At 37.6% G+C, this 72,089-nt stretch overlaps 1 protein-coding gene across 1 annotated transcript; it reads right to left on the reverse strand.

The window, feature by feature from the left end:
- Positions 1–32,183: 32,183 nt before the first annotated feature.
- LOC140874693 (uncharacterized) lies at positions 32,184–49,784 on the reverse strand. The gene is made up of 4 exons (XM_073278082.1): positions 49,608–49,784; positions 49,211–49,433; positions 48,920–49,128; positions 32,184–32,356 (listed from the first exon to the last, which is right to left on the reverse strand). Exons 1-4 carry the CDS (start codon positions 49,611–49,613, stop codon positions 32,303–32,305), a joined length of 492 nt encoding a protein of 163 aa, XP_073134183.1. The 5' UTR covers positions 49,614–49,784; the 3' UTR covers positions 32,184–32,302.
- Between the last annotated feature and the right edge of the window lie 22,305 nt (positions 49,785–72,089).

A 72,089-nucleotide genomic window follows, 5' to 3' on the forward strand; every position in this document is an offset into this window, starting at 1 on the left:
CTGTAGTAGCCCGTATCCAAAACTAACGATTAATGAGTAATTAATCGTATATTCATGTTGAGATTAAGTAAAACATGATTAAGAAAATTCCAGATGAATTAACGGAGTCCAGAAATGGATCCAGGACACTCAAAAATGGTGGATATGGTTCGGCAGGTTCGGACTCTCCGAACTTGAGTTCGGACGATCCGAACATGGACGGAGCCAGGCTTCGGAGGCTCTGAAGACTTCAGACGGTCCGAAATGGGTTCGGACGATCCGAACTCATGCGGCCAGCTGTCCCAAAATAATACGTCATTGGTGACGTCATCCGAGAGATGTTCAGACGATCCAAAGAGCCAGTTCGGACGACCCGAACAATGTATTGGACAGGTGTATGGTTGCATGCGATTGGTTGGACGCGTGGCGGAGATCGGACGATCCGATGAGACAATCGAATGGCCCGAAGCAGTTCGGACGATCCAAAGTCAGGATCGGACGATCCGAACGTGCTCTATAAATATGAGGTCCGAGCTCCTCATTTGGTGCGAATTCCGAGTTCCTCTCCTTTGCCCACGTGGCTCTATTTTAGTGCTTTGGGTACTCTTATTTTAGAGTTGAAGTAGGGAACATATTTTAGTATAGTCAGACAGTGTCTGACACAGTAGTAGAGCAGTGCTCGTGTAGCGGAGCAGTGCTCGAGGCTGTGGAGCTGCAGCAGGGGTGTGCCCCTAGTTGCAGGATAATCGTCATCAGTGGGCTGACGACGGACGCAGGTATAGCTATGGTCTCCTTAAATTATTTAGGAGTATGCAATATATTAGTTAAGGCTTTTAGAGCTTATTGAATGATGCATGGGTATTTGCATTGTAGACTTGATGATAGGCTTGGAACCTAGAGTGAGACTACTAGGACTGCCTTAGAAAGGTACGTAAGTACTGACTGAGATTGCCAGCGGATATGCATGCTTATATGTTGCATTTATGTGTTTGCATGTTATTATTGTTATGCGGTATGTGCATATCATCTTGTGCCTGAACATCTGTATATCTTTCGAGATGAGCCAGTTAGGGTTGCTCAGCCCTGTTAGGACGTTTGATATCGAGTACCCTTAGGTACTGATACCCCGAGGACTCCGTGGTCCGCGTCCGTGATTCGTAAATGAGTGGTCGCACACAGTGGTTAGCTACCCCGATGTGACGAGCTTATATCCCAGGCGCTAGTCTGAGCAGTTCATATACAGTTATCCAAGATATGGATACCCTGTCATTTGCATGCATCATATTTGTATGTTTATCCGTGCCTTCATATTGAGCTTAGAGCTCACGACCAGTATTTTCTGTGTATCTGGATACCTTATTCGACGGGGCAGGTGTAGGTGCAGGATTGAGAACCAGGAGCCTGGAGGAGCCAGTGACCTTGAAGATAGCAGTACTTAGCTGTAGGTTTTTATCTAAGTAATTCGATTGGGTTGTATAAATCGAGTTTGTTAGCCGGTTGTATTCTGCCGGTTTGCTTGTATTTAAGTCTTCTGCAGCGATTATATTTAAATGCATGCTTAATTATGCTCTTAACTCTAATTAGGTAGTGGATCCGGGTCGGGTCGCTACATTTATGGTATCAGAGCTGCATGCAAGGGACTTAGGAAATTGATAATAAAACTTTTTGATTATCCTTGTAGGATTGATTGAGGCCTAGTGATGAAACTTAAAATTTGTAATTATTTATATGTTAAAAAGTGTGTTTTAAAATTAAAGTTTAATTAAAATTATGAAGTTGTATTATTTTAGTGTTATGTGTTTATATTTAAATATTTTACTAAAATATTGTATTTTACGGTTTGCGCAGGTTTGATAAAAATAAAATTACTCAAGCTACAGAGATCATAATAGAGTAATATCAAATCTTGTAGAATCACAAAAGAGTCATCTTCAACTTTGTAGAAGACAAGAAATTCCAAAAACTTCATTAAGATGATCAAAATAATCAAACATCAAAATGGAGAGAGATTTACTTTTACTATGACCAGCTTGGAGTAAAAATATCATAAGTATTTCATATTTTATCCAAAAGGGATGAATGAATTGTCAAAACACATCTACAGACAACGGGCTACGTGTTATATGTTTTGTGCAGAAGCAAAATCGGATGTCTTAGGCATCAAACATGCCAATTAAAGTTGGGTCAATGTATTGACATTCAAGGAGACAAGCACCCACCAACTTTACTATTCCATATTTAATGAGTCTTGGACCCTTGCTCTCATTAGGCCTATAAATATATGTGTTGTATAATCTTTGTAGTGTGCAAGAGTGTAGAGAATTTTTTATTTGTAAAATAAATATTGTGTGTGTAAGAATAAAAGTTTGAGTGTGCAAGTTTCTCAAGTTCAAGTATGAAATTTTTTTTATCTTTATTCTTGAGTTTCATGTTCATGGAAAGCTAAATCTTTTTATGTCAAGGTGAAAAAGTTTCATTGTTGGTCAAGTAAGATTGTTTATATTTTGTATATTCTTTCCTTTTCTATTTTTATTTTTACTAATTGATCTTTATTTGTAGGTATAATTTTGGATGATTTGTTGTTATCTATTTACATCAAATGCTTGGTACCTTGAATGTGGTTATCTTGATTTGTTGTCAAATATGATACAATAAATACTACAATAATTATATACTATAAATATATGTATCTATTTATAATAAAGTCATATATATTATTTAGACGATAGCGTGACTCTGTCGGTTGTTCTAAATAATATATTGTGATTTGAACTAACTTTTACTTTCCGCAACTAACATTTACCTTTCCGCAACTAACATTTACTTTCTCGCATCTAACATTTACTTTTCCACATCTAACATAAAAAAGTCATATATTTTATTTAGACAATAGCGTGGCTCTGCCGGTTGTTCAAAATGAAATATTGTGATTTGATCTAACATTTAATTTTATGTCAATTTATATTTATGAATTTATATATATATTATGGGTACCATGTATTAAATATCGGTTAATCTGATATTAATATAGTGGGAACTATATTATATGATATATTTGTATAAATATTTAATTATTCTCTTATGTTTATTTTTATTTTATTTTTCTTTTATTTATTTTTGTTAAGCAATCTTAAATAAACCAACAATGAACCTTTGAAGCCTTGACAATTTTATAATTTGTGTATTTGAAGTTTTATAATAATATTTTCATCTATAATATATCATTGCTAAAATTAAACTTACAACATCCTCTCCGTGGATCGATCTCGTACTCACGAGTATATTACTTGCAAACAACCTATACTTGGGTGAATTACAATTTAAGTTGTAGCAAGTTTTTGGCACCGTTGCCGGGAGGTATAAATTAAGTTTAATTTTGTTATTTATGTTATTATGTAAATAGTATGTTGTTTTTAATTATATGATTGTTTGGAGTCGTAAACAAAGTGGTAGACTTGTTCGAGTAACTGAAAATATTTTAAACGTGGAGGATAATTCTAATAATCAAGATGATAATAATAATAATAATAATAATAATAATAATAATAATAATCAAGAACATGAACAACCAAGAACACTTAGGCACCATATGAATCCAATAAGAACTAGTACACCATCTTGTTTAGTTTTTCCTCCTGATGCATCTAATTTCAATTTTAAGCCACAAGTCATTCAACTTTTACCAAATTTTCATGTCTTAGATTCTGAAAATCCATATTTGCATTTAAGAGAATTTGAGGAGGTTTGCAACACTTATAATGATCAAAATTGTAGCATGGATACTGTTCGATTAAAGCTTTTCCCTTTTTTTTTTAAAAGATAAAGCTAAAACATGGTTGCAAAATTTGAGATCAAGTTCAATAAGATCATGGGAAGAAATGCAACAACAATTTTTAAAAAAGTTTTTTCCTTCCCATAGAACAAACTCTTTTAAAAGACAAATTACAACTTTTTTCTCAAAAACAAGGGGAAACATTTTATCAATGTTGGGATAGATATAAAGAGTTACTTAATACATGCACACATCATGGTTTTGAAATATGGAGGATAGTTTCTCACTTTTATGAAGGTTTAATACCTAAAGATAGACAAATGATAGAATTCATGTGTAATGGAACTTTTGAAGATAAAAACCCAAATGAAGCTATAGAATATTTGGAGTCATTAGCAGAAAATGCTCAAAATTGGGATAATATAGGCTCTATTGAACCACCAAGTAAAACCAATAATTCAACAAATGGGGGTGGTATTTATCATATTAAAGATGATGTAGATGTTCAAGCTAAACTTGCATGCATCTTTAGCAAGAAAAATCGAGTCATTAGAAATGAAAAGGAGTGATCAATTAAAAAGTGTTCAAGAAATTGTTTGTCATATATGTGACACACATGATCATCTTACAAAAAATTGTCCTACTTTGCCTTCATTTAAAGAATGTCTCCATGAACAAGCCAATTATGTTAACAATTTTAAAAAACCAACATTAGATCCTTTTTCACAAACATATAATCTTGGTTGGAGAAATCATTCTAATTTTAGTTGGAGAAACGATAATAATGCACAACCTTCACAACAACCTTTTCACAATAACCAAAGTCATCAAGGTTATGCTCCTTATATCCCACCTCCAAGAAAACATTTTGAAGATGAAATTCATGCATACATTCAAAAGCAAGAGTCTATCAATATTCAAAACATTCAATCTATGAATGATTTGAAAGAAACTCTTGCAAAATTTGCATCTGCACTTATTATTCATGAAAAAGGAAAATTTTCATCTCAACCACAACCTAATCCTAAAAATCAAAATCAAGAAAAATTTGATCAAGTAAAATCTGTTATTACTCTTAGAAGTGGTAAAATAATTAATGATCCATATAGTGATGAAAACAAAGATCAGTCAAACTCAAAGAGTAAGGATGAAAATCTTGATACTTTCGAGAAAGATGATACTTTGAGTCTTAAGATTAAGAAAGTTGATGATAAATTATCTGAAATAATATGTGAGTCAAATAAACATGTTCCTTTCCCTCATGCATTAGTTAATAATAAAAAACAAAAAAATGATTCTGATATTTATGAAGTTTTAAACAAGTAAAAATAAATATTCCATTATTAGATGCTATTAAACAAGTGCCTTCTTATGCAAAGTTTTTAAAAGATTTATGTACTGTGAAAAGACAATTGCATGTAAAGAAGAAAGCATTCTTAACGGAGCAAGTAAGCTCTATTATTCAAAATAATTCTACCTTGAAATATAAAGATCCCGGTTGTCCAACAATTTCATGTATTATTGGAAAAAATAAAATTAAAAAAGCTTTGTTAGATTTGGGAGCAAGTGTGAATTTAATTCCTTATTCAGTTTATGAAAAGCTTAAGTTGGGAGATTTAAAACCTACATCTGTTACTCTTTTACTAGCCGATAGGTCAATCAAAATACCTAGAGATATTGTAGAAGATGTATTAGTTCAAGTCGATAAATTCATATATCCCGTGGATTTTATTATCTTGGATACACAACCAATAGAAGTACATAACGAAATTCCAGTAATATTGGGACGTCCATTTCTAGCAACTTCAAATGCTTTAATTAATTGTCGAAATGGAATAATGAAATTGTCTTTTGGAAATATGACTTTAGAACTTAATGTGTTCAATTTATGTAAACAACCAAGTATTAATGAAGATGAAGATGATAATGCAATAGAAACAATCGTGGAAGAAAATATACACCAAAAAAACTTAAATCAACAATCTGAAGTTTGTTTAGTGGAAAGTTTTGATTCAAAAAATGTTTTTAAATCAAAGTTATTTGAAGAAATTAATGAACTTGAAGAAGTAAAAGAAAATGATCATCCAAAACTTGAATTAAAACCCTTACCAATAGAACTAAAATATGCTTTTCTTGGTGAAAATCAAACATATCCTATTGTAATATCTTCTACCCTCTTACCAAAACAAGAAGAAGATTTAATAACACTACTTAAAAAACACAAAAATGCAATTGGATGGACTTTGCAAGATATAAAAGGTATAAATCCTTTAATCTGCACACATAGAATTCACTTGGAAGAAAATGCTAAAACATATCAATAACCACAAAGAAGATTAAATCCACACATGAAAGAAGTTTTTAAAAATGAAGTTTTAAAACTATTAGATGCCGGAATTATTTATCCAATCTCGGATAGTAAATGGGTAAGTCCAGCTGACGTAAGTCCGGAAGAGTTAGCCAAACTTGATACATGGTGGGACCACGATATCAAGACCAAATGCTATATGCAAGCCTCGATGTCTGATGAACTCCAGAGGCGATTTGAGGACACCGTGAATGCTGCTGACATTCACGTTCAACTCAAGGAACTTTTTGGGGCTCAATCGAGGGCTGAAAGGTTCGCTACTGTAAAGGAGCTAATGACGTGTCGCATGCGTGAAGGGACTTCGGTCCGTGATCATGGGGTACGAGTGATTTGGCTCATACAGAAGTTGGTAACCCTTGATTTGGTGTTGGAGCATGAACTCAACGTGGACTTACTACTTCTGTCTCTTCCTTCTTCGTTTGACGGATTTGTGGTAAATTTCAATATGAACAAGATAGAGGCCTCCCTTGAAGAGATGGTCAATATGCTTGTGACATATGAATCCACATTAAAGAAGGATAAACCGGCTTTCTTGGTGGGCTCCTCTTCTTCTGCTAAGAAGGGGCCAAGTACGAAGGGTAAGAAACGTTCTGCCCCACCCAAGAAAATCGAACCCGAGAAGAAGTACAAGACAAAGGCTTCAAACATGGAAAAATCCAAGGATGTTTGCCATTACTGTAAGAAGCCCGGTCATTGGAAGCGTAACTGCAAGGAATATCTAGAGCAGTTGCGAACTGAAAAGGGTATGTTCTATATTGAAATAAATGTTTCACTTAATACTACTTCTTGGGTATTGGATACCGGATGTGGATCTCACATTTGCAATGATTTGCAGGTGATGACAAGAAGTCGCAGGCTTAGGATGGGTGAGACCCAGCTGAGGCTCGGAAATGGTTCCAGAGTTGAAGCAAAAGCCGTGGGAGATGTTTATTTAATTTTGCAGAACGGTTTTAAGTTACTTTTAAGAGATGTTTTATTTGTTCCGGATTTGATTAAAAACATTATTTCTGTTTCTATGCTTGATAGAGATGGTTATTCTTGCAATTTTGTGAATGGGATTTGCAATATTTACAAGAATGAATGTTTGATTGGAAATGGACAACTTGAAAACGATCTATACAACTTAAAACTAAAAGACGTTCCAATAAATTATGTTGATAAACCGGAAACAACAAACAAAAGGAAAATCGATAGCCAAAACCCGGCAAACCTTTGGCACGCTAGGCTAGGTCATATTTCCTCAAGGAGGATGAACAAGCTAGTGGGAGAGAACATGTTTGATATGTCTGATATTAACTCTCTACCTACTTGTGAATCCTGCCTAAAAGGAAAAATGACTAAATCTCCTTTTAAGGGAAAACCTGAGCGTATTCAAAATCTGTTGGATTTGATCCATACAGATGTTTGTGGTCCATTTAGAGTTGGGACTCAATATGGCCACACCTACTTCATTACCTTTACTGATGATTATTCAAGGTATGGGTATTTATATTTAATGAAATATAAGTCTGAAGCATTTGAAAAGTTCAAAGAATTCAAGGCTGAAGTAGAAAACAAGCTAGGTAAAAGTATTAAAGCACTTCGATCGGATCGAGGTGGAGAATACTTGAGTACCGAGTTTTTGGACTATCTAAAAGAGAATGGGATTCTCTCTCTGTGGACTCCTCCTATGACACCACAGCTTAATGGTGTATCGGAGCGTCGTAATCGAACTTTGTTGGACATGGTTCGATCCATGATGAGCTTCACTGAGCTTCCACCTTCGTTTTGGGGCTATGCGCTTGAAACGGCGGTATTGTTGTTGAACAACGTCCACACTAAAGCAGTGGACAAAACACCATACGATTTATGGAATGGCAAAGCTCCTAAGTATTCGTACTTAAGGATTTGGGGATGTCCTGCTTACGTGAAGCGGACAGTGGGAGATAAGTTGGATAGTCGATCCAGCTTATGTTATTTTGTAGGGTATCCGAAGAATTCAATCGGATATTATTTGTATTATCCTGCTGAAACAAAGGTGTTTGTTTCAAGGAATGCCACCTTCTTGGAGAAGGAGTTCTTATTGGATAAGAAAGGCGAGATGATGGAACTCGAAGAAATTCGAGAAAAACCCGAAATACAAAATAACGATCCTACACCTCAGGAACCATTGCTGGACACGCCTGTACCTAGAAGATCCGAGAGGACTTCTAGACCTCCTATTCGATATGGTCTTCTTCTTGAAGGGGATCAAGATGAACCCGATGTTGGATGTGATCCAAGAAACTTCAAGGAAGCAATTTCTGATGCGGATTCAAATTTATGGCTTGAAGCTATGCAGTCGGAAATAGATTCGATGCATACAAACCAAGTTTGGTCTTTAGTAGATCCTCCCGATGGAATTGTTCCAATAGGGTGTAAATGGATCTACAAGAGAAAGCTTGGGCCTGATGGTAAGGTATTGACCTACAAGGCGCGATTGGTGGCGAAAGGTTATACTCAAAGACAAGGAGTTGACTATGATGAAACCTTTTCACCAGTTGCAATGTTCAAGTCCATAAGAATCCTTATTGCCATAGCTGCATGGTATGACTATGAGATATGGCAAATGGATTTGAAGACTGTTTTTCTTAATGGAGGCATTAAGGAAGAGATCTATATGAAGCAGCCTGAGGGGTTCACATCCATGGGAAGCGAGCATAAGGTATGCAAGCTTCAGAGATCAATTTATGGTCTAAAACAAGCATCAAGAAGTTGGAACCAAAAATTTGATGAAACAATAAAAGATTTTGGTTTCATCAAGAATCTGGAGGAACCATGCGTGTACAAGAAAGTAGTTAAGAATGCTGTGACATTCTTAGTACTTTATGTTGATGACATCCTACTCATTGGGAATGACGTGGGGATGTTGCAGTCAACAAAGATATGGTTATCAGGTAGATTCTCGATGAAGGATTTGGGTGAGGCATCCTATATTCTTGGGATACAGATCTATAGAGATAGATCTAAGAGAATGATAGGACTCACTCAATCAACCTACATCGACACCATATTGAAACGGTTTTCAATGGATGGGTCCAAGAGAGGACATCTACCCATTTGTCATGGAGTTTCTCTATCCAAGTCTATGTGTCCCAAGACGGATGAAGAGATAGAGAAAATGACACATGTACCATATGCGTCAGCCATAGGTAGTATCATGTATGGGATGATATCTACTAGACCGGATGTAGCATTTGCTCTGAGTGTCACGAGCAGATATCAAGCTAATCCCGGTCAAATGCATTGGAAAGCCGTGAAGGACATTCTTAAGTACTTACGAAGGACTAAGAATATGTTCATGGTATATGGAGGAAGAGAACTAAAATTGGAAGGCTATACCGACTCTAGCTTCCAAAGTGACGTGGATGACTCGAAGTCAACCTCTGGATTTGTGTTCATGCTCAATGGCGGTGCTGTCTCTTGGAAGAGTTCCAAGCAGGACACCACAGCGGATTCCACCACTGAAGCTGAATACATTGCAGCATCAGCTGCTGCTAAAGAGGCCGTTTGGATGAGGAATTTCGTCCAAGAGTTGGGCGTCATTCCTGAAGTTGTTGGTCCAGTCCCGGTGTACTGTGACAACACGGGTGCCGTTGCTCAGGCAAAGGAACCAAGGTCTCATCAAAGATCCAAACACGTACTGAGGAAATACCACATCATCCGGGAAATTGTGGAAAGAGGAGACATCATTGTCGAAAGAGTGACCTCTGCAGACAATATCGCTGATCCACTTACTAAGCCCTTGCCAGGACCATTATTTGACAAACATCGCGAAGCAATGGGTCTACATAGTATGACTAGTTGGCTATAGGGCAAGTGGGAGATTGAAAGAGTGGGTGCCCAGTGAGCCAACTTGTGGCTAAGGGCTTTGATGACTCTTTGTATAAACAATCTTTTGTTTAATATAATTTACACTTTTATTAATGGCAATGACTTTGTCTTTCTTCATATTGTGATATTGTGATATACTATTGTTGCTTTGATAAAGACCTTGAATATACTATAGTGTATGTAAGATGTGGTAGAACATGGAGATGTCTATCATGAAACACATCTTATAGTCACTGTATATTCTAAACTGTTCCTAGTCGATTGGGCCGTCCGATAATAAGGATAAGGATCGCTCGAGCTTGAGACTAGCATTTGCGATGCAGAGTACCACGTTTTATTGGTAGGGAACATAGAGATGTTCAAAGCATGCAAATGGATATTCATATGATGAATGATCGAACTACCCTATCCGGACTTTCCAAGTGGTTATCACTTATCGAGTGGATAAAGTCCGCGGTTTTGGTTGTACACCATTAGTCCTTACTACTTGAGACATCATTGAGACTCTACATGCTAGTACTGTGTTTTGACTCGTTTACCGACTCTATTGGTGTCATCAGGTGTCGGGATTGGGTACAGTTACAACACATATAGGAGTCGATGCTTTGTTGTCAAGGATTCACCACATACTTGTGAGTGTGGATATCCTATGCGATCTGAGGAGATATTAGTGTGACGAATCTCTGGCCAGAGTACATGATGTGATTTAAGAAATGGTTTCTTAGTAGCACATGCGATGTCACTATTTGATCTTCAAGATGCATTGCATAGTTATCGAATCTCGAGCGACTCTCGATATACCAATGGTTGTTGATTCGATCGGGATATATGGATGAAGGGACCGTACTGTACGCTAACCAAAATCTATTGGTTCTTGTAGGCACTATCAGTGATACCTAGGGAATCATGGGGCGATGTTGCTAGGCGCTCATACCATGATTCGATGGGCAAGTCGGAAATTGTTGTTCCGAGTCACAAGGAGTTGTGAGCCCACGGCTAGCTGTATCCCTGAACCATTGAGGGTCACACAGTGTAATGGATTTTTAATCTCCGTTGAGATAGTTAAATTTAAAGAGTTAAATTTAATGAACGAAGAAGTTGGACTTCTTATTTAAGAGTAGAGGAGTAAGATTTCCTAAAATGACATAGGGATGGCCATTTTTGGAAATCACTGAATTCGGATTCAGAAAAATTTATCTTGACTTTAAAAGGTGCAGAAATGGTTTCTGTGCACATTGGTGAAATCGGTTTATCAATCGGAGTCACGATGAATTTTATATTAATTTCTGAACATGCGGGCTTTGCTTGTCGGGCTTGAACTTATGACTAATGGGCCCTAAGCTGTTAGTAGCCTACATTATAAATAAGTTATTGTAGTACAGAAATTACACACAACAGGTCACAAGGATTTTTCGAAAACCCTAGTTAATTTTCAAAAGGTGGCCGTCCCCCCCCCCCCCTCTCCCTCTACCCGAGAAAAATCCAGCCTGTGATTTTGAATTACAGTCTGGTTTAACGGATCAAATTCGTTAATTCTCTTCGTAGAAACTTCTGATAGATTTTCTAATGCAATCTATCAGAGGGATTAAATATCCGTTCGTGGACCTGATTGAAGAACAGTTCGTCCATCAGTTCCAGGGATATACAACAAGAGCAGAGAAATCTGTTGGTGTCCAAAATCTCGATTCGAGATTAAAGGTAAAAATTTTATAATCGTTATTTAATTTTTACACACACAATTTAATCTTAAGGTTGATACCCATTATGGAATCGTTCCATACAAAATTTTAAACTTCCGCTGCACCGGGTATTAATCATAATTGATCTGATCGTCGCGTTTTCCAACAGATCTCCAAGCTTTTGTTCATCAACCTGATTCGGCTATAACAAAGATCAATTGGTCTCAACCAACCAGTAAGAAAAGAAAACTGGATCATTGATTCAACATGTCACGAAATGGTTTGTGTTTGTTCCTCATCTTCAATAAATTCCAGGTGATATCTCTTTCATCATGTAATCTTTATTTTTCTTTTAAAAAATATCATATTCAGGTTTGGGGGAGGGTTTATTTTTTTTAAAAAAAATTTAAAATTTTTTAAAAAAAATATTTCTATAATAATATATATTTTTTCTTTTTCAATGGCAGAGTAAGGAGTCAAAAACTCATTACACGCATTAGTTTTTATTTATCATATTATCACAATAGATTAGATTTTAATATTCCGTATATATTTAAATTGCAAACTACTAAGAAAATGAAGTCTTTTTGTATAGATTTTTATTTATTCTTCTTTTTATCAATTTAATAGAAAATATGTAATTGATGGGATATAAGTTATAAATAATATATAATTGTGTGTTTTCAAATAACATATTTTCTAAAACTTTTATGAGTATATAATTAAAGTGATATTGATTGAATGAATAATAACATGTATAATTGAGGGAATTAATTTGTAAAAGTGCAATATTACTCACATAAATTTTGTGAGTGAGAGATGAGAATTGAGAAAACAACTTATAAGCTTTTATTGATTATTAAGAAATGGTTGATTACTAGATTAAACCCATTTTTTTATAAAAAATATATATATATATATATTGTGCATATGAAAATTGGCTGCAAAGATTGTTTGAAGTTTGATTGTAAAGATGTAGAGTATTAATATCTCTACTATAATTATCAATGTAATAGATTTACCTCATAAAAAATAAACAAATAAATAAACTTTGAAAAAAAAATATGTTACATTTTCAAAGTTTATTGGAGGTATTTGGTTATGTAAAAACAATTTTGCAGCCAAGCAAAAAAGAGAAAAATAGAAAAAATAAAATAAAAATAAAAATAAAAACAAAATAAAACAAAATGGGTTTATTCTTTGTAAATTATCCTATCTTATTTTCAATATTAGGTTATTTGATTGTCTGCTTTATATATTAACAATTTTCAATGAATGTATAATTTTCTTCCAACTCCATGAGTGAAAACCAGTTATATATATATAAAAAAAATATCATAACCCGAGAGAATATGGAGTTGAGACTTTTACATTAAAAATCCTGAAGATATACATGTTATGAAAAGGATTTCTATTATCATTTTGATTATATTATTCTCAAAGTTTTTAGAAAATATTTATATAAAAAATTATATTTATTTAATATTTTGATATTGTGTAAAATATATATGTATACCCCATCCAATTATATATTAATATATTAGTTGATATCAAGATTTATAAATAAACATATGATCTTCTTACAAGTATGTTTTAAAATTTCAAAGTTTGCAAATTTGAATATATATATTAAGGAATAAAAATCTAACTTGTGATTTTATGAAATTTTATTACTAAGGGACTAGTAATTAGCCGGTTTGGGGGTGTGATGAAACTTAAAATTTGCAATTATTTATATGTTAAAAAGTGTGTTTTAAAATTAATAATTATGAAGTTGTATTATTTTAGTGTTATGTGTTTATATTTAAATGTTTTACTAAAATGTTGTATTTTACGGTTTGCGCAGGTTTGATAAAAATAAAATTACTCAAGCTACAGAGGTCATAATGGAGTAATCTCAAATCCTGTAGAATCACAAAAGAGGCATCTTCAACTTTGTAGAAGACAAAAAATTCCAAAAACTTAATTAAGATGATCAAAATAATCAAACATCAAAATGGAGAGAGATTTACTTTTACTATGACTAGCTTGGTGTAAAAATATCATAAGTATTTCATATTTTATCCAAAAGGGGTGAATGAGTTGTCAAAACACATCTACAGACAACGGGCTACATGTTATATGTTTTGTGCAGAAGCAAAATCGGATTTCTAAGGCATCAAACATGCCAATTAAAGTTGGGTCAATGTATTGACATTCAAGGAGACAAGCACCCACCAACTTTACTATTCCATATTTAATGAGTCTTGGACCCTTGCTCTCATTTGGCCTATAAATAGATGTGTTGTATAATCTTTGTAGTGTGCAAGATTATAGAGAATTCTTCATTTGTAAAATAAATATTGTGTGTGTGAGAATAAAAGTTTGAGTGTGCAAGTTTCTCAAGTTCAAGTATGAAATTTTTTTTATCTTTATTCTTGAGTTTCATGTTCATGGAAAGCTAAATCTTTTTATGTCAAGGTGAAAAAGTTTCATTGTTGGTCAAGTAAGATTGTTTATATTTTGTATATTCTTTCCTTTTCTATTTTTATTTTTACTAATTGATCTTTATTTGTAGGTATAATTTTGGATGATTTGTTGTTATCTATTTACATCAAATGCTTGGTACCTTGAATGTGGTTATCTTGATTTGTTGTCAAATATGATACAATAAATACTACAATAATTATATACTATAAATATATGTATCTATATAAAGTCATATATATTATTTAGACGATAGCGTGACTCTGTCGGTTGTTCTAAATAATATATTGTGATTTGAACTAACTTTTACTTTCCGCAACTAACATTTACCTTTCCGCAACTAACATTTACTTTCTCGCATCTAACATTTACTTTTCCACATCTAACATAAAAAAAGTCATATATTTTATTTAGACAATAGCGTGGCTCTGCCGGTTGTTCAAAATGAAATATTGTGATTTGATCTAACATTTAATTTTATGTCAATTTATATTTATGAATTTATATATATATTATGGGTACCATGTATTAAATATCGATTAATCTGATATTAATATAGTGGGAACTATATTATATGATATATTTGTATAAATATTTAATTATTCTCTTATGTTTATTTTTATTTTAGTTTCTTTTATTTATTTTTGTTAAGCAATCTTAAATAAACCAACAATGAACCTTTGAAGCCTTGACAATTTTATAATTTGTGTATTTGAAGTTTTATAATAATATTTTCATCTATAATATATCATTGCTAAAATTAAACTTACAACATCCTCTCCGTGGATCGATCTCGTACTCACGAGTATATTACTTGGAGACAACCTACACTTGGGTGAATTACAATTTAAGTTGTAGCACCTAGCGAAAGAAGATTTGGTTCTTCATTGCCGAGGTTTGCGGCATAAGTCTTTACTATAAGGAATGCAACAGTGATGAGAACACCAGTAGTAGCATATCGATAGATAGACTGACTGCTGTGGACGGTTCATCATTCGATGCATTGGGATATTGATCGAAGAACATATAGATTCCAGCCAGGGAAGACTGGAAGAGAAGATCGGGTATATCGCGTCAGATATCTCTGAGGGCTTTTTGGTACGAATGGTGTTTAGTAATCCATGTGATTCCAGTCCTTGAAAGATTCTCCACTCGTAGCTGGAGAGATTGTCAGATAGACCTTCACCGGAGATACCTTGAGTGCCTAAAGCATGACAGGTTTCGAGCGTAAGGTCTGTAAACTCGTTCAGAACATGGTTTTACCGGTATGCTTGTATCGATGCTTTTGGTAGGCATACGGGAAACTTCATGTTCAAAAGCATGATTTGGGTACAAGAAGAACGCTGATGGTAGATCGCGAGCAAAATAAGTCGACCGACATGCACTGACGCAGAGAATAGCTGGTTAGCTATCACGTGCCATTTCTCCGGAGTTCTTCACGGGAGGACATGTAGAGAGACTTGTACGGGAGTATGCATGTATCGATGCGTGTGTCGATGGGAAGCTTCATGCTCAAGGAGCGAAGACAAGTTCGATGATTTTAAATACTGTATTGATGTATTGTAAATAGTATTTCAGTTGTAATATATCATCAGAATTTAGTTGTATCATATCAAGTTATTGGATGTACTTGTTGTTGTATTTTCGGAATACTGTAATGATATTACATGAGATTGTAATAAAGAAATTGTACAAACTTGAAGTAATGATACATGTGTTACTTATTCATCAATTCGTGATTGATTGCAAGTAATTTTATAAAGTTTGGCTTGGAATTAGTTGATTGGAAATCAATTAGGACAGCTCATGGATTTTGAGTAAGCCAGTGGTAACGGATTGACATGGGGTTAATCTAGGTGTTTTCCTAGGATTGACCTAATTAGTCGTTCGACTGGGTTAGTGCCAGTGATGAGGTGATTCATCTGGGGAAATGAAAATATTGATCTTGTTTGGAATTTTGAGTTTTTGTTCTAAGTTTTTTCCTTAGGACAGTAGTCTGATTGACCTTCATAGGTTGAGACTTCGTGATGATGGGATTTCATCGGGATACCAAATCGAGTATATGCCGAGAGTTGTGGACTATGACCATGACTAGACATGATGGAGCGCGACCCTATACCAGTGTTACTCTAGGAGTCTTTCGTACTTTGGAGAATGCCTAGAAGCCTTCGTGCTTCAGGATTTGGCAGTGGGAAGGCTACTTAGTCTAGAGTTTTGGTAACAGTCACGACGGGGCATGACATTGGATTGGATGCCTGGTTAGGTATCGGCGGTTTAGATATCGTCTGACTGTCGTCAGAGATATTGGTTTGCAGTTTTGTCATAAGGACCAGTCTTGGAGGGATTTTCCTTGACGAGTGCGTACTCTGAGCAGATAGTTTTAGTCTATTGGATACTGCTAGACTAGTGGATCTAGTCGGGGTTTGGATGCTCTTGTGATAGGGGCTATCCAGGAGATTGGTTTGTGAAATTCCTGAAACATTTGACTCGGGGATGAGTAGTTTTCATCATTGATGGTTTCCTTCAGTGATAGATTATATCTGATGCTAAGGATTGTACATGACTATTTGAGGCGTGAGGATAGCGTGATTTATGCCAATGTAAACTTGGTGGTGATTTCAGGTGGGACACCGTGGCAAGTAACCTCAGTCTCGATTTGTTGCAGTCTTAGCAAGAGATATAGTTATCAGGAGCATGTTCAATGATAGTTAAAATATTTCGGACTTGTATTGCGGCTTGGGTTGAACAAGTCCTTATGATCATCTTGGATGAAAATAGACAATGATAGTATGTCTAGATTGGTGCAGGTTTAGCACTAGTGACTACTTGTAACTGTTGTCTGACTCTGTCAAAGATGAGTGATTGAATCAGCTGTGATTCTTTTGATTCCAAGTATTTGGGATATGCGGACGTGTGGCAGTGAGATCATCGATATTGATCGAGCCATGAGAGTTTTATTGATCAGTGATTGTCTGATTAGGGTTGATATCGTCAGGCATGGCGAGAGCTACAGTATATCGATTTGATTGATCAGATTATTCCAATCGGTACAGATGGGATATAGTGAATCAAGAAGTACTGGGAATGGTACTTTAAGTATGGTATGCTTTGATATAACGATTCAAGTGCATTTAGGAAATTCTTTAGTCGCTAAGGGATCTCCAGGAATGCGGGAATCGAGACTTTTGGATTCTGCGGATCACGAAAGTGGTCATTAGTTGGCTCTTGTGATCGTAGTTGTTGGTAACGTTGCTTTAGGCTACCAGTGACGGATTTTGATCTGAGCATTGCTTGGTGTTAGCAATTATTGATCCAGTTTGAGAAAATAGGATCCAGTGATTGTCCCAGGATTGTCAGTGGACAAATTTTGGGGACTGTTAGATAGAATGTTTAGCTTGAGGGCTTCCAGCAGATTTCTCGAGATTTGTTCTTGAGAGGCGATTCGACAAGTGCTTATGGATTTCAATGAGCATTAGCAAGTTAGGATTAGTCGTTTCATGGGATGAGACAGCAGCTGAGACTTGTTTTTCTGAGTCTGGCAGGGTTGTTGTCACTGATATCCCAGTGCGTTCTGATATGCTGTGTCATTGAGAGGTTGAGATAGTGGGATTGCCGCTAGTATTGATAGATTTTGTGCGGGATCTAGTTGAATCCGTTTGGTTATCCCCGCTAGGGAGCCAAGGATTTTGTTATCTGGAACAGGATTAACCGGAATCGTTTTCGTCGATACTATCTCTAGTTCCGAGATAGAAGTAAGCATCTGATATAGACTACTGCTGAGGATGGTGTTGGTCCATCTGGGAGTTTCAGCAGGATGATAGTGAATTTTGAGGCGACGACCTCGAAGGGTGCATTAAAACAAGAAATTGTGTACAAGGATTTTGTAGCAATTGGGGTTAATAAGCAGAGATTTTGTCATCTGTTTACTTAGTTGGTACTTTTTGGGAAACATTCATTGGGAAAAGTAAGTTCTGAAGGTACGTACTATGACGCCAGGAATTGTCAGGATTTGGTGGTTATCCATGATAGGATGACTAAGATGATAAATTAGATGCTATCTACGATAGCAGGATTCGGATCAAGGTTTATTGCAATCAGTCTGAGGATTTCAGATGATTAGAGTCGTGTGCAGTGGTGCGATTGCTCTGCAAGCTGGTGGCCGGTAGTTACCATTTCTATTCGCATAAGGTACTATTTTGGAAGATACATTTTATCCTTCGTGATAAAAAGTAACCCACACGAGTTCTTGAAAAAGGGATATCTAGGATTTGACCGAGAGTCGAATCTAGATCAATTTGTTTAGAACTTTGCGATAACGTCAAGGGATGCAATGTTACCGTTAGACCAGTGAAATACAATGCGTTGTATCTCGTTTTATCGTGGGCAGCGATGGAGTTCGTGCATGTCTAGAGAATTGCTGATGGCTAGTTACGACCTTAGCAGGAGTGTCATCGCTAAGATTTGTAGGCAGTGTGGCTGGTGCAGTCGGCAATTTGGACCGAAGGTGCCGTGTTGTTGCGATTATCGATGGATAACTGACGATAGTCAGTAGTGTGACACAATTTTTGCAAGGATTGGGGTTTTCAAAGGTTATTCGACCCAATGTTTTGAACCGGAACTATTAATGAATTGGACGAATGGTTTATACTATATTCCCGGGGTTTACTCTAGATTTCGAGGACGAAATCCTTTTAAGGTGGTGGGAATGTAGTAGCCCGTATCCAAAACTAATGATTAATGAGTAATTAATCGTATATTCATGTTGAGATTAAGGAAAACATGATTAAGGAAATTCCAGATGAATTAACGGAGTCCAGAAATGGATCCAGGACACTCAAAAATGGTGGATATGGTTCGGCAGGTTCGGACGCTCCGAACTTGAGTTCGGACGATCCGAACATGGACGGAGCCAGGCTTCGGAGGCTCTGAAGACTTCGGACGGTCCGAAATGGGTTCGGACGATCCGAACTCATGCGGCCAGCTGTCCCAAAATAATACTTCATTGGTCATGTCATCCGGGAGATGTTCGGACGATCCGAAGAGCTAGTTCGGACGACCCGAACAGTGTATTGGACAGGTGTATGGTTGCATGTGATTGGTTGGATGCGTGGCGGAGATCGGACGATCCGATGAGACGATCGGACGACCCGAAGCAGTTCGGATGATCCGAAGTCAGGATCGGACGATCCGAACGTGCTCTATAAATATGAGGTCCGAGATCCTCATTTGGTGCGAATTCCGAGTTCCTCTCCTTTGCCCACGTGGCTCTATTTTAGTGCTTTGGGTACTCTTATTTTAGAGTTGGAGTAGGGAACATATTTTTTTAGTATAGTCAGACAGTGTCTGACACAGTAGTAGAGCAGTGCTCGTGTAGCGGAGCAGTGCTTGAGGCCGTAAAGCTGTAGCAGGGGTGTGCCCCTAGTTGCAGGATAATCGCCATCAGTGGGCTGACGACGGACGCAGGTATAGCTATGGTCTCCTTAAATTATTTAGGAGTATGCAATAGCTTAGTTAAGGCTTTTAGAGCTTATTGAATGATGCATGGGTATTTGCATTGTAGACTTGATGATAGGCTTGGAACCTAGAGTGGGACTACTAGGACTGCCTTAGAAAGGTACGTAAGTACTGACTGAGATTGCCAGCGGATATGCATGCTTATATGTTGCATTTATTTGTTTGCATGTTATTATTGTTATGCGGTATGTGCATATCATCTTGTGCCTGAACATCTGTATATCTTTCGAGATGAGCCAGTTAGGGTTGCTCAGCCCTGTTAGGACGTTTGATATCGAGTACCCTTATGTACTGATACCCCGAGGACTCCGTGGTCCACGTCCGTGATTCGGGAATGAGTGGTCGCACACAGTGGTTAGCTACCCCGATGTGACGAGCTTATATCCCAGGTGCCAGTCTGAGTAGTTCGTATACAGTTATCCCAGGTGGTCAGCCCTGTATGTTTATCCGTGCTTTCATATTGAGCTTAGAGCTCACGTCCAGTATTTTCTATGTATCTGGATACCCTATTCGACGGGGCAGGTGTAGGTGCAGGATTGAGCACCAGGAGCCTGGAGGAGCCAGTGACCTTGAAGACAGCAGTACTTAGCTGTAGGTTTTTATCTAAGTAATTCGATTGGGTTGTATAAATCGAGTTTGTTAGCCGGTTGTATTCTGCCGGTCTGTTTGTATTTAAATATTCCGTAGCGATTTTATTTAAATGCATGCTTAATTATGCTCTTAACTCTGATTAGGTAGTGGATCCGGGTCGGGTCGCTACAGTACCTTTGTTAATAGCCTAAAGTTTGGTCTCTCAGCCCCTGTGTTTTTTAGTGGATGATTGGACTCGCTAGTAGAGCTGTTAGACGGACCAACCCATGGCGGAGCGGATCGGCCCATTAAAAACCTACCATTTGGCGGGTCGAGGGAGGGCCGAAAACCATCTCGACGGGCTGGAAATCCCCAACCCAATCCAAGACGGGTTGCGTGTTAGGCGGGCCAGTTTGCAGGTTGACTCACTACAAATAAAAATAAATAAATAGAAATAAAAAATCATTATAATTAATTATATATTTTATTTCATAAATAAATATTAATAGAAACAAATTAATAAAATATCTAATTATTGATTTCACACGTGTAAATTTTATATAAATTAATTAATACAAAAAATTTATAATTTTCATTAAAAAGGTACATATATCACCATAATTTTACCAGGCCCCCAGACTAACCCCAACCCACCTCAGGTTGGCCCGCCTAGGCCCGCTACCCGCGCGGGTTGGCCGACCTTTAGTTGGGTTGAAAAAATTTCAACCAACCCACTTAAATTGTGTGATGGAGCGGGATTACACGATGGACCCAACCCAAATTGACGGTTCTACCAATTAGTACGGGATCAGGTTACTTATATCCACAGTTTCTCTGGTATGTGAGTCACCTCCTGATGCGAAAGCCTAGCATGCTACATACCACGACGCCTTCTAGACTGAGAAGTGTTTGATCGTGATTGGTTTTCGGTATCTTGTACATTTTCATTTACACATTTATAGCATGTGCATACTCTGACTTTCGTATTGAGCGTTGTTATCGCTCACGTCCTCAGTTTTGTATTGGACACCCCATTCGATGGGACAGTTGCAGGTTGCCTAGGTGTTGGACCTGTGCGTTGTATGTGACCAATGTTGGGACACGGGGGTTTCCAGAAGACTTAGATTAAGTTATTAGTTTGGTATTGTACTCCATTCGATCGTGTTGTATAATTTATTGCTTTGGTTTCTATTTGTTACCGGTTGTACTCTATTGGATTGGTAATTATTTAAGTTTCCGCAATTTTCTTTTATTGTGTTTATCTATTTAAGTTAACTGCATGCTTAAATCTGATTAATAGGTGATTCCGGAGTGGGTCACTATATTTATGGTATCAGAGCATGCAGTGATATCTTTGGGACTTAGTTGTTGATTAATGCATGATTGTTTCTTCTAGATGGCTCAGAACGACGATAAAATTATTCTTGGCAGGAGGCGTTGGGATGATAGGGATGCCCAGAGACACTGCCGAGGTCGCCGGCATCTCCAAGAGGATGATCGTCGTAGATCGCACTTGCATAGATTCCTTCGGATTGGACCTAAGCCAATGATCGCAAGGGAGACTCCAGACATAGTAGAGGATTGGGCGAAACGTTTGGAACGTGACTTTCGATCATTTATATGACTAGAAGAGGAACCTTTGAAGATTCTTCACAAGTAGTCGGAGAGATTTTCATGAAGATCATACCTCATATACCAGATAATTGTACCCCTCAACATCGGAAGGATCTGGTAGGACGGAAATATTGTGTAAATCTTGGTAGGGAGGAGTTTCTGTCAGTAGATTGTAATAGGGTATCATAGACGAAATGTAAGATATTTGCATGTATTAGACTTCGATATGTAAATGTTGAATCTTGTAAGAAACAACTTGATGTGATGGGTTTTGTTGTATAAGCATTCGAATCAATTATATTATTGATTCCAGAATTTTTTTTCAATGACGGTATTATTTTACATCAATCAATGTGAACTAATTTGGATGTAATAAAAATTGTATTGAATCCGATTTCTTTGCTTATTGAAACCCATTGTTTGCTGATTATTGTTCAACTACTGTGATTCTCAAATTATTTGGGTAATCAGATTTAACAAGTTGTAAGTACTTGAGCAATTAGTTCTAGGGGACTTCCTAAAGTAATTGGGTAAGTATGTGATCTTGATAATTGGTGTCAGGGATGACTAGTGCATCAGGGGGACAATTGTGTTAATATACCAAGTATTGTGAACTGTGATAGATTATTATTAGACGTTTGAGGAAGCGCGACCCTATTCTAGTGTTAGATCTGTAAGCCTTTCGTGCTTTAGAGATTTGTACGGGGAATAGTCTTGATGTTTTACACTGTCACATAAGGGTATAGTTAACCAATAATGTTTAAGTGATAAATGAGGAGATTCAGTTTGTTTCGGGGTTAGTTCCAAAGTGAATCTAATGTTTTATTGTATGACCACGTTAGAGATATTAAAGTGAAATATTTTATTACAAGATTTATTTGTTTTCAATATGTTTGGTTAGTTCGTTCCTTACGACCTTGGTTTTAAGTTTTGATAATTATGGAACTCTGTATGTAGAGTATATGGTTCAGTGGTATAAGATTCCAGTAGGAAACAGGGAGAGAAAGAGGTTGTTTAACTTTATTGATATTTTAAGGTTAGGAACAAGCCACAATGAAATGATACCAATAGATGATATAGTTATTTCTGGTGAGTAATGACATGCAGTTCTGTCGTAAAAGAATGTGAACCCTTATGTGCATTTAAGTTGTTATGGGAGCTTGTTGTGCATTAGAACTTAGCAAGGGAAGATTGCCCTTTTGAAATCATTAATACATTTCACACAGAGTGTTGACACTCATGATTTCTTGGTTTTTTGAAATTGTTCAAATGTATCTCTGAAGATATTTCAAAATTTTATCCTGTGCAAGAAGATGATTTTGGGATTCAACTATCATTGAGAATAAAGTTTTAAATCCTGGATACCTTATTGTCTAACATTGTCAGAAATGAGAGAACCAGATAAATAATGTAAGATCTAGTATTTCGTAGTTTGGGAAATACCAATAGTAATTGTCAACTAGTAAGACGGTTCTATATATACCTGTACCAAATACAGATGGCGGAACCAAGGAACCATTAGGATAAGAATTCTTTATTCTGTACTAACGACTGGAATGATTGACTTGAGTGTAATCGGAGTTTGACACAAGATCTATTCATCATCATTTGAATATAGAAATCAAGATACTCAAAGCTGTGTTTTGTTCCGTATAAGATCTTGTATGTTTGATTTTATAAGTCAATTATTGGCGCAGCTAGCCAATGATGATGGTAGAAGTTGGGTTTCAATATCAGTAATGATCTTTGAGTTATCTAGACCATTGGTAAATCTGAAAGATGATACTTTGATGTTGTATCATAGTCTTTAGTAGAGCGTCAATAAGTCTTGTTGAACGTCGATAACTTGGAAGGTTGTCACAGGATCTTTAGATTCTTTGTTGGAATCGTAACCCATTGCAATAGATGTTGAGACTCTTTTGTCATGCATTCAGAAATGTTTTATTTCTAGGAGAGTTGTTGTGGATAAACTCATCCAGTCAATATCATTCTTGAAATATGATCACAATTTACGGTTTGATTGAAAAGCTTGTTTGTGCTTTCGAGATTTGATTTGAGTGTCCAAGTTAGCCAACTCTCCAGTGAAAAGAGGTTTCTTTCGCAGGAGTTGAAATGATTTTTCCTCATGTATCGAACAATTTACTTGGAGCTTGAGTACTGTTGGTTGGCAAGAAGTGATGGACAATCGAGACCGATCGTTCTTATCTTAAAGAACTATGTAAAGAGCTAGTACAATAGATTTTGGCCTGGAATGTCAGAGATAGATTCTATGCTTGTGATCGTATTTGTTTACTAAAAGATTTCATCAGAAGCATTAAATTAGCATTCCTGTAAGAACCTTGTTTAAGCGGTGATGCCTTGTTCCTGAACTCCATATATTGTTGGAGTTAGTGATTTTATTTGTGGTACAACAATATGTTTCATGAATCAGAATTTAGATGATTTTGCGACAGATAAATCTTATATATATAATTTAAAGGCACCTTTTGTTACGGATTGTGTCTTTTCTGAAAGATATTTTCATAACATAGATCAGTAAACTCAGTTATCGCGGAATAAGAATATTCATTTGATCTATTTTCGGGAACAAATAGAATGACACTTGAAATCTTAAGTATGGTTTGAACTTAAGAATGAATTCAGTGTTGGATAAAGTTCAGTTAATCAGAATAATACTATTTACTTGATTTAGTCTGAGTGGCAGACAAGTTAATGTGTATCAGTTTAAGGTATGATTGTACATAAGAGTTTGTGCAAGCAAGTAAAAATGATTACATTCTCAGGTATAACCTAGATCGGATTTCGAGGACAAAATATCTTAATGTGGGGAGAATGTCGTAACCCAAAATTCTGTTTTACGTAGTTAAATGGTTAAACATGATTATTATAAATAAAAAATTATTAAGGGTTTTAATTATTATTAAACCAAGTGGAAAATTGACTACGAAATGTTAAAAAATTGCACGTAGGACAAAATGGGTTCGGGTGCTTCGGAAACACCAAACATGGACTAGGACATATCGGTAGATACGAACTGATCGGAAGTACCAAGTGAGTTCGGAAGCTAAGGGTCAAGTTCGGAATTCCAAACGTGGGATCGGAGCTTCCAAAGTTTAGGCCATGTACATTTTTGAGGTGTCAAGTGTGTGTAAACACATGGAGGTTCATGCTGATCGAAACGTCCAGAGTTGGGGATCGGAACTTCCGATCATGATCAGAGATTCCGAAGGGCCGATCGGAGCTTCCGATCAGAAGCTGTTTGAGACGTGGCAAGAATGCGAGTTAGGAGCTTCCGAACTCTGCCTACAACTAGGTGCCGAGTTTCTCACAATTATTTCATGTTCGAGGTGTTTCGGTGAGAGCAAGTGTATAATATTATTGTATTAGCCTTATACTTGAGGGTCGAGCGATGGCGGGATGCTATGGGACTTTGTAGGGGAGCTATGCTTAGTTCAGGACCTTCGACATCAGCGGACTGATGATGAGCAAAAGTATATTCCGAGATCCCTAATAGTATTAGGAAGTATATATTAGCTTATTTAAGACTTTTAGACCAGTGTGTGATATATTATTGTTTGGACACAGAGATGGACTGTAGATGCATGCACATCTAGGCTAGTTGTTGAAGTACGAAGTACCATATAAAATATCCTGGTTGAGTATGCATATTTTATGTTTTCATGTTTACCTGTCATGGTTTATGTGCATATATTATGTCACGTTTATTATGTTGCACGAATTATCATGTTGAGACTGTACCATTGTTAATATCATGTAGTGGGGTTGCTCAGCTCCTGTATTTTTAGTGGACAGTTAGACCCGATAGTACGGGATTAGGTCACCTATATCCATAGTTTATTTCTGGTATGTGAGTTACCTCCAGATGCAATGGCCCAACGTACTACATACCACGTCGCCTTTCAGGCTGAGGTGTGTTTGACCGTGTTCGGTTTTTAGTACCCTGTACCTTTGCATTAACGCATTCATAGCATGTGCATACTTCGAATTTCGTATTGAGCACTGTTATCGCTCACGTAATTGGTTTTGTCTTAGACACTCGATTCAGCAGGGCAGTTGCAGGTTGCTTAGGTTTTAGATATATTCATAGTAGGTGACCAAGGCTGGGATGTGGGGGTTTCCAGAAGATTTAGATTAAGTTATTAATTCGGTATTGTAATCCATTCGATGGGGTTGTATATTTATTGCTTTGGTTTTCGGTTGTTAGCGGTTGTATTCTGTCTGATTGATAATTAATTAAGTTTTCGCAGTTATCCCTGATTGTATTTATCTGTTTAAGTTAATTGCATGCTTAAGTTCTGATTAGTACGTGATTCTGGAGAGAGTCACTACACACCTAAATGAGCCGAGCTCGAGCTGGAGCTGGAGCTTGCGAGCCTCCTAAACGATCGTATCTCGAGCTCGAGTGTGATGCCAGAGGCTAATAAGAGGGTGGGGAGTGATCGTTGGTGCCCAGAGGTTGCACGGACAATGAGCGGATCCTACCACAATTCTAGGCGAAATGAGACATGAATGAATCGATCCTGTACTGGAATGAGTGGGATTCTAAGACTGTGTAGATATGAGACTGCATAGTTCAATAGGGATTAAAACATTTGATAGGTATTACTAATATCAAGAAGGTGCATTTTTTTTTCGGGAGCTCATCACATAAGAACTCCAAAGATAAGCGTGCTTGATTTGGAGAAAATACAGGATAGGTGACCCCCTGGTATATTTCTCATAAAACTTTCGTTCTTGAAAAACATTCATGCTAGGAAAACATTCATTCTATTAAAAAAGAAAGTTAACATATCCCTTAACTTTTCATAAAATATAATGTTTTCATACATAAAATAACTTTTATGGATAGAAATTAGAGGTGTCAAAATAAGATACTTCCATGGGGTTGGCCCATCCTGCCATAAAAAATAGGTGGGATGGGTTGGTAATTTCCCAACCCGTCTAAAATGTGGGCCTCCCCGCCAATGGTGGATTGTGGTGGGTTATGAGTTGGCTGTCAAAAACCCATCAAATTATACGTAAGCCCGTCAAGTTGGCCTATCCCACCACCTAAAATAGTTGGGTTGACATTTTTTCAACCCACCTAAAAGGTGGGCCTTCCTATCCCACCCCACCCCACCCCGTCTAATGGTAGGTTGCGACGGGTTGTGGGCCGGTATTTCTGCTAAACCATTTTGATACCTCTAATAGAAATGCTTAGACCATCATGCATTATGTATAGTTAACGATCCACGTAAGCTGTTGTGATGCCTAGGGCTAATAAGAGGTCGGGGAGTGATCGCCGGTGCCAAGAGGTTGCACGAACAATGAGCGGCCCCTGGAAGGATTCTAGGCGAAGGGAGACATGAATTAACCTATCCCGTGCCGAAATGAGAGGAATTTTGACACTGTGTAGGTATGGGACTACACGGTTGAGGAGGGCTTAAAAGATTTGACATGTACTACTCATAAATTATAGGATGGGTGATCCCCTGAAAAGTTTTTTAGGGTGCGTGTGATTAAGGACATAAGCACACTGAAAAAACTCGCCTTGATACAGTGAGGATAGTCATCGAATTTGGGGTGTTACAGCCATTCTCCACATTCTCAATGATAACTTCATGCATCAACCGTATAAAGCCACATTCGGACACTCACATTCATGTTATAAGACAAGCTTGACAAAAAACATTACCAAAATAACTGTCATACCCACGCGGGAAACATGCTCGCATGCCCGTGCCCCATCGCGTGGGTGACCCTTCAACAAAATTTGGTAGCCATGCAGGTGGCACGCGAGCGTGACCTCTTTGCATGGGTGTCCCTTGGCACCCAAGCCCATACCTACGTAGGGGGGAACGCCCGCATGCCTTCCCGCATGGGTTGGACATAAAGATCTGCTGTGAATTTTTTTAAAAAAAATTGCTCGCTCATACATTCGATCAAACGCACACCCATGCATAAAACTCGACATCTACCATTGAATATACTTCAAAAACACATCATAGGGCCTTTATAACAACTTATCCCCAATATTTGGAACCCAAAACATATCAAAACACTCTTTACAAATCGAAAACAAGATTTTCATCCTTCAAACCCTTACAACCAAAAAATAACGCTCTAAATCATCAAAAACGGCTTATGTTTCACGGATACATGTCTTAATATATCATTCTTTCAAAAATATATGAATTCCTTGCAAGAAAACATCATATACATTAGAATACTCACATCAATATAAAAATATTTAATATCTCTTGGATAGTGCTTTCAAAGATTGAATAAAACTTGCAATTGTTTTTTTGGTATGGAAATTCGGAATCCGGGAAAATGACCCTAGCATTCTCTGATTGAACGTCGCGAAAGTATATGAAAACTTTGGAGAGAATTTTTAAACTTAGGGGGGGAAAGGAGAAGTGGCGGCTACTGAAACGTGAAAAAGGGCGGGGAACAAGTCTAAACTTAATATGTCGTTAACTTAACAGAAAACTTATGGGCTGAAAGTTGTCCAATAAAATTAAATATATTCTTTTCAAAATATTATCCTCTGTAAAATTTTAAAATTAAATAACGTGCACAATTTTTAAAATAAAAACTTGCACATTTCACATATTTTGCTTTAAAAACTCTTAAATCTTGTTCATAGGATAGTCTCAATTCCCTTCATCATCGGAATTATACTCATACCTAAAAACATTAAAAACCAATACTTTGCATTAAAAAATCATGATTTAAACAATAAAACACATAGCTTTAATAATAAATAATTAAAAGCATCTCCTGAGTGGATTCGTGATTTCCGGCCATTACAATCTTCTCCTTTTAAACGAGTTTTTTCTTTGAAATTCGACTCACTAAATCTTAACAGTGGAGAATTTCATCTACTCTAATTTGTAAGATCCACATTTACACATCTAGATCCTAGATTTTAGTATCCCATCAATTCATGATTTCGATGCGCATTTGATAACATATATCTTATCATACACCTTTATATTCCACATCGTAATCCGATTTACCTTTATAATCCTTCATTTGTGTATCACAATTATTTTTGCTCCAAAAATAAAATAAAATGAAATTCGAAAACCTAACACAAAAAAATCTACCCCCAACCTACACATCATATTCGTTAAAAGTACATAAACAATAATAAATCATCATATTGCGATCCTTATGACACAAGTGCGATTTCAAAAATGATAATGACTGCACTGTTCGAAGATAAAATCTTAATAAATAACTCTATGCTAACATGAGATTTTCGAACTAAAATAATAGAATTTGAAGCATGTTGACCTAAATCCCAAAATTAAAAACTAGTATCTGTAGAGTAAAATTTCTATGCAAACATTTAGGAAATGATGCAAATATCGATTAATCCTTTGTTTCAACTGAGAGTGTAAACTAATCGAGCTGGTTCACGAGCTTTTTGATTTGGCTCGATAAATATTTGATTCGTATTCAAACTTATCAAACTCGATTCGAATTGTAGTGACCCGTCTCGGAATCATTAAGTAATCAAAGCTTAAACATGCAATATAACTTAATAAACAATAATAAAAAAGCCAGTGAAAACTTAATCAATTCGACTAAAAAATACAACATGAATACAACCGATCCCAAAACAATTACTGATAAATATAGTACAACCCAATCGAAGATAATACTAAGACTTCACAAATGGAAACCTGGTACAATATAATCCACATTATTGCTGCTAAACGACTGCTACCACCTGGTTGTCCAACTTAAGTCCTGCCCTGTGGAATGAGGTGTCCAGACAAAAATCGAGGACGTGAGCTAACAACGTTTAGTACGAAATTATGAGTATACACAAGCTATGAATGCTAAATGAAAATGATCGGGTACCGGAAACTTATCACAGAAGAAACTCTTGCTCAAGAAATGGTTCCATGGTATGTAGCATACTAGATTGTCGCATGAGGAGGTACTCCCATACCATAAGACATAAGTGAACTATCCGGATCAAAATCCATGACATCCATCCATAAAACCCTCGGGGCTGAGCAACCCCTCTACAGGTAAAATCAAGGTATAAGCTCAACGTGATAAATACATCCAGCATAATAATTGTGACATAATAAATGCACATAAGACATACCATATAAAATTATGAAACCATAGAATATGCATACAACTAGAGTATCTTGGATAGTACGTCTGTACCTCAGAATAAGCAACCTAGCGATACTGACACTCTAGTCTAAGCCTATAACAGACAATCACCGTATCACTAAATAGCTACTCACTGAAGCTAATCAGAATCTAGTGATATACCTGCGTCCGTAGTCATCTCTTTGATGGCGATGACCTCAAAACTTAGGCACAACTCCTCTACGATCCCGGTAGTGCCTTGCTATCCATTGGCCCTCGAACTTCGTCTGAAATACGCCTAAAAATGACTAAAACAGCCCAAAATCGAGAGAGAACTTGAGGAAAGGAGTGAGGGAATTGGTTGCCTCGAGCCCCTATTTATAGACCATGATCGAAACTTTCGATCCCTAGTTCGGAGCTTTCGAACGCACTTCGGAATTAACGATCATCCTTCTGAAATCCTTCTACCGAACGCGTGTCTTTAATTGGACAAAACATTGCTTTCGACATAGTTTGGATCCACTGAACTCTAGTTTGGAACTTCCAAACTATATATGTCTAGTCTAATCACCCAATCAAAACCCAATTTAACCATTAAACTCGTAAAATTAAATTCGGTTAACTACAAAAATCTGCTGGATTTTTTAAAAAAAACTTAACTTGCTCGCACACACGGTCGATCAAATGCATACCCACACATAAAACATCTACCATTGAAAAACTTCAAAAACACATCATAGGGCATTTCTAACAACTTATCCCCAATATTTTGAAACCAGAACATATCAAAACACTCTTTTACAAATCAAAAACAAAAATTTCATCTTTAAAGCCGTTACAACACAAAACTCATGTTCTAAATCATCGAAAACGATTTACGCTTCACGGATACATGCCGTCATATATCGTTCTTTCAAAAATATATGGAATATTTGCAAGAAAACATCATATACATTAGAATACACACCTTAATATCAAAATATTTAATATCTCTTGGATAGTTCTTTTAAAATTTAAATAAAACATGCATTTTTCTTGTTTGGTATGGAAATCCGAGCTCCGAGAATACAAACCTAGACTTCTCAGGATTGAAAGACGCGAAAATCTATTAAATCTTTAAAGATAATTTCGAAACCTATAGGGAAAATGAGAACTGGCGGTTGCTGAAATGTGAAAAATGGTGGAGAGAAAGTTTAAACTTAATCTTTTGTTAACTTGGCAGAAAACTTTGGGCTGAAAACTGGCCCATAAACTTAAAATATATATTATTTTCAAAATATTTTCCTCTCTAAATTTTTAAAATTAAAAACCATACACAATTTTTTTTAAAAAAAATCTGCACAGTTCATATATTTTTCTTTAAAAATTCTTAAACATTGTTTATAGGCTAGTGTCGATGCTCTTTATCATTAAAATTATACCCATACCCAAAAACATTAAAAACCAAAACTTTGCCTAATAAAAAATTCACATTTTAAACATTTAAACACATATTTTCATAATAAATAATTAAAAACATCGCGTGAGTGGATTCATGAATTACGACCATAACAATTTTGAGAATGGAGACATTTCAAGAACTATAGATTTAACTCTCAAGATTTGATCTTAGATGCAAATTTAGGCTCCATTTAAACAAGTACTTATAAAACGTTTATATAAAGGTGTTTTTTTTAAAAAATATATAAAATGTTTTAAAAATTATTAAAAATAAATATGTGTTTAAACAACGATTGTATAAAAATATTTTAATATTTCAAAAGTAATGTGGTTTGAATTTCATCCTTGTCTTCTATTCTGAAAACACTTCTCATTTGTTTTTTAAAAACTATATTGGGAGAACATTTTTTTAAATATATTTTAAAAAAATCTTATCCAAACACATAATTTAAACATTTTCATTTATAAAACACTGAAATTTTTTTAAAGAACATGTATATAACGCAATAATGTTTTTACAATTGTTGTTCCCATCACTTATCTATTACTACTATTATGTACGAGAACTTTAGTTGGTCTCTTGGTATGCCCGCAAAAATATAAAATAAATATATATTAAAAAAACACACACACACCATGAACCGCTTCCCTCCACCCTCAATTTTTTTCCTTTTAATTTTTTAATTTAACTATTTTTCCCATTTTTCTCCCAATTTTTGTATTTAATATATTGTACAATCATTTTATTTGACAATTTTAATTAAAATATAATTTTATTATAAAAAAAGGGTTCAACAAGACGCTAGTGTACATGAAATATGAGATTGAAACACGATAAGTAAGTCGATACAATTGTTATTTCAAGTATACAATACACAGAATAAGATATCGAAACGTAGATCAGTTAGATATGAGAAGTAGATCGATTCAGGGGGAACATTTGGGATGGATGCAGCTTGAAAAGATACCCCATACCTTCTTCTGCACAAACAAACAAAGAAACAGATCAGATAGTAAAACATACTCCTTACCATAATGACACTGATTCAAATCCCTTCTGATAAAATGGCCAGATTTGGTAGATGACATACCAAATTAAAATCAGAATGCAATTCTAAGAGAGTTTTAAGACAACCACAATCTCTACTTTTTTTTTATTCTTTAATATTTTTTTGGAGTCCGCGATCTTCACATTTGCAAAAAATGCATAGAGTATCACGTCTAGAAGAATGCGGAGAAATAGGGATGTAAACGAGATGAGCCGAACCGAGCCGAGCCGAACTTTTGAATGTTCAAGCTCGGTTCATTTATAAACGAGCCGAGCCCGAGCTTATTTAACGAATATATTCATGGCTCACGAGCTTATTCGAGCTTTTATCGAGCCTAAACGAGCTTATATATTTAAACTATAAATTTAAATATTTATTAAATTAATTATAATCTAAATTATATATTTGAAAAAAATATAATATTATTATTAAAATTTGTAATTTTATTCTAATAAATTAAATTTTATATATTTTTCAATATTTTTCATAAGTAAAGAGTAAATTTATAAATTAAATATCAATACTATTATTTTTTCGTCTAAGAGATGACTTACGAGTTTGTTAACGAGCCTATTAACGAGCATGTTCACGAGCTAACGAGCCGAATATTGTAAAGCTCGAGCTTGGTTCGTTTGCCTTAACGAGCCTCATTAAACGAGCTCGAACGAGCTTTTAACGAGCCGAGACCTGAACAGTTCGCGAACTGTTCGTCTCATTTACATCCCTACTGAGAAACTATAAACACATGGTCCAATGTTTCAAAAAACAAAGTTATAATTTTTTAAATCGAAATTTTTACGAGGTTATATTAATTCCATATATATTCCCCAAGCAATATTCATTCTCAATCTCATTAATGCTTTATCTAATCTATAACTTTGATAGAAATACGAAAAGGGTCAGTTTATTCCATAGAGATGAACACTCCATAACTAGTTAAAACCATTAGATTCATACAACTACAAGTCGGGCTACACCAACATTTAGGATGATATATACATGGATTCGATCCTTTGGCCGCTTGTAGGATGTGACGGTTAATGTTGGGAAAGATAGCCAAAATTAATTGACTTTTATGTAGCGGGAGCTTTTGATTCTTTTCCCCTTCAGTGATACTATCGGATCAAAGTGTTTCCATGATATCAATATCAATCAAGATAATATGCACAAATAAGAATGACACAAGGATTTTTACGTGGAAAACCCAAATTAGGGAAAAACCACGGGACCGAAGTCCACCAAGAAAATCTCCACTATATCAATAATGGGTACAACACATTCCTACAATAATAGGAGATAACAACAACGCTCCCTAGAACAACTTAGAAGATACCAAGAACTTCAAGAACAACAATTCTTGGATGACACACTCGATCTCACTTTACAAGTGGAACTCACACAAATCTAATCACGTAGAAAATTCTTTCTGATGTGGAAGATCGGACATCGCCGCAACCACAGAGCATACTAAAATTTATCTAAATGACTAGGCTACAAAAACACTCTATATTGCTTGTGTTTTTTGGATTTTTTGGGATAATTTGAAACAATGGTTTTGGGGTGTATTTATAGGCAAGATTTTGGATGTTAGGTAAAGTGTGAAACCATGACAATGTGAATGGTATCAAGTTTGGTAGCCATCAAATTTGAGTTGAATTGTTGAATCCAAAATGAGTTGAATTCCAACAATTCTCCCCCTCAAACTCATTTTGTGGATTCAATCAGACCCGCTGCACTTCTACAGCTTTCCAGCTTTTTTTTTGGCAATGACTTTGTGAACATATCGGAACCATTTTCATCAATATGTATCTTCTCAAGATGTAACAACTTGTCGTTTAACGCATCTCGGATCCAATGATACCTCACATCAATATGCTTCGATCTTGAGTGTAAACTGGAGTTTTTACTCAGATGGATTGCGCTCTGACTATCACAGTAGAGCGTAAACTTGTCTTTCCTTAGGCCTAACTCTTGTAGAAACTTCTTCAACCATAGAAGCTCTTTGCAAGCTTTGGTCATGGCTATGTAATCGGCTTCTGTTGTGGATAATTCCACACACTTTTGAAGTTTTGATTGCCATGAGACTGCCCCCCTGCAAATGTCATCAAGTATCCGGATGTGGACTTTCTAGAATTAACATCACCAGCCATATCTGCATCAGTGTATCCTTCTAACACGGGTAGGTTAGTTCCAAATTTCAAACAAAATCTAGAAGTACCTCTCACTTATCGGAATATCCATTTCACTGCTGACTAGTGATCTATGCCCGAATTTGAGAGAAATTGACTTACCACGCCAACTGCGTGAGCGAGGTCAGGTCTCGTACACACCATTGCATACATCAGACTGCCGTCTGCTGAAGCATAAGGAACACTTTCCATTTCTTTCTTTTCTTCATCACTTGTAGGACATTGGCCTGAACTTAGTTTGAAATGCCCTGCAAGTGGAGTGCCAACGGTCTTTGCCTTATCCATTTTGAATCTTTCAAGAACTTTCTCAATGTATTGTTCTTGAGATAGCCACAGCTTTTTATTTGTCCTGTCCCTGGAGATCTTCATTCCAAGAATCTGTTTCGCTGGTCCTAAGTCTTTCATTGCAAAAGACTTGTCAAGCTCCACCTTAAGCTTGTCTATATTGGTTGAATCATGACCAATGATCAACATATCATCAACATACAACAACAGTATGATGATATCATTGTCATCATATTTCTTAAGAAATACGCAGTGATCAGAACTGATTCTCTTGTACCCGTGACTCATCATGAATAAATCGAACTTTTTGTACCACTGCCTTGGGGCTTGCTTCAATCCATACAAGCTTTTGTTCAACCGACAGACCATGTTTTCTTTGCCTTTGACTTTAAATCCTTCTGGTTGATCCATATATATTTCTTCATCTAGATCACCATGAAGAAATGCGGTCTTGACATCAAGTTGTTCTATCTCCAAATCCAGACTTGCAGCAAGTCCAAGAACAACTCTGATAGAGGACATCTTCACCACTTGTGAGAAAATTTCATCTAAATCAACACCTTTCTTTTGGTTGAAACCTTTTACGACCAACCTTGCTTTGTACCTCAGTCGTGATCCATTTTCTTCAGTCTTCAACCTGTAAACCCATTTATTTTTAAGTGCTCTCTTAACTTTCGGTAGATTTACCAATCCATAGGTATGATTGTCATGAAGCGATTGCATCTTATCTTTCATCGCTTCGATCCACTTATCTTTTTGAGCACTTGATATAGCTTCTTTAAAACTTTCTGGTTCTCCACCATCAGTGAGCATCACATATTCATGTGGACTGTATCTTGTAGAAGGTATTCTTTTTCTGGTTGACCTTCTAATCTCTGTCTCGGAAGGTGGATCTGAAGTGTTGTCTTGAGCATCATCTGGTTCAACTAACTCTTCATGATCACTCTGTATATCTCCCCCATGATCACGAACTATGGGTGAACGAACTGGATCAAGATTGACTGGGATTTCTGAATTAGGTTGTTGTGATTCTTTATTGTGTTCAACATCACAACCAATCTCATCTTCAAGAAATACAACATCTCGGCTTCTAACAATCTTTTGATTTACTGGATCCCATAGTCGATATCCGAACTCTTCATGGCCATAACCCAAAAATATGCACTTTTTGGATTTATCATCAAGCTTGAATCTTTCATCTTTTGGAATATGAACAAAGGCTCTGCATCCAAACACTCTTAAGTGTTTGTAGGAGACATCTTTCCCAAACCAAACTCTGTCAGGAACATCACCATCTAACGGAGTTGATGGAGAAAGGTTGATCAAATCAATTGCAGTTCTCATAGATTCACCCCAAAAGGAATTGGGCAATTTGGATTGAGATAACATGCACTTTATACACTTACAAATTGTTCGGTTCATTCTTTCAGCCACACCATTGTGCTGAGGTGTTTTTGGAACACTTTTCTCAAGCTTGATTCCATGAGTTAAGCAATATTGCTCAAATGGACCCCTGTATTCGCCACCATTGTCTGTGCGAACACATTTCAACTTCATTCCAGTTTCTCTTTCAAATTTTGCGTGAAAATTCTTAAAGATCTCAAGATCATGATCGTTAGATTTTAACGCAAAGCACCAGACCTTTCGGGAGAAATCATCGATAAAGGTCACAAAATAAAGAGAACCCCCAAGAGTTCTGTCTTTCATGTAACACAAATCTGTGTGCACTAAATCCAAGCGTTGAGTTTTTCTAGATGGAGAAAAACTTTGAAATGCAACTCTGTGTTGTTTTCCAGCTAAACAATCAACACAGGTTTCCAAGTGCATACCAGATACTTCAGGTAGGAGTTTCTTTCTAGCCAAAATTTCCATTCCCTTTTGGCTTATATGGCCAAGTCTCCTGTGCCATAATTCAATGGTGGAATTCTTTGTAGATACATTAACCTCTCCACTGGATACCTTAGCCTGCATCAGATAGAGAGAGTTTTGCTTCACACCTTTAGCGATAATGAGAGAACCTTTGATGAGTTTCTATTTTCCTTCTCCAAAGTGACTGACACAACCTTCATCATCAAGCTTTCCAGCAGAAATGATATTAAGTCGAATATCTGGAACATGGCGAACTTCTTTGAGAGTGAGACGAGATCCTGTATCTGTCTCCAAGGCAATGCTCCCCATACCAATGACTTCTGTCATACCTTGATTGGCCATTCTAACTTTTCCAAAGTTTCCACTTGAGTAGGACACAAACATATCTCTGTGTGGAGTGATATGATATGAAGCTCCAGAATCAATAATCCAATCAGTTTGTTGGTATGATACGTTGAAACATGCTTCATCGCCAAGAATGATAATATCTCCATCAGATGTAACTGCAGCTGTGTCTTTCTCTTCTGACTTTGTACCATTCCTTTGATCTCTCTTCTTTTTTTTGCATTCTCTTTCGTAATGGTTAGTACCTCCACAATAATGACACTTGAATTCTTTTCTGGTCTTAGACTTCCCCCTGGATTTGTCTCTTCCTTTTTGAGGACCTCTGGTGTAACTTCGTCCTCGATTATCAGCCATTTCTGTGACCAATGCCTTGGTTTCAGAGTTATATTCTTGCTCTTTTCTTCTAGACTCTTCAGTGAGAAGGCAATCTTTGACTGTTTGTAATGTCATTTTTCCATCAAGAGCAAAATTACTGAGCGATACCACAAGAGTATCCCAACTGTCTAGCAAAGAGCTCAGTAGTAACAAGGCTGTAACTTCATCATCTAGGGCAATCTTCATGGTGGTAGATTTGTTGATTAAACCCTGATAAGTATTTAGGTGTTCATTCATATTTGCACCATCTTTGTATCTGAGTCGTGCGATACTTCTGATAATTGAGGCTTTGTTTAAGGCATTCTTTCTCTCAAACATAGCTTCAATTTTTCTCCACAAAGCATCAGCTTTATCTTCGTTTGCAAAGTGATGGAAGATACTATGCTCGATAAAAGTCGTATGTAACCAACAGTTTTTTGATGCAGTATAGTCCATTCTTCATTTGATTGATTTTTCGGCTTGGCTTTGAAAGAGTGGGTGCCCGGTGAGCCAACTTGTGGCTAAGGGCTTTTATGACTCTATGTATAAACAATCTTTTGTTTAATATAATTTACACTTTTATAATGGCATTTACTTTATCTTTTATCATATTATTATATTGTGACATACTATAAGATGTTTAGATGAAGATCTTGAATATACTATAGTGTATGTAAGATGTGGTAGCACATGGGGATGGCTGTCATGAAATACATCTTATAGTCACTGTATATTCTAAACAGTTCCTAGTCGATTGAGCCGTCCGTTAATAAGGATAAGGATCGCTCGAGATTGAGACTAGCATTTGTGATGTCGAGTACCACGTTTTATTGGTATGGAACATAGATATGTTCAAAGCATGCAAATGGATATTCATGTGATGAATGATCGAACTACCCTATCCGGAATTTCCAAGTGGTTATCACTTATCGAGTAGATAAAGTCCGCGGTTTTGGTTGTACACCATTAGTCCTTATTACTTGAAACATCATTGAGACTCTATATGCTAGTACTGTGCTTTGACTCGTTTACCGACTCTAATAGGGTCATCAGGTGTCGGGATTGGGTACAATTACGATATATATAGGAGTCGATGCTTTGTTGTCAAGGATTCACCACATACTTGCGAGTGTGGATATCCTATGCAATCTGAGGAGATATTAGTATGACGAATCTCTGGCCAGAGTACATGATGTGTTTTAGGTTACTTGGTTTCCTAGTAGCACATGCGATGTCACTATTTGATCTTCAAGATGCATGCATAGTTATCGAATCTCGAACGACTCTCGATTTACCAATGGTTGTTGATTCGATCGGGATATATGGATGAAGGGACCGTACTGTACGCTAACCAAAATCTATTGGTTCTTGCAGGCACTATCAGTGATACCTAGGGAATCATGGGGAGATGTTGCTAGGCGCTCTTACCATGATTCGATGGGCAAGTCGGAAATTGTTGTTCCGAGTCACAAGGAGTTGTGAGCCCACGACTAGCTGTATCCCTGAACCATTGAGGGTCACACAAGTAATGGATTTCTAATTCCCGTTGAGATAATTAAATTTAAAGAGTTAAATTTAGTGAATAAAGAAGTGGGACTTCTTATTTAAAAGTAGAGGGAGTAAGATTTCCTAAAATGACATAGTGATGGACATTTTTGGAAACCACTGAATTCGGATTCCAAAAATTTATCTTGACTTTAAAAGATGCAGAAATGGTTTCTGTGCACATTGATGAAATTGGTTTATCAATCTGAGTCACGATGAATTTTATATTAATTTCTGAACATGCGGGCTTTGCTTGTCAGGCTTGAACTTATGACTAATGGGCCCTAAGCTGTTAGCAGCCCACATTATAAAAAAGTTATTGTAGTACAGAAATTACACAACACAGGTCAAAATTTCGAAAACCTAGAGAGCTCTCTCTTAGGGTTTTCGGCCGACCCCTCCCTCTCCCTCTCACAGTGTTCGAAAATTCAGTCTGTAAATTTTTGAATTTGCAGACTGATTTAACTGATAATATATGTTCTATCTCTTCGTAGAAACTTCTGATAGACTTTCTAGTGCAGTCTATCAGAGGGATTAAATTTCTGTTCGTGGACCTGATTGAAGAATTGTTCGTTCATCAGTTCCTGGGATATACAACAAGAGCAGTTTAATCTGTTGGTGTCCATAATCTCGCTTCGAGATTTTAAGGTAAAAATTTATATTGTTTAAATTTTATGTTATCAATTTTAATCGTAGGAATTTGATATCCATATGGAATCGTTCCATATAAAATTTTAAAACTTCCGCTGCACCGGATATCACTTTCTTTTTTATCCGGAGAACGACCGTGTTCCAACAGTGGTATTAGAGCCAGGTTGTTCTCGGATTTTACGATTAAAATTTTATCGATTGTACAAAGCCTCGATTTTTCAGAAAAAAAAAACGAAAAAGAAAAAAAAAACGGGGCTGCCCGTTGCCCGAAGGCAGCGAGCAGCGCCGCGTGCAGCCCTGCGCGCAGCCAGATGGGCTGCACGCAGCAGCCCTGCACGAGCTAGGGCAAGCGTTGGCCTAGCCCGCGCAGCTGGGCCGCATGGAGAGGCCCAGCGGCTGGGCTGGACGAATCCAGCCCAGCGACGGGTGGGCAGCCCGGGATTGTCCCGGGCTGCCCAGAAATTTTTTATTAAAAAAAATTAAATTTTTCGTGAATTATGAATTCTAGCCCAAAATAGTTTTGGGCCCAGTTTTTGGCCCGATTGAAAATTGTTTCAGTTGGTCCACGAGGCAATGAGTCAAAATTGTTTGAGCCCAAAAATTTTTTAAACTAAAAAAATTAATTTTTGGATAAATTTTGAATTTTGAAAATTTATAAATTTAATCCAATAAATTAAATCTTTAATTATTAATTTTGGTACAATTGATAATAAAATATGATTTTATGTATAAAATTGGATTTTATATGTAAAATATGATTTTATGGATAAAATAGATAAAATATGATTTTATATATAAAATAAGATTTTATGTATGAAATATGATTTTACCTATTTATATTTATTGTCATTGCATGATGTCCAATAAATTAATTTTTGAATTAAATATTATTGGATAAGGATGATCGATTGCCATGACCAATATTATAGGTGTATGTTAGGTTGTTTACATTTGGCTTTATTATTGATTGTTGGATTTTATTAATGGGCCTGGTTTATGGCCCAAATTTGATTTTATCATTTGTAATAAAAGTGGATCTGGTTTATGGCCCGTTCTCACCCCTATAATGTATCCCTTTATTTGTCATAGTAATTTATTGTAAATTCACTAGAAATAGTGGGAGATTTTGAAGATGGAGGTGAGACCAGCAAGCAATGATAAATACCGAAGAAATGTAAATTGGAAGCTTAATGTAATAGGATTGCATTGCATACTTGCATATTACCTAGGATTGGACTTAGACTCGTGATTGGCAACCACGGGTCGATTAGTAATGGAATCGGTCATCCTAAAATAATATATGATATTATTGTTGTATGCATGTTTAGACTAAATTGTATGAATCCCGCAAGCATACAAATTTTAAATGATGAGACAAATTTTCAAAATTAAAAATCCCTCATTTTAAATATGATTTAAAATTGATATCAAGATAAATAAAGGAAATTTAAATATTGTTTAAATGTTCCTACCTTCCATCAACGATCAATGTATGAGATGCTACCCGCGGATACGGTCCGGCTCATATTATTGGGGGGGCCCGTTCGTCGGAAAGATGTACATTGGATCGACACATGTTGTAAGTTGGATGGAACTCCCATGGGATTGGCTCATATTATTGGGGATCCACATGGCGACCGTCCATCACAACTTAATATTGATGGGTCATCTTGACGTGTCACAATAAACGACGTCATATTATTGGGCCCTTATTGGACATGAGGTAAAAACATGGAGGTTTCTTTGGAAGCAATTGGGCTCTACCATTTGAAAATTAAGGTTGGCTGATATTATTCGGGACTATAGTTTGTCAATTGGACTCCATGTTCCCACTAAAGAAAATGTTTCTCGTCTTTCACTAGAGGGTAGTAAAATCGTTAAAATAGTGGGAGTGAGATTCATAAAATAAATTTCGCCTTATTTTATGTCTTAGTAAATTAATTAAACAATCACTGATTATTGTCTGTTTCTTTTCAGTATTTCATTAAGATGAATTCGCGCAATCCACTATTCTCTATTTTCGAACAAAACAAACTGACTGGCGCAAACTATACGGAATGGTTCCGTAAGTTGAAGATTGTCTTGACCTCGGAGAAGATGTTCTACGTGTTAGAAAAATCTCCTCCGAAGGAAGCACCAGCTGATATAAGTCCGAAATAGTTGGCCAAACTTGATAAATGGTGGGACCATGATATCAAGGCCAAATGCTATATGCAAGCTTCGATGTCTGATGAACTCCAGAGGCGATTTGAGGATACCGTGAATGCTGCTGACATTCACGTGCAACTCAAGGAACTTTTTGGGGCTCAATCGAGAGCTGAATGGTTCGCCACTGTAAAAGAGTTAATGACGTGTCGCATGCGTGAAGGGACTTCGGTCCGTGATCATGGGGTGCGCGTGATTTGGCTCATTCAGAAGTTGGTAACGCTTGAATTGGTATTGGAGCATGAACTCAACGTGGACTTATTACTTCTCTCTCTTCCTTCATCGTTTGACGGTTTTGTGGTGAATTTCAATATGAACAAGATAGAGGCCTCCCTTGAAGAGATGGTTAATATTCTTGTAACTTATGAAGCCACTTTAAAGAAGGATAAACCGGTTCTCTTGGTGGGCTCCTTTTCTTCTGCTAAGAATGGGCCAAGTACAAAGGGTAAGAAACGTTCTGCCACATCCAAGAAAACCGGACCCGAGAAGAAGAACAAGACAAAGGCTTCAAACATGGAAAAATCCAAGGATGTTTGCCATCACTGCAAGAAACCCGGTCATTGGAAACATAACTGCAAGGAATATCTTGAGCAGTTGCGAACTACGAAGGGTATGTTTTATATTGAAATAAATGTTTCACTTAATACTACTTCTTGGGTATTGGATACCGGATGTGGATCTCACATTTGCAATGATTTGCAGGTGATGACAAGAAGTCGCAAGCTTAGGATGGGTGAGACCCAGCTGAGGCTCGAAAATGGTTCTAGAGTTGAAGCCAAAGCTGTGGGAGACGTTTATTTAATTTTGCAGAACGATTTTAAGTTACTTTTGAGAGATGTTTTATTTGTTCCAGACTTGATTAAAAACATTATTTTTGTTTCTATGCTTGATAGAGATGGGTTTTCTTGCAATTTTGTGAATGGGATTTGCAATATTTACAAGCATGAATGTTTGATTGGAAATGGACAACTTGAAAATGATCTATATAACTTAAAATTAAAAGACGTTCCAATAAATTATGTTGATAAACCGGTAACAACGAACAAAAGGAAAATCGATAGTCAAAACCCGGCAAACCTTTGGCATGCTAGGCTAGGTCATATTTCCTCAAGGAGGATGAACAAGCTAGTGGGAGAGGGCATGTTTGATATGTCTGATATTAACTCTCTACCTACTTGTGAGTCCTGCCTGAAAGGAAAAATGACTAAATCTCCTTTCAAAAGAAAACCTGAGCGTAGTCAAAATCTATTGGATTTGATCCATACAGATGTTTGCGAACCATTTAGTATTGGTACAAAATTTGGTCACACCTACTTCATTACCTTTACTGATGATTATTCTAGGTATGGGTACTTATATTTGATGAAATATAAGTCTGAATCATTTGAAAAGTTCAAAGAATTCAAGGCTGAAGTAGAAAACAAACTAGGTAAGAGTATTAAAACACTTCGATCGGATCGAGGTGGAGAATACTTGAGTACCGAGTTTTTGAGTTATCTAAAAGAGAATGGGATTCTCTCTCAGTGGACTCCTCCTATGACACCTCAGCTGAATGGAGTTTCGGAGCGTCGCAATCGAACATTGTTGGACATGGTTCGATCTATGATGAGCTTCACTGAGCTCCCACCTTCGTTTTGGGGCTATGCTCTTGAAACGGCGGTATTGTTGTTGAACAACATCCACACTAAAGCAGTGAACAAAATACCATACGAGTTATGGAATGGCAAAGCTCCTAAGTATTCGTACTTGAGGATTTGGGGATGTCCTGCTTACGTGAAGCAGACAGTGGGAGATAAGTTGGATAGTCGATCCACCTTATGTTATTTTGTAGGGTATCCAAAGAATTCAATCGGATATTATTTCTATCATCCTACTGAAACAAAAGTGTTTGTTTCAAGGAATGCCACCTTCTTGGAGAAGGAGTTCTTATTGGATAAAAAAAGGCAAGATGATGGAACTCGAAGAAATTCGAGAAGAACCCGAGACACAAAATAATGATCCTACACCTCAGGAACCATTGATTGACACACCTATTACTAAAAGATCCGAGAGGACTTCTAGGCCTCCTATTAGATATGGTTTTCTTCTTGAAGGGGATCAAAGTGAACCCGACATTGGATGTGATACAAGAAACTTCAAGGAAGCAATTTCTGATGCGGATTCGAACTTATGGCTTGAAGCTATACAGTCGGAAATAGATTCGATGCATACAAACTAAGTTTGGACTTTAGTAGATCCTCCCGATGGAATTGTTCCAATAGGGTGTAAATGGATCTATAAGAGAAAACTTGGGCCTGATGGAAAGGTACTGACCTACAAGGCACGATTGGTGGCAAAAGGTTATACTCAAAGACAAGGAGTTGACTATGATGAAACTTTTTCACCAATCGCAATGTTCAAGTCCATAAGAATCCTTATTGCCGTAGCAGCATGGTATGACTATGAGATATGACAAATGGATGTGAAGACTACATTTCTTAATGGAAACATTAAGGAAGAAATCTATATGATGCAGCCCGAGGGATTCACATCCATGGGAAGCGAGCATAAGGTATGCTAGCTTCAGAGATCGATCTATGGTCTCAAACAAGCATCAAGAAGTTGGTACCAGAAATTTGATGAAAAAATAAAGGATTTTGGTTTCATCAAGAACCCGGAGGAACCGTGCGTGTACAAGAAAGTAGTTAAGGATGCTGTGACATTCTTAGTACTTTATGTTGATGACATCTTACTCATTGGGAATGATGTAGGGATGTTGCAGTCAACAAAGATATGGTTATTAGGTAGATTCTCAATGAAGGATTTGGGTGAGGCGTCCTATATTCTAGGGATACAGATCTATAGAGATAGATCTAAGAGAATGATAGGACTTACTCAAGCTACCTACATCGATACTATATTGAAAAGGTTTTCAATGGATGAGTCCAAGAGAGGACATCTACCTATGTGTCATGGAGTCTCTCTATCCAAGTCTATGTGTCCCAAGACTGACGAAGAGATAGAGAAAATGACACACATACCATATGCGTCAGCCATAGGGAGTATCATGTATGGAATGATATCTACCAGATCGGATGTGGCATTTGTAGGGGTGGGCACGGGTCGGGTAGTTTGGGTTTCGGGTAGTTCGGGTCGGGTACCCGATTAGTCGGGTAGTATTTTATACTACCCGAAACTGAACTGATAACATCGGGTACCCGACTCTTCGGGTAACCGATTAAGTCGGGTTCGGGTTCGGGTCGGGTTCGGGTAACCTATTTTTTTTAAAAAAACAAAAAAATTAATTTTTAAAAAATAAAAATAATCAAAATAAATACAAACTTTCTCTCATGAAAGAATAAGGACACAGTCCCTTCCATCATTCACCAAATCATGCATATTTTGTACTAAAATAATGGGCCTCATAATAAAAGTCCAAACCAATAGCTCATTTAATTTTTATATTTTTAAATAAAGTAATAAAAATCGGATAGTCGGGTACCCGATCGGGTAATTCGGGTAGCAGTTTGCTACCCGAAACCGAACCGACTTAATAATAGTCGGGTTCGGTTACTACCCGAACCCGATTAAAAAACCGAACAACCCGATTTTCGTATCCGATCGGGTTCGGGTCGGGTCGGGACCCGAACTACCCGATCCGATTGCCCACCCCTAGGCATTTGCTCTGAGTGTCACGAGCAGATATCAAGCCAATCCCAGTCAAATGCATTGGAAAGCCGTGAAGGATATTCTTAAGTATTTGAGAAGAACTAAGAATGTATTCATGGTTTATGGAGGAAGAGAACTGAAATTGAAAGGCTATACCGACTCTAGCTTCCAAAGCAACGTGGATGACTCGAAGTCAGCCTCTGAATTTGTGATCATGCTCAATGGCAGTGCTGTCTCTTGGAAGAGTTCCAAGCAGGACACCACAGCGGATTCCACCACTGAGGCAGAATACATTGCGGCATCAGCTGCTGCTAAAGAGGCCGTTTGGATGAGGAATTTCGTCCAAGAGTTGGGCGTTATTCCTGAAGCTGTTGGTCCAGTCCCGGTGTACTGTGACAACACAAGTGCCATTGCTCAGGCAAAGGAACCAAGGTCTCATCAAAGATCCAAACACGTACTGAGGAAATACCACATCATCCAGGAGATCGTGAAAAGAGGAGACATCACTGTCGAGAGAGTGGCCTCTGCAGACAATATCGCTGATCCACTTACTAAGCCCTTGCCTGGACCATTATTTGACAAACATCGCGAAGCAATGAGACTACGTAGTATGACTAGTTGGCTTTAGGGCAAGTGGGAGATTGAAAGAGTGGGTGTCCGGTGAGCCAACTTGTGGCTAAGGGCTTTTATGACTCTATGTATAAATAATCTTTTGTTTAATATAATTTACACTTTTATAATGACATTTACTTTATCTTTTATCATATTATTATATTGTGACATACTATAAGATGTTTAGATGAAGACCTTGAATATACTATAGTGTATGTAAGATGTGATAGCACATGGGGATGGCTGTCATGAAACACATCTTATAGTCACTGTATATTCTAAACAGTTTCTAGTCGATTGAGCCGTCCGTTAATAAGGATAAAGATCGCTCGAGATTGAGACTAGCATTTGCGATGTCGAGTATCACGTTTCATTGGTATGGAACATAGAGATGTTCAAAGCATGCAAATGGATATTCATATGATGAATGATCGAACTACCCTATCTGGACTTTCCAAGTGGTTATCACTTATCGAGTGGATAAAGTCCGCGGTTTTGGTTGTACACCATTAGTCCTTATTACTTGAAACATCATTGAGACTCTATATGCTAGTACTGTGCTTTGACTCGTTTACCGACTCTATTAGGGTCATCAGGTGTCGGGATTGGGTACAGTTACAACACATATAGGAGTCGATGCTTTGTTGTCAAGGATTCACCACATACTTGCGAGTGTGGATATCCTATGCAATCTGAGGAGATATTAGTGTGACGAATCTCTGGCTAGAGTACATGATGTGTTTTAGGTTACTTGGTTTCCTAGTAGCACATGCGATGTCACTATTTGATCTTCAAGATGCATTGCATAGTTATCGAATCTCGAACGACTCTCGATTTACTAATGGTTGTTGATTCAATCGGGATATATGGATGAAGGGACCGTACTGTACGCTAACCAAAATCTATTGGTTCTTGCAGACACTATCAGTGATACCTAGGGAATCATGGGGCGATGTTGCTAGGCGCTCTTACCATGATTCGATGGGCAAGTCGGAAATTGTTGTTCCGAGTCACAAGGAGTTGTGAGCCCACGACTAGCTGTATCCCTGAACCATTGAGGGTCACACAAGTAATGGATTTCTAATCCCCATTGAGATAATTAAATTTAAAGAGTTAAATTTAGTGAATAAAGAAGTGAGACTTCTTATTTAAAAGTAGAGGGAGTAAGATTTCCTAAAATGACATAGTGATGGACATTTTTGGAAACCACTGAATTCGAATTCAAAAAATTTATCTTGACTTTAAAAGATGCAGAAATGGTTTCTGTGGACATTGATGAAATTGGTTTATCAATCTGAGTCACGATGAATTTTATATTAATTTCTGAACATGCGGGCTTTGCTTGTCAGGCTTGAACTTATGACTAATGGGCCCTAAGCTGTTAGCAGCCCACATTATAAATAAGTTATTGCAGTACAGAAATTACACAACATAGGTCAAAATTTTGAAAACCTAGAGAGCTCTCTCTTAGGGTTTTCGGCCGACCCCTCCCTCTCCCTCTCACAGTGTTCGAAAATTCAGTCTGTAAATTTTTGAATTTGCAGACTGATTTAACAGATCATATCTGTTCTATCTCTTCGTAGAAACTTCTGATAGACTTTCTAGTGCAGTCTATCAGAGGGATTAAATTTCTGTTTGTGGACCTGATTGAAGAATTGTTCGTTCATCAGTTCCTTGGATACACAACAAGAGCAGTTTAATATGTTGGTGTCCATAATCTCGCTTCGAGATTTTAAGGTAAAAATTTATATTGTTTAAATTTTATGCTATCAATTTTAATCGTAGGAATTTGATATCCATATGAAATCATTCCATATAAAATTTTAAAACTTCCGCTGCACTGGATATCACTTTCTTTTTGATCCGGAGAACGACCGTGTTCCAACAGGCTTCATCACCACTCAATGGCAAGTACAAATCTTTGCAATATAGAAGATCCAGCATGCTTGCCTTCCATATGGAATAGTTTGACCCGTTCAATTTGAACATCCCTCCAAGGGGCTCCTCCATTGGACGTAGCTCTGATACCACTTGTTGAGAAAGATAGCCAAAATTAATTGACTTTTATGTAGCGGAAGCTTTTGATTCTTTTTTCCTTCAGTGATACTATCGGATCAAAGTGTTTCCATGATATCAATATCAATCAAGATAATATGCACAAATAAGAACGACACAAGGATTTTTACGTGGAAAACCCAAATTAGGAAAAAACCACGGGACCGAAGTCCACCAATAAAATCTCCACTATATCAATAATGGGTACAACACATTCCTACAATAATAGGAGATAACAACAACGCTCCCTAGAACAACTTAGGGGATATCAAGAACTTCAAGAACAATAATTCTTGGATGACACACTCGATCTCACTTTACAAGTGGAACTCACACAAATCTAATCACGTAGAAAATTCTTTCTGATGTGGAAGATCGAACATCGCCGCAACCACAGAGCATACTAAAATTTATCTAAATGACTAGGCTACAAAAACACTCAATATTGCTTGTGTTTTTGGGATTTCTTGGGATGATTTGAAACAATGGTTTTGGGGTGTATTTATAGGCAAAATTTTGGATGTTAGGTAAAGTGTGAAACCATGACAATGTGAATGATATCATGTTTGGTAGCCATCAAATTTGAGTTGAATTGTTGAATCCAAAATGAGTTGAATTTCAACAGTTAATGATGTATAATACTTAATTAAGACATGAAATCAATTAATTTCTTATATTCTGCACTACTAAATGATATCTCATAAAATATTAAACCAAAAAAATAGCAATATGTTTACCCTTTTGGTGGTGTGTGTCCGGAGGAGTTCAGGAGAAATGGCGTACAAATCTTCATCAATAGCTTTAGTTTCTGATACAGCTGAGATAACTGGCAGCCTCGGCCTCGAATTGACTTTCATTATTCCACTATTTATGGATTCACCATTAACCAGCCATTTATCATTCTTGATCAGTACCTGAGGCTCAACTGATATTATACTAGTTTGACCTAAAAATTAAAGTAAGTATATATATATATATTCAGTACTCTTGTTATAATTCAAAACATCAAACTTTATCAATATACGTACGTTCACAAGATGAGCAGATCAGCCGCCGTCTGATTCTGCGGAACACCTGATGATCATTAGCATTAAACGGATCTCTGTTGTGTTCGGAGAAGCTGTTTCGGAGCAACGTCCTTCCTGGCCTCGCTGCAGTTTCAAAGCACTGCGTGTATGACAGATACTCCGTGTCGTCGAAATCCCAGCTCCCGAAAGCCGGAACCCGCCGTCTCCTCAACCTAAATTCTTCCTGTCATGGTCGTACAAATCCAGAAAACCAGCTAAATTATATATATAATTAAGCACATAGTTCACGTAAAAAAAGTTGAAATCAAAACTCACAATATATATATGTATAAGTACAAACAGAACTTTATTAGTATTATGATAATTGTGAATGAATATATATGTGCTTGCTGCTTACATCCATTGGTGAGACGTTCAAGAAAATATGTTGAAGAATCTTGGATTTTAATTTACTTCTGAATTCCAACAATTTTGATTAAATGGCTTTGTTTCCGGTATTTCCTTCGTTTTCTTTTAATGGTGGGGATAGAAGGAAAATCCAAAGGGATAATAAATTGTAGCGTAGTGTAGATAACAAACAAAAGAAAATTTCAAAATATATCCCATCCAAGATCGAGAGGATATATAATAACACGAGCACACAAACAAGTACTCGCTTAATTTATCTCCCAAAAATAAATATAATGTAGTTGTTTAATTTGGACCGGTACACGTATCGAGCAATATCGCGTTAAATTCTATTCGAAGTTAGTTCGGGAAACAAAAATTGCTGATTAAACTTCGATTCGATCTACTAAAATAACTTTTAGAATTCAAGTCATAGCTAGCTTCGAGTTACAATGAATGGTAGTATGGTTAACATCAAGCTTTACATTTATGTGCATTGAAAATTAACGATTGCGAGTTTTTTCGTTGAAAAAACTATAGAGTACTAAAACCTACAAATGATTGAAGTCAAGAATTAAGCATGACAAACTTAAATATGTTTAATCGAAGCATAAATATAAATTCGTTTAATGTTTATTAACATTAATTTTTTAAAGAATTAATAAATATGATAAATTTAATATGAATTTTTAATTTTGAATTCACAAAATTACAATTATTGATAGTTCCAGTACATTATTATACTCCATGGTCAATACACCAAGAAAGGCTAGGCATTTCCAAACTGTTTGTCGGACTCAAATTCAGTCAAATCTTCTTGGGTCTAAAAACAAACTCGTTCTGCATGTTTATTACAATTTTTAATATTTATTTTATTAAAAAGTAAAATTTATTTTGAAATACGAATTGAATCATTGATAAATTATCAAATTGGTACATGAACTATAGAAAATAGCTTAAGTGGTACATAATCAAATTAGAAGGTCATTTTTACCCTTTACTTTAATTGTTTTTAAGCCCAATATTATCATGAAATTCAACTAAATACACATTTTAAATTTTAAGGTTATTTTATTGATTAAAATTTTAAAACAAATTAGAATTTATTATACTATAATACATTAAAAAAATGTAGTATATCATGCACCCGTAAAAATGTTTAATATGAGACATGCGGCGCCGGTCATTCCCCTCTGCAAATGGATGGTGCGGATTGGCCATTGGCCAATTTTCATCCGGCCCCATATGAAAATTGTGGGGCCCGGATGGAAATTGGCCAATCCGGGCCATCCAAATACACCTCTGCAAATGGATAGTGCGGATTGGCCATTGGCCAATTTTCATCCAGCCCCATTTGAAAATTATCAATCCGGGCCATTCAAATATAGAGGGGGTAAAATTATAAAAATTATAATATACAAGGGAGGTGATTCAAAAAAAAAAATATAGGAAAAGTGAATGTAAATTACCCGTTTCTACGGGTGAAATAAGAGGCATGGGGATCACCTTCTAGAAATTATTTATTCTTTTAAATTGGTTATGAGATTCTTATCCTTTTGCATTCCCATATATATTTCGAATAACAAACAAACAAAATTACCTCATCAACTGAATTATTGAGATCACATGACAACCAATTCGGACACTTTCAGGCCACAAATCATATGCACGCAAAAGAGAGAGACCGCGCTCTCTCACATACACATATACATATATATAGTTTTATTGTTCTGTACACTAGTGTGCAAAGTAATACGAGCGCTGACTTCAACTTTTAAAAAGTTTATATTTGTGCGAACAACTGAAAAGCATGATGTGACATTTCACTATTAATATGTCCGCACGCAAACATCTCAAAAAATTTAATAAAAAAATATTACCCGCACACTATTGTATAGTATAATAAAATTATACATATCTATACTATATTATTGGACTTGAGAACTTTTAGTTTCATGGTTCGTCATTGCAATGTCAAAGTTATCATAATTTAATTTAACATGTCATATTTAATTATAAGCATGAATAAGACTTTGGTACATTGATATGCTTGATATTTTTTGTAATTTGATAGCTATTTAATTACAAAAATGTCCACATTACTCTTTTTTCTTTGTCATTTGGTAGATATTTATATACTGAAACTTCATTTTTGTATTTTTTTCAACTTTTATTTTTTTTGTTATTCACTAAAAAATAGTTGCGTGTATCCGAGTATTAGTATATATATATATATATATATATATATATATATATATATATAATAGATCTCCTATGAGATGGTCTAACGAATTTATAATATCAATGTGAGACGGATCGACAAATGACCATATTTGGAGTGAAAAATCTTACTTTGATATGTAAAAAGTAACACCATTTCACATGAGTTTTTTGTAATATACATGCACAGATGACTGATTACTTACGATCAAAAGGCCATGCATTTTGCACCCGTGACCCAAAACCCTCCAAAATTCTGAGTCACGGGTACCCATCGATCCAAACCCTTGACCCCCCCTACATATACCCCCAAACATAAGTATTATTACAAGATGGAGTTTGTCATGTACAAAAAAGTGGTGGTGCTATTGGCCATAATTTGGGTGGTTCTGAGCAATGGAACAAGAGTTGCTGGTATTTGCAACGTGACCGAGGATGGAATGAGTGCGTGTAGACCATCTGTGACACCCCCTAACCCGGTGGCTCCGTCACCGGAATGTTGTGATGCTGCTTCGGGGGCCGATTTCAAGTGTCTATGTTCTTATAGGAATTCCTTCATGCTGCCTTCCCTGGGGATAGATCCGGATCTTGTGTTGGCTCTTCCGACCAAGTGCAATCTCTCGGCTCCGGACAAATGTGAAGGTTCCTAGTTGAGTATGAGGATAAAGAGAGTTCCGATCCTTGTATTCAGACTTTGCTCATGTTTTTTTTAATGTGTTAGATGTTGTGTTTGTGTACGTATCTCCTTAACATGTTGCTAATATTATTTAGCAATATTGGTGTAGTTTGGGCCAACATAATGTATATATTTTATTGGTCATGAAATAATTATGGATATGATGTATGTATGAAGATATCAACCGGATCTTTCATTTTTCCATCTCTAATTTCACCCCATCGAAGAACCTGGTTAAACGTCCAGTCATGATATATAGACACGATGGTGAAACTAAGATGTTTCAAGGGTTCTCAAAGATAAATTTTAAATCGTTTTGCCAGAGTCGACCAATTATTGCTCCCTGTTTTAGTTGAAAACTTGAGTGAATTAAACATGGTTAAAAACTAATATGTAGGTTTTTTTGATACCTATATTATTAATAATGCAAGAGATACAGATATAACTTGATTTTGGTGAACTGTTTTTCCTAACCCCATAATTTCTTTTCACACACATTTTAACTTTATTTAATAATAACTACAATTTGTGTGTCTATAGAGTTATATATTTTGGACGCCTATTGTTGGAGATCTCATGAGCGTCGTCACATGCACATCTCGTGGAATGTAAGTTGTTTCTTAACACAAATTTTCAGAATTCGAAAAATGTGCTGTTATTTGAGATATAAATTGTTTTTGTATGTGAGATATAGATGAAAGAAAAACGATATGTTCTGTCGAGACAAAAGTATATTTCTTTTTTCGCAAGACGAAATTGCCTCGTATCCAAGTGCTAAACGGTGTTAGTAATCGTCCTTAAGATACAACGACTTGTATCAAACAATAGTAGCGCACCAAATTACTTGATCTCTGTGAACTCTTAAACGCCGAACTTTCAAGTAAAAAGAAGAGAAGAGAATGTATGCAGAAATAAGTACGCTCTTGTGTGTTTTCAATGTTTTTTGCAGACAGGGGATTGTGTATATATATATATATAGAGTTTTGCTATCCTGCCCACCCACCGTGCCCATCTAATGTGCCCACCATGAGGTGACACTCAACTATTGGACGCACAATTTATCACATCCAATAGTTGAGTGCCACCTCATGGTGGGCATATTAGATGGACACGGTGAGTGGGCAGGATAACAAAATTGTATATATATATATATATATATATATAGAGAGAGAGAGAGAGAGAAGTTTTCAGCTGCCCAACAAATTCCTGCACACTTCATCCCCGACCATTAAAACACGGTGGTGGGTTTTAGTTGTTTTTGTTTTTGATTTTTTGCATCACTAAAACTCACCACCGGATTTTAGTGGTCGGGCATCAAGTTAATTGGGAGGAATAGTTGGACAGCTGAAAATTTATATATATATATATATATATATATATATACATACAATCATGGTCTGGGTTCAAGGAACACAACCTTTCGTCAAAGGAAGCAGCCTTTTGCGGAAGCCCGTATTTATCGTAAGTAATACATTGTACAATAACCATCATACTACCATGTATGGAGAAAATTAAAAGGGCCAGAAAATGTACAACCATCTAGAGTGTCCAAGCGGTGCGCTTGATACCGCGATGTTCTGCTTGTGCCAGGCGTAGTCGAGCATGCTAATTTTTGTATGCTCGAGCGCGACTTTTGTCTGGGAAGGTTTTTCAACTCCATTTTAACCTTTATTCATTCAATATTTCCAACAATCCCCCACGTGAATGAAACTTATGCATGTATGCAGACTCACTTGAAAATTCTTGTGAATTATTATTATATCAGGATAGGTAGTTTGTGACTTTGAACCTACGTGAATAACATACTATCGGATTTACTTGTTGCTTAGTGACGTGTTGCCTTGAACTAGTCAACCTTTTTTTTTACGTAAACCAAGTGAACAGTATTTAATTTACACAATAATAGCCCTAACATATTTAGTTCTCATGTTATGTCTATATCGGCCTTGTACCATATCTTTGATTCATAAGTGTTCCTAACAAAACAACTATCACTTTGCATTTATATAGGTGATGTTCTATCTATAGTAACCTGCTCTACTCTACCTTATAGGTATAGGAATCATTAAACTTAAACTCACCACATGTTGCAGGTCTTTTCTACTTGGATGTTTGAGAAATGAGCGGGTGTAAATTCCAAGTACTCTAACTAATATTTATAACTATGTTTTCCCATTGAACCAAAATTTTGGGATCTCCAATTCATAAGGTTGAGTTACCGCTATAAACATTTATTTTGTGGGTTTTAAGCACAGTCATCTTATTAATTTTTACATTTGATCTCTATTTATATCTTTACTAAACGGATCCGCTAGGTTTTCCGTTGATTTAACATATTCAATATAAATAACCCCATTTGAGACCAATTGTCTTATGCTATTATGTCTTTGACGAATATGTCGGGACTTACTATTGTGTATACTACTTTGTGATTATCTTCTAAGAAAATTCTAATCACCTTCTTCTCCAGCTTTATCCAAAGAAATAAACTAAGATTCCATAGTAGATCGAGCTATACAAGTTTTCTTGGAGGATTTCTATGACACCGCTCCTCCACTATTGTGAAAACATATCCGCTTGTGGACTTGGAGTATTTTGTGTGAGATATCCAGTTGCGTCATAGTATCCTTCCAAGACTGCTGGATACTTAGTATAAATCAATCCATAGTTAAATGTGTATTTTAAGTATCCAGGAACTATCCTTAAGGATTTCCAATGATCCTTACTTGTATTACTTGTGAACCTGTAGTGACCCGGTTCCATTTTTACAAGATTAAAGGGTTAAACATGTTTAAAATAAATAAAACATGATTAAGGGATTTTTATTATATTAAACGGACCAAGAAATCGGATCCAGAATTCCCAAAAATGGTTAAAGAACACATTTTGGGTCTGTGTAGTTCGGAAGTTCCGAACTACATAGCCTAGAGGGTTCGGAAGTTCCAAAGAAATCGGAACAAACGAAGTGGTTTGGAAGCTACGGGAAGATCGGAACGTCCGAAGAGAGATCTAAGCTTTCGATTGTGGTGTCTTGTAGCGTGGCATCAATGTGAAGACACGTAGCTGCATGCATGAGATCGGAGCTTACGAATTATAGATCGGAGCTTCCGATCGTGGTCGTTCTGAACCCTGAAAGCATGCAAGGATCAGAGCATCCGATCGTGGTCTATAAATAGGGGGTCCGAGGCTCACATTTTACTTGCCAATTCACTTCCTCTCTCTCGAATTCATAGTATTATTAAGGGTTTCCACCCTTCCTAGGTGTGGTCCGAGGCTTTGGCGACGTGCTCCGGGGTCGTAGCGAAGTTGTGCTCAAGTTCTGGGGCAATCGACATCAGCGGGATGACGACGAACAAAGGTATGCCCGAGATCTTATAAAATATTAGGGAGTATGCAATAGCTTAGTTAAGACATTTAGAGCAAGAATTTAATGCATGGATATTTTGCATTGTAGTATTAATAGTAGACTTGAAACCTAGATGGATGCTTCTAGGACTATCTTAGTAAGGTACGAAAGTACTGTTTGAGATACCTTGAATGAGTATGCATGTATTATATGTTGCATTATTTATATGGAATGATTCTATCTGCATATATTATGTCACGTTATTATGCTTCATGCATGATCATCTTGAGCTTGTATTCTTGTTATATCATAAAGTAGGGTTCTTAACCTATTTTTTTAGTGGATGGTTGTACACGTGGACTCGTGTCAGTTCACTGTTATTCCATTGTCAGGTATGCGAGCCACCTCCTGATGCGACGACGCAGAGTACTACATACCTAGGGCCCAAGTCTGTAATTGACCATAGATTCTTGACCTCGAGTCTTGGTAACCCGTACAATCGCATTCATGCTTATATAATATTGTATACTCATACTCTCGTGGTGAGCGTAGTTTGCTCACGTCCATGTTTCTGTGTTTCTTGAACAATCCATTCGATGGGGCAGTTGTAGATAGTTCTCTCGGAGATTTGGAGATTAGGTGTGACCAAGGCAGGATTGCAGGGTTAGCCATTAGCTAGGTTTTGCCTTACTTGCATTAAGTTAATTCGATTGGGTTGTATTTATTTTGATTTTAATTACCAGTTGTATTCTGTCGATTTTGGATTTTGTATTATTTTCGTAGTTGCTTTGATTATAATTATTTATTGTTTAATTGCATGCCTAAGTTTCTGATTAGTAGGTGATCATGGTGTGGGTCACTACATTTATGGTATCAGAGCATGCAATAAAAATCTTTGGGACATAGTGTTGACATTTAGGTTATCCTTGTAGATTACGAAGTGGACTCGATGACGATAACAGTAACAGGAGTTGAAATAGCAAGATACTTAGGCTTTTCCAAGATCATCATTGCCAAGATTGACATCAGAGACTCTCCTTATGTGGATCCCAGTAGGATCGAGCTGGAAGAGAAGATATAGTTTTGAACTCCAGGTACTTCTCGGGATCAATTGGAACGTGGGAAAACATGATCGTTTAGATTCCCTGTGATCCATAGATACCCATGAAGATTCTCCACTAGTAGTTGGAGAGATTGTCATGAAGATCTTGTCTCATCTACCAGATAAGAAACCCAACAATATTAGAAGGATTCGGAAGATTAGCAAGATCTTTTAAATCTTGTGAGGAAGAGGGTTTGACAGCATTCCATGGAGGCCTTTGACTGAATACAGACAGAAACCTCACGTTCAAGATCAGTAAGACAAAATGAAAGATTTCTGCATTTAGTCAGATTGTAATTTTTGTACCAAGATTTGTGGTATTAAGCACTTCTGCTGTAAGCATTTGAATCATTGCATCTTGATTCCAGACATTTTGATGTATCAGTTAATATCATTGCACATTCTTTGATGTAAATTGATTTGGAATTGTAATAATAATTATACAGCACTTGGGTTTATTTAATTATATTTGGTTTTTTTGTTTTGGGACTATAATAAGTTGTACTAATTTTTGGTTTTGAGAATAATTCAGAGTTAAATTGATTCCAGTGTTTGGGTGATTGGTATTTAACTGTAGTTATCGATCTGGACAGTCACCATAAATCAGTTAATTTCGTTTGGACTTGGTTAGATTGTTGCTAAGTGATGATGATTTTCATCAAGGCAAGGATTATATCCAGTACTGTGGACTGTATTAATTAACTAGATGGAAAGGAAGCGCGACTCTATGCCAGCATTACTCTAAAAACCTTTCGTGTTTCAGGGGGAGACCATATTTGGGTGAGGCTACCTTAGCATAGTAGTTCTACAACAGTCATAGGGGTATTTTGACAGTCAAGTACTTTTATAAGGAATAAGTATCGTCTGACTTCATCAGAGATTTATTTTGAGATTTTCTATTGTCAGGATGGTCTGGAATTGATTTTCCTCGACAAGTGATCATTCTGAAACAGATAGGTTATGCATGCTTCCAAATGATAAATTCTTGAATGATCTAATGAGTTGACTGACTTTGAGTAGTTCCAAGAATGACATACTTCATCAGGGAACTTGGTCATACCAGCTTTTAGTATGATTGATTGGGCGGGTTTTCCTAGACAAGTAGATGTTGACTTGAATTTGTTAAGTTATTGTCAAGTCAGATCTCAACAAAAAACGATGGTAAGTTATATTGTGTTCTTTGGATTGCGATGTTATTTGTCTAGACATTGAGGATGCGCGATCCTATGTCAATTTATATCCTGGAAGCCTTCAGTCTTGACGATTTATACAGTATGTAAGGGTACAACTAGCAGGAATATTTCAGTGATAGCTCAATTTTCTAAATAGAAATTTGTAGTAGCCAGGTTCCACTTTACAAAATTAATTTTCTAATCATATTTAGATTTAATGAATCATATTAAAGGATTTTAGTATGATCTAACAGGCCTAGGATTTGGTTCCAAAATGCCCGATAAATGATCGGAATTAGCGAAGGAGTTAGGAAGCTACGGGAATGATCGGAGCGTCCGAATCGGGATCGGATCCTTTGATCGTAGTGCCATGCACGTGGAAATAAGACTTGAAAACATAGCTACATGCATGAGATCGAAGCCTCCAAAGTGGGGATCAGAGCGAAATATGGCATGCATGCGCAGATCGGAGCATCTGATCGAGGTTTATAAATAGGGGCATGAGGAGTTCATTTTTTTCCGTTCAGAATCCTCTCCTCCCCATAATGGCTCTATTTTAAGGGCGTCATGACTCTTTCTTTAAGAATCGGAGTAGGAAGTAGTATTTTTATAGTAAACGGACAGTGTTCGTAATAGTGGCCAAGTAGCGGAGCTTTGGCGAGGTGTCTAGGGGTCGTAGCAGGGCTGTGCCCAAGCTCTAGGACATTCGACATCAACGGTTTGACGACGGACGAAGGTTTATCTCTACCTTCTTATAGTAAATAAGGAGTATGCTATAGTTTAATTAAGGCCTTTTGAGCATGTTAGATGATGCATTGTTATTATTAATTGTAGTGTTGAATGCTAGACTTGAAACCTAGATGAGGGCTTCTAGGAACTTCCTTAGAAAGGTGCGCAAATACTGACTGAAATTGCCAGCGGGTATGCATTCTTATGTGTTGCATTTATGTGCCATGATTATGATGATGCATGATCCATTTTTACTGCTCTGAGATATTATGTTGCATGTTCATTTCATTTGGCTATCTTTCGATATAAGCCTGTTTTATAGGGTACTCAACCTTTATAAGGACGTTATGGGGCATGAAAGTCACTCGACCAACGGGTCATTCCGTCTTTAGTGTTTCCCAGGAGAACATTCTAGATCCACGTCCGGTTGGAGTGAGTGGTCGCGCATAGTGGTTTGATTCCCCAATGTGACGAGCTCTTTTACTAGGCGTCAGTCTGTATTTTGAGAATATATTATGATCTTGTACTATGGATATTGGCCAGCTTGGCAAAATCAGTTTTCAGTGATTGAGTTTGTTTATGACAACAGTTACCACAGCGATAATGGTATGACACCGTTTGAAACATTGTACGGAAGACAATGTCGTACTCCACTGTTATGGGAAGAAGTGGAGGAGAGACATGTAGAAAGACCAAAGTTAGTCCAACAGACTGTTGATATCATTGGGCAGATCAAGAAATGAATTAAGATAAGGCAGGATCGTCAGGCTAGCTATGTGAAGGTTAAGCGCAGACCTTTGAAATTTATGGTTGGTGAGAAATTATTCCTTAAATTTTCACCTTTTTTGCAGGATTTTGAGTTTCGGTCTCAAGGGTAAGCTATATCCTGGATTCATTGGTCCGTTTGAATTCTTGAAAGTGTAGGAGATTTGGATTACAAATTAACATTACCACCATATTTACCTAACATCCATGATGTGTTCCATGTATCACTGTTAAGATGATTGGTGGTAGATGATTCTTACATCTTGCAATTATCCAAGGTACAGTGGATAAAGATTTGACATATGTGGAGAGATCATTGCGTATCATGGGTCATATGAACAAGGTATTTCGTAACAAGATCATTCCTCTTGTTCTAAGTTCAGTGGCAGCACCAAGGCACTGAAGAAGCCACTTGGGAACTTGAGAGTTGTATGCGTACAGACTATCCAGAGTTAATCTAATTATGTTGAATCTTGTAAAATTTTCAGTCTAAATAATGGATGTTTATTTAGTATTAACTACATTCAGTACTTAAGATTTGTTTCAAGGGCAAAAATATCTTAAGTGGGGGAGAATGTAGTAGCCTGGTTTTATTTTACAAAATTAATTTGCTAATCATGTTTAGATTTAATAAATCATGATTAAAGGATTTTAATATGATCTAACGGGCCTAGGATTTGGGTCCAAAATGCCCGATAAATGGTTAATGGGCTCAATCTGGCTCGGGAAGTTCGGAGGATCCGAGGTGGGTTCGGAGGGTCCGAACATGATCGGAACCAGCGAAGGAGTTTGGTAGCTACGGGGATGATCGGAGCGTCCAAACCGGGATCGGAGCCTTCGATTGTAGTGTCATGCACGTGGCAATAAGACTTGAACATGTAGCTGCATGCATGAGATCGGAGCCTCCTAAGTGGGGATTGGAGTGTTCGATATTGATCGATCGGAACATGGCATGCATGCGCAGATCGGAGCGTCCGATCAAGGTCTATAAATAGGGGAGTGAGGAGCTCATTTGTTTCCGTTCAGAATCATCTCCTCTCCCGTAATGGCTCTATTTTAATGGAGTCAGACTCTTTCTTTAAGAGTTGGAGTAGGAATTAGTATTTTTTTATAGTTAACGGACAGTGTCCGTAGTAATGGCCAAGCAGCGGAGCTTTGGAGAGGTGTCGGGGTCTTAGCAGGTCTATGCCCAAGCTCTGGGGCTTCGACATCAGCAGGCTAACGACGGACGAATGTATAGCTCTAGCTCCTTATAGTAAATAGGAAGTATGCTATAGTTTAATTTAGTCTATTTGAGAATGTTAGATGATGTATGGCTATTATTAATTGTAGTGTTGCATGGTAGGATTGAAACCTAAAAGAAGGCTTCTAGGAACTGCCTTAGAAAGGTACATAAGTACTGATTGAGATTGACAGCGGGTATGCATTCTTATGTATTGCATTTATGTGCCATGATTATGATGATGCATGATCCATGTTTTACTGCTTTGAGATATTATGTTACATGTGCATTTCATATTGAGCTTGGATATCTTTCGATATAAGCCTGTGTTATAGGGTACTCAACCTTTATAGGGACGTTATGGGGCACTGAGAGTCACTCAAACGACGGGTCATTCCATCTCTAGTGTTTCCCAGGGAAACATTCTAGATCCACGTCCGATTGGAGTGAGTGGTTGCGCACAGTGGTTTGATTCCCAAATGTGACGAGCTCTTGTACTAGGCGTCAGTCTGAGCAGATTTTGATTACCAAGATATTACTCCTGATCATTACATTGCATGCATCATATACGCATGTTTACACATACTAGCGTAATGAGCATTTTATGGTCACGTACAGTTGTTTTCTGTTTTTCTGGACACCCCAATCGACGAGCAGGTCGTTTTCCTAGAGACTGGAGATTGGGAGGTGACCAAGACAGGATTTCAGGGTCAACCACTGGGATTTACCATGTTGATATTTTAGTTAATCTAGTTTCCGAAGTTTATCTCTGATTATAATTGATTATTGTTTAATTTCATGCCTAAGTTTCTGATTAGTAGGCAATCACGGTGTGGGTCACTATATTTATGGTATCATAGCATGCAATATGATTCTTTGGGACTTAGTATTGACATTTGGGTTGTAGTGACCCTTACCGAGATCACCTACTAATTAGAAACTTAAGCATGTGATTAACTTAATTAAAACAATAATCCAGAATAAACTGCGGAAGCAATAAAAATTGATACAATCCCAAGAAAATGAATCTGCAATTACCCAAATAGTTTATACAATCAAATCGAATACTGTATTATCCAAATACAACATAAAATAACCGAGGCGAAATCCCAACTAGCCGTCCACTGCCTAGCCCCTCCTGGATCCACCCGCCTCATCCAATCACAAACCTGCCCCATGGAATAGGGTATCCAGATACACAAGGTACGAGACGTGAGCATAAAACGCTCAGCACGAGAGTATGAGTATACCATATTATATAAATACATGAATGCAAGTGTACCGCCTACTGACTAGAGACCAATAATCAGATAACAAAGACAGACCGGGCCCAGGTATGTAGCATGTTGTGCCGTCGCTTCAGGAGGTGGCTCACATACCGAAAAATAGTGGATACTCTGGACATAAATCGATGGAAGTCATCCACTAACAAGATAGGGTAAAACTCTACTACCAGACATCTCAAAAGAGATAGCTCAATATGCAAATGCATGCAGCATAAAATCATGTCATATAAATCATGCAGTCACATAATACATAATACTCAATCAAGATATCTCGAACAGTACTTTCGTGCCTCAAATACTAGGCAATCTCTACCGGCTCTAAGTCCACGCTTAAACTCCGCACTACACTGTGAAATGATACTAATATCATTATAATGCTCTAAAAGCCTTAACTAAGCTATTGCATACTCCTATATATTTTTAGAAAGCAAAAGCTATACCTGCGTCCGTCGTCAGCCCGCTGCTGTCGCTTGCCTCAAAACTAGGCCACAGCTCCGCTACGATGCCTGGATCGCTAAGCCACTTCCGGATTCCCAATGGGACGCCTGGAATTCCCTAGATCTAAGCTAGAAGACTAAGGAATTGAGAGAATAGAGGTGATTGGTGCGTCTAAAAATGAATCTCGGCACCCCTATTTATAAACATTGAACGGAACGTCCGTTCATCCATTGTTGCGTCCGTTTTACAAACGTTGCGTCCATTGGTCACTTCATCTGCGTAAGCAATGACGTATTCTTGCTGGCACGAACGTTGCGTCCGATCTTAGGACGTTGCGGCCATTCCACCCGACCCTTTGGACAATTTCTGATCATTCTTGGTCTAATTCCGGACTGCGTTAATCCAATAAGAGTTCCCTTAATCACGTTTAACTTAAACTAACATGATTTATTGGATTGATGAACATTAAATCACTAATTTTGGGTACGGTATGCTACATTCTCCCTCACTTAAGATATTTCATCCTCGAAATTAGATCTTAAGTACTGAATGTAAAACAACGTGCAGAAACATTCTTTATTCAAATTAAACTTTTACAAATTTCACAACTGGATACAACAGGGAAATAAAGTCAAAATAACTCAGGATGTTCCGAACGCATCCTGCTCTCAAGTACGAATAGGCCTCTCTACATAGGTCAAATCAGTATCTACTTGTACCTCAGACGGCTGTAGAATGTGAGACTGATCCCCCACATACCGTCGCAACAGAGATGCGTGAAACACATCATGAATACTGTACAAATACGTTGGCAAGGCCAAAAGATAATTCAGATCGCCAATGCTCTCTAAGATCTCAAACGGACCAATAAATATGGGAGACAACTTACCCTTGATGCCAAATTTGAGAATCTTGCGGAAAGGTGAAACTCTCAGAAACACTTCTCCCCAACATCGAACTACAAGGGCCTACACATGGTATTAGCATAGCTGTCCTGACGATCCTGTGCATTCTTAATCCGTTTCTTGATCTGATCAATAATATCTAATGCCTGCTGGACTAATTCTGGTCCCTCAGCCTGTCTCTTCCCCACTTGCTCCCAAAAAAGTGGAGAACGACAAAGTCGTCCGTACAACGCCTCAAAAGGTCCCATCCCAGTGCTACGATGGTAGCTGTTGTTGTACGCAAACTCAATCAATGTCAAATGATCCTGCCAGGCTGAACCAAAATCCATAACTCACGCTCGAATCATACCCTCCAAATTACGGATAATGCACTCTGTCTGACCATCTATCTATCTTCGGATGATAGGCAGTACTCAAACTGAGAGTAGTGCCCATCGCACGCTGAACACTCCCCCAGAATCTCGAAGTAAACATGGGGTCTCGATCGCCGACAATGCTCAAAAGCACTCCATGAAGTCGAAGGATCTCCTGGATGTACAATCGCGCCATACGATCCATAGTGTACTCTCGGCTATAGAAAATGAAATAAGCTGACTTGGTGAGTCGGTCCACCACAACCCAAATAGCATCACAATTCCTCGAGGATACCGGAAAATGGGTCAAAAAATCCATCGTGATAAGCTCCCATTTCCACTCAGGAATAGGCAAACTGTGAAGCAAACCTCCAGGTCATTGGTGCTCTGCCTTGACCTGCTGACAAACCAAGCATTTCAAAAAATACTGATACACGCTGCATTTCATTCCCTTCCACCAAAACCGAGTACATAGGTCCTTGTACATTTTGTTGCTTCCCGGATGAATACTCAACTTAGTGCGATGAGCATGAGACAAGATCTCCTCTCGTAACTCTTCATCCTCCGAAATCACAAGTCTACCAGACAAATATAGAAACCATCTGACTGATAATGAAATCCAAATGTGCTACCCTCGTTGGATAGACGAGCCAAACGCTGGGTCTTCGGATCAGACATCTGAGCTTCCCGAATCCGCGAATACAAGACTAGCTCAGATAATATCGCAAACATTTGGATACCCTGCATACCTTTCTTGTGCTTGAAGGTATACCTTGAAGAACAATAGTCCTCGATTGCACGAGATATCGAACAAATCTGAAGTGCGGACAGTCGCACCTTGTGACTCAAGGCATCAGCAGTGAGATTAGTAGCTCCCGGATGGTACTTAATCTTGCAATCATAGTCCTTAAGCAAGTCCATCCAACGCCTTTGTCTCATGTTCAACTCCGCCTGAGTGAACAAATACTTGAGACTCTTGTGGTCGGTGAAGATCTCAAACCTCTCGCCATACAGATAATGATGCCAGATCTTCAAAGCGAACACAATAGCTGTCAACTCCAAATTATAAACCGGATAATTTTCCTCGTGGACCTTCAACTGTCTAGAAGAGTATGCAATCACATGCCCATTCTGAGTCAGAACACAACCTAACCCCTGAAGAGAAGCATTTGTGTACTCCACATACCCTCCAGATCCTAACGATAATGCTAACATCGGCGCAGAAGTCAACCACCGTCAAAGCTCACAAAAATTCTCCTCACACTCGGAGGACCACTCGAAATCAACACCCTTGTGGGTAAGCTGCGTCAACGGTCGAGCTAGCTATGAGAAGTTCAAAATAAAGCAATGATAATATCCTGCTAGACCCAAAAAACTACGGATCTCAGCAACCGTCGTCGGATGCAACCAATTAAGCACAACCTCAATCTTGCTCGGATCAAAAGAAATCCCTTTTCTGGATATATATGGCCAAGAAAGACCACTCGATTCATCTAGAACTCACACTTACTCAGTTTGGCGTACAACTGCTCTGTAGCACCCAGTATTTTAGTACGTAAATTCGCATGCATAATTAGGGATTTTATTTAATTAGAATTTTAGATTATGTGTTAAATAATTATGTAAAATTATTCGTGCATGTTTTAAGTTATTTTTTTTAAGAATTTTAACCCATAATTAGAGGTTTTTCATGATTTATGGAAATTTAGTTATTTTATCGCGTAGACGGGACCGTGGACGGACGAGATGACAACTTTCTACCCAAATTATTTTTATGAGTCTTTTTAGAGCCCAAAAATATTATTTTGAGTTTTATTTCCTCAAAATTTTCAGTATTTGATTTTATATAATTTTAGGAGTCCTTTTTATCCAAAGTTAGCCCAAAATATTGACTTTTAATTACCTTTAAAATTCCCTAAAATTTATATTTCGGGATTTTAAATTAGTTATCAGATTTTTACTTATTATTTAGAGTTTTTAAGTTATATATTTTATATTTAAAACCCTTATTAATATTTTAATTATCCTAAACCTTATTTTATTCTAATTACCCTAAACCTACCCCAAAATCCTACGCTCAAAGCTCCCAGCCGCCAAACCCACCTCTCCTTCATCTTCTTCAATCAGTTTTAGCTCCAAGCCTCCATTTTTGAACGGTTTTTCAAGCTCCAAGTTGGTTGTCATCGCCCCGTCGTCCCGGAATCGTCATCTACGTCTTCTTTTTTTCTCATTCCACGGTGCAAGGCATGTTTCTTTCTCTTATTTTTACACCATATCAGTGATTATACGTGTGAGTGTGTAGACATCAGATTTTTCAATGAGACTTTCAAAAGAAGATCGGTTTTTACGATTATTTGCACATGGTTCTTTGGTTTCTTAATCATGCTCACGTTTTTGGTTAACCATGGCTTGTATGACTGCTGGTCAAGGTGCTTTAGGGTCCCTAGGCCAGGTAGGGCTCGGGGGTTAAGGCTGGAGAGGGCTAGGAAAGAGAGGAGACGAGCTGCACCATGGTTGGTGCAGCAGATCGCGCAGCTAGGTTTGATGGAAGGGGTGATCGGTTGTTTGGCTGGGGCTGCATGGGGTCAAGGATAAGGGGTGGTTCGGACCGCCCAGACGTGGGCTATGTATAGGTGGTGCTGCTCTGGTAAGCGGCGGCCGAAGCAGGGCGGCAGCAGCCCTAGAAGAGCTGCTGCTCGCGGCCGCATGGAAAGAGAAGAGGGGGATCGGGTTCTAGGGTTCAGTGATGGGTCCGGGTCGGGTTTGGTGATCCGGGTCGGTCAGTAAGTCATGGGTTATGTTAGTTGGGTCCGGGTCCGGGTTAAGTGAGTCGGGCTCGGGATTTTTATTTTTAAGTTTTAAGTTTAATTAAGTGTTAAATGGGCCTAATTAAATCCAAAAATTTAATTGGGTTTCATTTAATTATTTAAGTTGAATTTAATTGTTATTGGGCTTAATTAAGTTAAATTAAGTTAGCCCGATAATTTTTATGGGCTTGGGAGCCCATGGAAGTTATTGGGCCAGTCTTTGAGCTTTTGGGCCCATTGTGCTAGATTAAGTTGTTATTGGGCCAAGTATGTGCTAATGGGCTTTAAATGATTTATTGGGCTTAGAAATGTGATAATGGGCATAAGTATGTTAGTGGGCCAGTCCCAGTGTTAATGGGCCAGAATGCAAGAAAATGGGCTTGAGTGTTAGGGCCAGCAGTTCAGTACAAACCATGAGAAATTGCATGTGTCCTAATTATATATTTAATTATTTTATGCATGAAAGTTATTTTAGTATTTATATGTTATTATAAAAATTTAATTAAATATATATGAAGGACACACATTTTTATTTAAGTACATGCATTCATGAAATAATTTTATGGCATCATTTAATGTTTAAGGTTGAGCGAGAAAATAATTTTATGTTGGAAGTTGAAGTAGTGTTACAATTTAAGGGGGCAAGCCCCCACATGTTAAGGGCAGTTTACTGTCAATTTAAGGGTAGTTTACTACCAGCAAGAGGTGATTCGTCACCGCCGCGTACGTTGGTTTTAAGAGACTGATCAGTCGAACCATTTAAGTTTAAGGTTACATTATGGATATGACCATGCGATGTTAGAAAAATGTTATGCTCAACAATGTTTATGTATGTATTATATGATTATATTTAAGATCAAGTTTAAGCAAGATTTTAAGTTATGATTCACGATTTTTTTAAGCATGCTCATTCATGTATATGTTATGTATTAGTACTTTAGTGATTTAAATTATTTTTAATCCTTGTTATGTTAGCATGTTGGGCCTCTAGGCTCACTACACTTATATGGTGCAGGTGAGTATGTAGAGGAAGATGTAGTACCTATCGGCGGCAAGGGCGTATGAGCGGACAGGCAGTGATCCCCCGCAGCCGTTGTTTGAGTCATTATGAATATTTTTAAGAATTTTAAACTCTGTTATTTATTTATTTCTTTTAAGTCTTTTCAGTGGCAAATTTTAACACTATTTTTATTAAGTAATTTATTGCATGCAAACTTTTAAGTTAATTGTTTTGACAGTATTTTATTTAAGTTTGACTCAGATATTTAAGTATAAAATGTTGCATTTTATTTAAGATATTTTTAAATCTTTTTATTATTGTGCATATATGTATGGGCATGTATGTACATTTATTTCACTTAGGATATATAAAAAAAAAATTATTTTTTTTCCGCATATGTTATTTTAGAAAATTTGGTCGTTTCAATTGGTATCAGAGACAGGTTCTTGGTGGGGTCATCACTGATATGCGAGCTCAGAAATCCACGCTATCGGTTTGTAAGTTTTAATTGCTTTTAGTATGATTTAGTAGTAGCATGTTTAAGACTTAAGTATTTATGTTAGCAGAATTTTTTTTTTTTTAGTACTTAGTTATGCATGGCGATTTACGTAAAGAAATATGTGGTGGTGCAGAATGCCTCCAAGACTAGTTAACAGGCGTGAGGGATCCCCACCACCGCAGAACCCTCTTTCAGCATTGGAGCAAGCCAATGCAAACATGATGGCTGGGATTACTGCTCTGTTGGAGCAGCAGGCGGCGCGTCCGAGACTTTCCCATGATGAGGACGTGGCTGAGAGGTTCCAGAAGAAGGGACCGAAGGAGTTCACAGGTGCCACAGATCCACTCGTTGCTGAGGGGTGGATCTGTTCTTTGGAGAGCATCTTTGCTTATATGGGGTTGACTGATGCGGACAAGGTGAGGTGTGCAGTGTACATGCTGAAGGGTGATGCAGCCTTATGTTGGGAGAGTGCATCACGAGGAGTGAATCTGACTACTATGCTTTGGGCAGACTTCTGGAGGATGTTTTACTCCAAGTATTTCACTGAGGACGTGCGCAGCCGCATGATCCGAGAGTTCATGAGTCTCCGACAGGGGGACAAGACCGTTGTGGAGTACATCCGACAGTTCGAGAGGGGCTGTCACCTGGTGCCATTGATTGCTGACAGTGCACCTGAGAAGATGATACAGTTTATTGAGGGGCTCAGGGCAGAAATCAAGCATGACGTTTGCATGGCGGACATTCCTACTTATGAGGCTGCAGTCAGTAGAGCCTTGCGTTCTGAGGAGGGTAGGAGAGAGATCCAGAGGGAGCAACAGAGTAAGAGGCAGTTTTAGTCTGGGTATCAGCGACCATCTTCGCAGCCTCCTGCGAAGAAGCAGTTCACTGGGCCGTCTAAGGGCCCAAACCAGCAGAAGCCACAGCAGCAGAGACAGCAGCCTAGGGGCGGGGTCCCTAATACTGGAGGATATCCTACATGCCCGAAGTGCCAGAAGATGCATCCGGGACCATGTATTCTAGGAGCAGGCGTCTGTTTTCATTGTAAAGAGCCAGGACACCAGATGGCCAATTGCCCGAGGAAGAAGAACACTACAGGGAGAGTGTTCGTGATGCAGGCTGAGGAGGCAGACCCAGATACCTCCTTGATCACCGGTATATCTTACCCCTAGCATTTTATGATTTCTTCTTTTGGGTAATATTTTTTAGATTTTTGTTGTGGAATAATTTGTTATTTGGGTTACCTATCTGCATGTTAGAATAAGAAGCATGCTTTACTTGTGATTAGAATTAAGGGTTATTAGTGACTCATCTTTGGGGGAAAGTTTAGTGGTGGTATGAAATTGTTGGGATTCTTCTGCGTGCAGGGAGAATTCTAGTTGGAGGCAACTCCACGTTTGCGTTGCTAGATTCAGGGGCTACGCATTTGTTTATCTCCCTGAATTTTATCAGACGGATAGGCATTACCCCTGAGATTGCCGAAAATGGTTATGATGTCACTATGCCGTCAGGACAGATTATTACTACCTCTAGTGTCATCCGAGAGCTGGAGTTGGAGCTGCAGGGGCACTCCATTCGCGCAGATGTAGTGGTTTTGCCGTTGAGCGGATTTTATTTGATATTGGGTATGGACTGGTTGACAGTCAATGGAGCTTCGATTGATTTTTGTCTGAGGACAGTGTCAGTGAAACCGTCGGAAGGCGACCCGTTTACTTTCCATGCATCTCAGAGCAGTGATATTCCTCAGGTGATATCTTATATTCAGGCAAGGAAGCTGTTGAGACGAGGTTGCCGAGGTTTTCTAGCGAGTATTGTCACGGCCTCAGAACCATCTAGCAGATCATTATCAGAGATAGAAGTGGTTCATGATTTTTCGGACGTCTTTCCGGAGGATGTTGCAGGAATTCCACCAGTGAGAGATGTGGAGTTTAGTATCGACTTAGTGCCAGACACCGTGCCTATCTCAAAGGCACCGTACCGACTTGCTCCTACCGAGATGAAAGAGTTGAAGGAGCAGATTCAGGAGTTATTAGAGAAAGGCTTTGTTTGTCTTAGCTTTTCTCCATGGGGAGCTCCAGTGTTATTTGTGAAGAAGAAAGATGGCAGTATGAGACTGTACATCGATTATCGAGAGCTCAACAGGGTCACATTGAAGAATAAGTACCCACTGCCGAGGATAGAGGACTTATTTGATCAGTTGCAGGGAGCTTTGATGTTCTCCAAGATCGACCTGCGATCTGGTTATCATCAGCTGCGAGTTAGGGATGCAGATGCGTCCAAGACTGCTTTTCGGACACGTTATGGGCATTACGAGTTCTTAGTAATGCCATTTGGGCTTACCAATGCTCCAACGGTTTTCATGGATCTCATGAACCGGGTATTTCAGCCGTATCTTGATCAGTTCATCATTGTCTTCATTGATGATATCTTGATCTACTCTAGGAGCATTGAGGAGCATAGACAGCATCTACAGACAGCCTTGTAGACTTTGAGGGAGCAGCGTTTGTATGCCAAGTTCAGCAAGTGCGAGTTTTGGCTTGAGCAAGTGGCATTTCTTGGCCACATTATTTCGAGAGATGGGATTGCAGTGGATCAGTCGAAGGTTGAGGCAGTGCAGAAATGGGATATTCCGAGGAATGCTTCGGAGATTCGCAGTTTCTTGGATTTGGCAGGATATTATAGGAAATTCATCAAGAGTTTTTCCTCTATTGCAGTACCCTTGACTTCCTTAACCAAGAATAATGCGAAGTTTTTTTGGAGTTCAGACTGTAAGAAGAGCTTCGATCAGCTGAAGGAAGCACTCACTACCGCACCGGTTTTAGCGATGACAGTACCACACGAGGAGTTAGTGGTATACACCGACGCGTCTAAGCTAGAGTTAGGCACAGTACTTATGCAGTGTGGTAAGGTTATTGCTTATGCGTCGAGGCAGTTGAAGATTCATGAGCAGAACTACCCGACACATGACTTGGAGTTAGCAGCAGTGGTCTTCGCTTTGAAAATCTGGAGGCACTATCTGTATGGCGAGAAGTGCAAGATTTTCACTGATCATAAGAGCCTCAAGTACTTCTTAACTCAAAAGGGGTTGAACATGAGGGAACGGAGATGGTTGGAGTTGGTGAAGGATTATGACTGTGACATTAGCTACCATCCAGGTAAAGCTAATGTAGTGGCCGATGCTTTGAGTCGGAAGCCATCAATAGCATCGTGTTTGACAGTGCAGTTACCACTGCAGAGCGAGATTCAGAGGTTTGATTTGGAGTTTTATTTGAGTGGTCATGCACCGAGCTTGTCCGTGTTGACGGTGCAGCCGATTCTACGAGATCGGATCAGATATGGACAACCTACTGATGAGGAGTTATAGCGTTGGAGGCAGAGAGATGAGGCCAAGGGTGGTCTTCTTTATACAGTTGTGGATGGCATTGTTCAGTACCGTGGTAGGATGTGGGTACCGAACGTCGATCAGTTGAGAGCTGAGATTTTAGCAGAGGCTCACACATCTCCGTACTCCATTCACCCCAGAAGTACGAAGATGTACCGAGATTTACAGCTATTGTATTGGTTGCCCGGGATGAAGAGAGACATCGGGAGAGTTGTGTCAGAGTGCTTGACTTGTCAGCAGGTCAAGGTAGAGCATCAGCGTCCAGCAGGACTTCTTAGACCTCTTCCTATTCCGGAATGGAAATGGGAGAACATTACGATGAACTTTGTAGTTAGTTTACCGAGGAGTGCCAGAGGTTGCACAGCTATTTGGGTGATCGTGGATAGACTCACCAAGTCAGCTCATTTCTTGCCGGTGAGGACTACTTACTCATTGACGCAGTATGCAGAGCTTTACATCAAGGAGATTGTTAGACTGCATGTCATACCAGTGATGATAGTATCAGACAGAGATCCAAGATTTACGTCTGCATTCTGGAAGAGTTTGCACACAGCTTTGGGGACTCGGCTATTATTCAGTACAACATTCCATCC

The sequence above is a fragment of the Henckelia pumila genome, chromosome 1, assembly GCF_033568475.1.
Source record: "Henckelia pumila isolate YLH828 chromosome 1, ASM3356847v2, whole genome shotgun sequence".
Taxonomy (NCBI): domain Eukaryota; kingdom Viridiplantae; phylum Streptophyta; class Magnoliopsida; order Lamiales; family Gesneriaceae; genus Henckelia; species Henckelia pumila.

Coding starts and splice junctions, on each gene's coding strand:
- LOC140874693 (XM_073278082.1), bottom strand. Junction 49,129..49,210: donor GATCTGCTCATCTTGTGAAC/GTACGTATATTG, acceptor TTTAATTTTTAG/GTCAAACTAGTATAATATCA. Junction 32,357..48,919: donor GGACACACACCACCAAAAGG/GTAAACATATTG, acceptor TTGTTTGTGCAG/AAGAAGGTATGGGGTATCTT.